This window comes from Muscardinus avellanarius (assembly GCF_963383645.1).
Source record: "Muscardinus avellanarius genome assembly, chromosome: 2".
Taxonomy (NCBI): domain Eukaryota; kingdom Metazoa; phylum Chordata; class Mammalia; order Rodentia; family Gliridae; genus Muscardinus; species Muscardinus avellanarius.
The window spans coordinates 108,502,621-108,563,572 of record NC_137787.1 but is presented as its reverse complement, the minus strand read 5'-3'; the positions used below and the strand labels follow the sequence as shown (position 1 = coordinate 108,563,572).

Genomic DNA, 60,952 nt, shown 5'->3' with positions numbered 1-60,952 from the left:
CTGTGGCTGAGCTCCACCCAGTCCAGGAAGCAAACTTTTTTTTTTCTTTCGATATTGAGAATTGAATCCAGGGCATTCTACCTCTGAGCTATACCCCAGCACTATTTTTTATTCTTTACTTTGAAATAGGGTCTCACTAAGTAGCTGAGGCTGGCCTTGAACCTGTGATCCTTCTATTTCAGCCTCCTAAGTACTGTGATTACAAGCCTGCACTACCATGCCCAGTGGAATCAAACTTTAACATGAGGAAATTAGTTAACAGGAACTGTCTCTAACTCTCAGACTAGTCAACAGTGTAAAAGAGTAAAAAGAAACTCTAGAATTTTCTGTGGGGTAGGGCATAGGCATCCTTTCTTAAAGCTCCCAGGTATGGTAAAGTGCACATGTCAAAGGATTGGTCCCTAGTCCATGGCACTATTGGACAGTGGTGGGGCCTACTGGGAGGAAGTCAGCTCAATGGGGATGTGCCCTAGAAGGGGAGGTTGGGACCCTGCTCCTTCCTTTTCCTTTCTTTCTGTTTCCTGGCTCCCTCTAGGTGAACAGCTTCCTCCACCATGTGTTCCCTGCCTCACCATAGGCCCAAGAACAACAGGCCAACTGACCATGGTCTAAAATTGAACCAAATAAGCCTTTCTTTTTTTAAAGTTTATTATCTTAGATATTTTGTTACAGTAATGAAAAGCTGACTTACACCCCTATGCACAGTGATTTTAATTTGCAGTTGTGGTTGAAAACCTCTGCCTTCAAGACTTTCTGCTTTCTTTAGTTTCCTGCCTTATCATCTTTCCCTCTTCTGAATTCTCAGCATATGTGCTTTTAAAAATACTTTTATTAAGAAAGTAAACTTTCTTATTTTATATGAGAAAAATTCAGTCAGTATGCAAGTAATAAAAGTATATCTATAAAGTGTGTTAAAGTTATAAACCTATCTTTTAGGAAAATTTCTTGATTCTAATCCTTAAAATAATTCACAATAAAAATCATTTGTGTTATTTTATAATGCTTCTTATTTCTTGATAAAATTGTAAACAAATCCTATATTATTATTTTCCACCGAGAAGCACCTATAAGATTTTTTTTATGCCTGGTTAAGTGCTCTTTGCTACATGAGTTAAAATTTGTTACTGATCTGCTTAACTGAACTTTAGTCATCATCTGATATAATTTATCATTCAATAAAATAACCTCTTTCATAAAAATGCTTTTATTGGTACACTGTAATTATATATCATAGGGAAGTTCAAAGTGACATGAACATATATGTACACATCACTTGATGTGTTTTCTCCTCCTCCCTCCCCATACATGTTGTTGTGATCGGTGGTGCTACCTCCCTATATGGGCATAACATTATTTGGACTGTTTTCTTCTTTAAGCCTCCTTTTCCCATGTCCATCTCCCTCCTCCCATCCATTTCCACCATTTTACTGGCCTCCCTCCTCACTTCCTTGAAGTCCCTTTTGTTTTCCTGTTTTGTCCTGTATGAGAGAAAACACAACTTTTTGAGATTGGCTGATCTCACTTAGCAAATTATTCTCTAGTTCCATCCATTCTCCTGTAAATAACATAACTTTGTTCTTCCTTATGGCTGAGATTTAATTGTGTATATATGCCACATTTTCTTTATCCATTCATCTGTTGATAGACACCTAGGTTGGTTTGATAACTTGGCTACTGTGAATTGTGCTGCAATAAACGTGGGTATGCATTGTATCACTGTAGCATTCAAAAGTCAGTTCCTTTGGAAAGGTACTGTGGCATAGCTGGGTCATATGGTGGTTCCATTCTTAGTCTCTTGAGGAACCTCCACACTGACCTCCACAGTGCCTATGCTAATTGACACCCCCAGCAGCAGTGCGTAAGGGTTCTTATTTCCCTGCATCCTCACCGGTATTTATTATGGCTTGTGTGGTTGACAATTGCCATTCTAACTGCAGTTAAATGGAATCTCAGTGCAGTGCTCTGAAGTGGAGGGTCAAGGTGGCTCTTCCTGTAGGTAGCAGAGAGTTTAAGGCACCTGTGTGTGCGCAGTGACCAGTGTGGCTCCCTCTGCTGACCCACACATCTCCAAGAAGGAGTTATCCTTGCATATCCACCTGCTGCTTTCTTGGTAACTTCACATGCATCCAACATGAAGGAGAAGCAAGAAACAAGCTCCCCTGACGATCCTCCATAGGTGAATTTAATCCCTCAAGTCAGTAGTGAATTAACTTAGGACCCTGATTGATGTTCCTGTGACCACAGTCTGTAGGAAAAGTCAACTCACACTGGATTAGAAAGACTGGGACCTTGTCAAGGTTTCACTCTCTTACTGGTAGACAGAGCTATGTGCAACCAAAAAAATTGGTTAGTAATAAGTGGATCTCTGTCAGGGCTCATAATAAAGTAAAAACGTTTGCTGAGCACATATGCAGTAGACGTTGTGCCGGCGCACTGAAATTCACCGCTTCATTCATTCCTCACATCAACCTTTGCAGGAAGGCACTGCCTCTATCTTCATTTTAGAGGAAACAGAAGCACCAGGCAGCCAAGCAGGTGAGCCAGGTACACGTGGTCAGTAGTGGCAGTGGGGAGCTTGTGTCCAGCACTCTGCCCGACACCCTCATCTTGGACCCACCCACCTATGTGCTCAGAAAGGCCTGTGTTTTCGTCACTGTTTCCTGGAGACTTTCTGCAAGGTCCAGCTGCTGGTGGTGAGCAGAGAACCAGGAAGTGCAGCTGCCTGGGGAAAACCCCAAGGAGGACGGAGCGGGCTGGACAGTCATGATCCAGGGCCCTGGGCAGGGCCATGTCGGCCACACTTCCCTCCCTTGCCCACCAGCAGGCTGGTCTCCACCCCAGGGAGAGCTAGCTTCCCAAAGTTGTGTCCCTGGGCAGTGGAGGCCTCTAATCCAAGAAGCTCCAATGGCTCCCTCTGTTGGCCTCTGTCTGATATGACAGCCAAGGATCAATGGTGAATTGATCTCCCCAAAGCCAGGCACCTTGAAGTGAATATGCAATGTTAAGTGCCTGACCTCTTGTCTCCCGTCTCCAGGTAGCACTGCTGATTCCCTGGGAGAGGGCGGGGAGCTGGTCCTTTCCCTCTACCATATCACCTCATCCCAACGGAGCCACAACCTCAGAACCCCATCCCTTCTGGCCATGGCTATGGCGTGTGGCCCAGGTCAGCCCAGTGACAGGACTAAGGGTGTCACGTTCCTTAACCAGGACAGTATGGGAGCTATAGGTACACTGTGGAAGTCCCTTCTTTCTCCAGGTCTCGTAGGTGGGCTGTGTGTGTGGCTGTGGCCCTCCTCCCTGCGTAAGGAAGCCCCTCTGCAGCTGGACGGATGGAGGCCGGTGCACGGAGCAACCCGGGGGAAGGCAGGGGCAGTGTGCAGGCTCCCAGGTCCAGTCCCAGTGGGGTGACTAGTTTGCCAGGGGAGTCAACACTTAAGCCCTGAAGGGCGAAGCCGGGGCTCCCTAGAGTTTCCCACCTTCGCCTTTACCACGTGGTATGGCTGTGCCACTGAGCACCCATAACTGGGAGCACACCTGTCTGCCTGTGTGCACCGTGCTCATTAGCATTCATTGATTTTGTGATCTTCAGCCACTTCCTGTGCGTGTTCTTCAGTCTGCACCATCCCTTCTCTCCTGAGTGGGGACGGAGGCTTCCACTTTACCCAGGGGTTGGGATCCTATACTTTAAAAAATTAATTAATTAATTAACTTATTTATTTATATCATATTATGGTGCTGGGGTGGAAGCCATGGCCTCACATACACTAAGCAAGTGCTCTACCACTGAGCCACACCTCCATCCTTGATTCTATGTTTCTAGATCTGCAGGACACCAGGCCAAACCTCAGTTTACCCCTTGATCTGTAGGGGGCCCTATGGAAGCAGCACACCTGGGGGTCCCAAACGCAGCAAGGCTGATTTTGAAGACTAAGGGTATGGCTTAGTGGTGGTGGAGTGCTTGCCTAGTGTGCACAAGGTCCTGAGTTCCATCCCAGCACTGAAAAAAAAAAAAATAGACCAACTTTAAGGCCTATACCATTTCTGTATTTTGGGGGGCGTTGAGGGAAAATCCTTGAGAAAACACAAAGTAAAAGTATCTTTTTGCCGGGTGTGGTGGTGCACGCTTGTAATCCCCGCACTTGGCAGGCAGAGACAGGAAGATCGCGCTGGTTCGGAGCCAGCCTCGCTGGCTTAAGAGACCCTGTTTCCAAATAAAATATATATATATATATATATATATATATATATATATATATATATATAATATAATATAGGTCTGAGAGTGTAGCCCAGAGGTAGAAGGGCTTCCAGGAACACCCCCAGTACCATCAAAAAAGAAAAAAAAGTATCTTTTTGCCGGGGGTGATGGCGCATGCTTGTAATCTCCCCGTTTAGGAGGCTGAGACAGGTTTGAAGCCAGCTTCAGCTGGCTTAAGAGACCCTGTTTCCAAATAACATATAAAATAGGTCTGGGAGTGTAGCCCAGAAGGTAGAAGGCCCCTGGGTTCCATCCCAAGTACCACCCAAAAAAAAAAAAAAAGTGTCTTTTAGACCATAGAGGTTGAACAAAGATAAGCTGCTGAATTGCTCTGCACAGACAGCTGCTGATAACATGTTCTTTTTTCCTAATATCCTCAAAGGATTGGGAAGAAGGATTGTTGTTACAAGCCCCATCCAGGCAGGACCAAAATGGAATCTTCCACTGGGGGCCCAGGCTCCGGAATGTAGCATTAATTTGAAACATTTTATGTATTCTTTTTAATAACCAGGAGCTCCGGGCAGGTGGTGCAGCACAGGCCCTGGCTCACCACCAGAGCCACCAAATTCTGTCAGATTTCACCTAATCCAGGCCAGCTTCCTGAACATGTGATCCAGGCACAGAAGGGCATGTGCTTACTTTAATACTCGGCTATCACTGCTTCAAAATTCTTTTTTTCTTTTTTTCGGAGGGGGAAATTACTGAGGATTGAACCCAGTGGTTTTCTACCTCTGGGCTATACCCCCAGCCCTACTCTTTAATTGTAAGTATTTGAGATGGGCCCCTATAGGTACCTGAGAGTCCTGCCAAATTGCTGAGGCTGGCCTCTAACCTGCAATCCTCCTGCTTCAGCCTGCCGAGTACTGGGATTACAGGCATGCATCACCACACTTGGCTTAAAATTCTTTATAGTTTTTGAACCAAGAGCCTTGAATTTCATTTTGCTCTGAGCCACACAGTATATATTGCAGGTTCTGGCTGGGAATGAGGTAAGATATAAGAATAAAAGAAATAAGTGGAAAGGAGAATGTAACTTTAATACTGAAGCCTGTGGCAACATTCCCCAGGATGCTAACTCCCCAGCCAGGCCTGTCAGCCTTCCCCTACTCCTTCCTCCAAGTCAGGCCTGTTAGTCCCAAATTTCTGGAATTTACAAGTATTTACTAATTACCCCAGCACTGTTGACTTGCCTCAAAGAGGTATCTATTGATCAAAACACAAACCACACAGAAGATCTAGGAAAGTGCTTGCAAAATACCTTGAACTGTTAATTATCCAACCTAGTAACAGTTAAGGAGGAGAGTTATCTATTGGTCAGAAGATAGAGGTCTCACAAAGAAGAAATCTCCTTAGGCAATGAGCCATCTCCCCTATAAATGGTTTACACGAAAGAATGATCTCCCTGGGACACTGTTAGTCATCCCTGAATATTTAAACAAAAGAGACACCTATGAACAGATAGTGAAGGTGCCATCAGGACCCCAAAGATGACCCAAACCCCCTAAACCAGCTTGTGACCCCTGGGACTAATGTCATCTCTACATACCTCCTCCTGCCCACTTCTCACAAAAGACTCCTATGAAAGAAGAGCCATGAACCCCCAAAAGGCCCCTCTCGCCTTTGCAATAACCCACATTCTCCCTGGAATGTGTATTTCTTGCTTTCCTAAATAAACTTCTGTCCTAATACTCCCTAGTTTGGGCATATTAGAGAAAACAGAAGTCCCTTCTCTTTCTGTGCTTGGCTGATCTCACTTAACATAATGTTCTCCAGGTCTTTCCATCTTCTTGCGAATGACGTGATTTTGTTCTTCTTTATAGCTGAGTAGAATTCCATTGTGTGTATTTCCCATAATTTTGAAATCCATTCATCTGTTGATGGAACCAGAGGTTGGTTCCATATTTTGGCTATTACAAATTGTTTTGTTGTGAACATGGCTATGCACATGCTACTGTAGTTCTCTGATCTCAGCCCCTTTAGAAAAATACACAGACGTGGTAGAGCCAGATCATATGGTGGATCCATTCCCAAGAATGGATGGATAGGAGAGGAAGAAGAATGAGGTTGATTATGGAGGAGCTATATCCAAATATGTATGAAAGTATGAATATAGCATGATCAACCTGGACACTCATTGTTGGGAGAGGGAAAGGGGAAGCAGGGGGAGAGAGGGCACCAAGCACAGTCTTAATGTATGCCATTTTCAATATGCTCCACATAAATATAAATAAATAAATAAATAAATAAATAAATAAATAAATAAACAAACCTCTGTCTGTGTCTCTGACCAATTCAGGCTGAAATTCTTTTCTGTCACAAGCTGTATTCTCCTCTCTCCCCAACTGGGAACTGTTCTGGACTGCCCTGTGACAGGAAGGTAGTGGGTACAGGTCTGAGGACAGATAGGACCAGAAGCCAGGAGTGTTGCGATGGAGAGGACAGAGGCCAGAGCTTTCTCATCCTACCCGTTTGCAGATAAGGAAACGGAGACCCCATGGGAAGAGACCCCAGGAAGTCCACACAGCTGCTTAGGGATGAAACCAAGGATTTGTGTTTTTATGTCAAACTTGTGGTGTGAATGCAGCGCCCAGGAATATCATGGAAGCAAAAGCACAATGTCCACCCCTGCAGGGGCAGCTCAGTGCTCAGGGACAGCTGAGTGTTGTTGTTGTGTGGACTAGAATCTAATTTGGGGGGGTACTGAGGATTAAATCCAGGGGTATTCCATCTCTGAGCTATGTGCTAGTATTGGAAAATTGCTCTGGTATTAATTTACAAAATGTAAAAGGCAGTCAGAGTCTGGGTGCTGTATAGACACTCAAGCAGGGAGGGCAGTGGCTATTACACTGTAGAGTTCTCTCTCTCTCTCTCTCTCTCTCTCTCTCTCTCTCTCTCTCTCTCTCTCTCTCTCTCTCTCTATCTATCTATCTCTCCCTGCCCTTTTTTCTAAAGACTAACCTATAGTAAGGATGAAAAAGAAATTAAGGCCTTTAGCCTTAAAAGCCCTAGAGGCAACTGAAGTCTTTAGCCCTAAAAACATGTAGAGGTAATCAGTGCCTCTGTTTACCCCCTCTCTTTTGTGACCCTGCTTGAGTATAGGAAAGGTAAACACTGTACCTTCAAAGTGCCACAGTTGATGAACAACCAATACAGCCTAATACAATAGAGGCGGACACAAGGTAGATCATTGACCCTTGCACTTAGTAAGTGTACTGTCTAGAAGCAAAGAGGCACCACATGGCTAAGAAATAAGTTACTAGCCCATGTAACTTATTAGCCTTGGTAACACTAATAAGAACATACAAAATTTTTAAAAATCTATTTAAAATACAAAAATCTATTTAAAGGCCAGGGATGGAGAGGGGGTTAGTGTTCCATTTGGGGGCTCTCCAGCATGCCTGCACACTGCTTTTTCTTCTCTTCTCTTTCTATTTCCTACTGATTTTGTAATAAACTTGTTAAAGCTGCATCAGGCTGCCTATTTTTTTTTAATTTACCCAAATCTTAAATGAATAGAGGAAGAAGAGCCTACAGTGCCATTACAACCATAAGAAGCTACCCCTCCAGTCCTTTTTGGTTTTTATTTTGTATTTTGAAACAGGATCTCACTAGGTTGCTAAGAGTCTCACTATTAATGAGGCTGGTCTTGAACTTGTCTTAGCCTCTTAAGTACTGGGATTTCAGGTGTGTTCCATCACACCTGGCAGGAATCTGATTCTTAGCTGCAGGATTACTAAACAAGGCTCTCAATTTTACTTTGTTCTCATCAGAAAAATGGGCCAACTCAAGGCTGTCATGAGGCTCTGTGGGGAATGGAAAACCAGTGGCATCCTCTATATCATGTAGTGAGTGCTGGTCCACCTCGCTGGCTCTCTTCCCTGGGATAAACCACTCACCTGTAGCCTGGATCACTGCTGGACCTGGAACATTGGTGGGACTTTTGGAATCTTAGTCTTGCTGAGTGGCCTCCCCCTTGTAGCCCTGTGAAGCACTGTGAGTCTATTTGCTTGCCTATCCTTCCGTGAAGTTAGGTGGGAGGAGATGGGAGATGGCTCTATAGCAGAATAGGTTTTATTGGGATAAAACCTGCAAAGGGGCTCTCCAGGAAAGTTTGGAGCCTGTGCCTTCTACAGATTAGAACACAGGTTATTTAAGGGGATTTTCTATGTTGTTGTCTTTGCTAGGGGCTGGGATGTTAAGAGGGAGTTAGTTGGGTTGTTAGAGCTGGGTTCAGCAGGACAGTGGTATTTTTCTGTAAGCACATCTTAGGCAAGACAATGGGGGCACTTCAGTAAGCAGTGGGAATGGTGTATTTGAATAAGACTTGGGAATGTCTGGTCAGCAAAGAGGCTGGCAAAAAAAAGGAGGCTCACAAAATGGGATCACTTCTGTTTGAGACTCTAACACTCCCATGGACTCAGGTCTAACCAAGGTAGGATAGAAGGAAAACAAAAAACTGTAGAAAGGAGTAGGAAGAAAAAGGAAACCATGTTTCCAGGCCTGTCACTTCCAAATTCCTGGTAAATATGTAAATCTTAAAGTTAACCCAAAACTCACTCACCTGTGACAATTAGCTTGTGCATTGTTACTTAACCTCCAAGAGAGACAGGATATTTTGAGAAACCTGTAATAGGGAACTTCCCAGCATTACTTGATCACATCATGGAAACCATGTCAAGGATCCGGAAAATGACCGGACTCCCATAAGCCAACTTGTGATCACTGGACAGACGTCATCCTCACATACCTCCCCATACCTACCTTCACCAAGTTTGCTTTAAAAGAGCAGTGAACCCCCTAAATACATCTCTCACTCTGGAGATAGTCCCCATTCTCCCTTGAATGTACATTCCTAACTTGCCTAAACAAATCTCTGTGCCTCTACGCTGACATGTGAAGATAATTCTTTCTCATCAAATATGTCAAGGCCCCTGCTGGTCCTGGGCAGAGATGTCCTTCTGTCTGGGAATTCCTCAGAACCTCTCTGGAGATGCCTCTTCTCCCATGACACCACAACTGTGCAACTGCACCGACCCAGGCATCCTGAACAGGCCCCGGGCTGCTGTACTGGGCTGGCCCTGGCCCTGGCCCTTTGTGACTGGAGGTTGGGGACCCCAGGGCAGGGTGTGCAGGGGCACTATAACTAGGAGAATGGAGAGAACCAGCATTTATCACTGAGCACTGAGAGCAGCCCTATTCTGCTATTAATGTTCACTTTTCCAGCTGTGAACTCAGTGCTTGGCATGTGGTATCCTGCAGGAGAATGCTCTAGGAATTAATGAATGAACAAAGACTATGGACAACACCCCAAGGCCTTCAGCCTTGTTCTGTAGCAGTCTGTATGTCACTTGCTGAATAGGAATTCCCCTAAGGCCACCTCGTAGAGGGAAGTGTAACTGCAATGCTCATAAACCAGAAACTTTGGCCCTGAGCTGTGATCGCTGTCTTGGTTCCAAGCAGGTGTTGGTGTCAGCCTTGGTGCCTAGGGCAGCTTTACCTGATCACTCTGCCCTCTTTGACTCTTCCAACTGTAGAGTTCTGTTTCCAGTTCACAAGTGGGGGTAGGGTTCTTCCCCCTGAGTGTTTGTTGGAGAAGGCCAGAAAGAGGCAATAGGATATAGAAACGGGCTCTCAAACTTGAGTTCACATTAAAATCACCAGGAGGGCTGTTACAGGCCAGGCCACAGGCCCCACCCGAGTCTCTGGTTCAGCAAGGATGCCATGGGGCTGGAATCACCTTCTATGAAGTTCCCAGGGGGTGCTGAGTCTGCTGTCCCAAGGCCACACTTTGACAGTCACTGGACTAAGAACATGGAGACTGGGGTTGTTACTATAAAGACCCTGTAATACCCAGGTAATCCAGGATCCTTTCTGTGTCTGTTTTCTGGTCTGTGAAATGATAATAATCAATTCCTAACTCAGAGTCAGTGTGATAATTCAATGTGATAATACATTATAGTACTTTCTGTTATGGTTTGAAATGGTGGGGTTCTTTTTCTTATTCAACTAAGGTTGGTTGAATAGAAAAACTGTTAAAAAAAAAAACTGCAGCTCAGTGCAGTTTTAACAAATCTTTATTACAAAATTAGTAGGAAATAGATCAGAGAGAAAAAAAAAAAAAAGCAGCATGCTGACCCGCATGCTGGAGAGCCTGAAAATGGAACTCCCGCTCCTTTTGGGGACCCCAACCCTTAAATAGATTTTGTATTGGTATCTGTCTCATCAGCGTTACCAAGGCAATGGGCTAGTTACTTATTCTTTAGCCAGGTGGTGCCTTTTTGTCTCCGGACAGTGCACTTCCTAAGTGTAAGGGTCAACAATCTACCTGGCCCTCGGGTCTATTGTATTGGGCAGTATTGGTTGCTCATCAACTAGGGTGCTTTGAAGCTGCACACAAAGTTTACCTTTCCTATGCCCAGGCTGGATCACAGAGGAGAGGAGGTAAACAGAGGCACTGGTTGCTTCTATTGTAATTTTAGGGCTAATGTCTTCCGTTGACTCTAAGGCTTTTACTATAGGTTAATGATTAGAATGAAGGGCAAAGACAGAAAGGAACTCTGCACTGTAAAAGCTGCAGCCCCCTCCCTGCCTGAGTGCCTGCACAGCACCTAGGCTCTGACTATATTTGACATTTTGGAAATTATCAAAGCAATTTTCCAATAAGAGCACATTATACATTTTGATGCCTCTTCCCAATACTGGTACACTTTCCACTGTAGCTGGCCTATTGTAAGTGCTTAATAAATATCATCAGTAAGCCAGGCATGGTGGTGCACGCTTGTAATCCTCGTATGTGGGAGGCTGAGACAGGAGGATTGTGTAGGTTTGAAGCCAGCCTCAGCTACTTAGTGAAGCTCTCAGAAACTTAGTGAGACCCTGTTTCTAAATAAATATAAAAAAAATGGGTCTGGGAGTGTAACCTGGAGGTAGAGAGCCTCTGGGTCCCATCCCCAGTACCAAAAATAAATAAATAAATATCATCAGTTGTTATGGTTTGAATGGTGGGGTCCTTTTTCTTATTCAACTAAGGTTGGTTGAATAGAAAAATTAAAACTAACAGGCAGCTCAGTGCAGTTTTACAAATCTTTATTACAAAATTAGTAGGATAGAGCAGTAGGACATAGAGAAGGAAAAAGCAGCATGCTGACCGCATGCTGGAGAGCCCGAAAATGGAACTCCGGCCCCTTTTGGGGACCCCAACCTTTAAATAGATTTTGTATTGGTATCTGTCTCATCAGCGTTACCAAGGCAATGGGCTAGTTACTTATTCCTTAGCCAGGTGGTGCCTTTTTGTCTCCGGACAGTGCACTTCCTAAGTGTAAGGGTCAACAATCTACCTGGCCCTCGGGTCTATTGTATTGGGCAGTATTGGTTGCTCATCAACTAGGGTGCTTTGAAGCTGCACACAAAGTTTACCTTTCCTATGCCCAGGCCGGATCACAGAGGAGAGGAGGTAAACAGAGGCACTGGTTGCCTCTATTGTAATTTTAGGGCTAATGTCTTCCGTTGACTCTAAGGCTTTTACTATAGGTTAATGATTAGAATGAAGGGCAAAGACAGAGAGGAACTCTGCATTGTAATCGCTGCTGCCCCCTCCCTGCCTGAGTGACTGCACAGCACCTAGACTCTGACTATATTTGACATTTTGGAAATTATCAAAGCAATTTAATACCGGCACATTAATACATTTTGGTGCCTCTTCCCAATACTGGCACAGTTTTCTAGGTTTGGAGCAGTAGAGATGTAGTATGTGTACACACTTCTATAACCTCCCCCAGGGCAAGCACCACTAATTAATCAGCATTTTCTTGCCACGACCTGGAGGTGGCTTCGGAATCCTTAACAGTTCTCCAGGCAGCCACTGCCAACTGATCAGTTGGACTCTGTACTCAAATTCCAGCCTATCTCTTTTCCCTCCATGTGGGGGCCAAAGGCCTTCTAGTGCTAATGAGGTAGAAGAGAAAAAATAAAATATTAGGTAGAAAGGAGAAAAATTGGGAAAGAAAATACAGTTTTAAAATCTGGAAAGTTTATAATCTCTAACTCCATCCTATAGGGTGTGTGTTCTCTCTTAGGCAGAAGCCTCAATGAGCCTTTGTTGGTAAATGACCTCTGTTGGTAGGTATTGAGACAAAGAGTGCACAGATCCACAGCAGGAACAGATTTATTTGGGGCTAAATCTGGGAAGAGAAACGTGACCGTGAGAGAGAGTCCACGAGAGCCAGGGGCCCCTGTCTTACAGACTAGGGGCTTTTTATGTAGCATTAGTGAGGAGATAGAAAGGAAATAGGCAGATAGGGAAAAGGCCTCGTAGTAAAAGCTAATTTCCTGAGTTTCCTGAGGGGTGACGAATATCTGAAATTCCAAAGGCTCAGAGATAAGAAGGACCAGAGCTTCACAAAAGCCATATGTTTACTAATCAACAAACCCAGGAACAAGTCTGACAGGAGACTCTTCAAAGGACTTGCAAATACCCTATGCAAATTCTGAGAGTTGCTTCCCAGAATTCCTGAGATCCCAAAAGTCACCCTAACCAAAAGAGGACTAGCAGGCATTGGCAAAGCCCCTAGTCAGATAGCAAATTGGGCTTTTCCCTCTCGGGACCCCCTCCTCTTTTGGGGAGCTGTTCTCTCTCTCGCAGGTCGTGTCTAGGGGTGACTTGCATCTCTTTTCTGGCAGATCACATGAACTCTGGGAGAAGGTAGTTTGCAACTGCTGGTGACCTAACGACAGCTACTGGACATCAGAGACCCGACAGCCCCTATGGGGTGTTCTGCCGCTTTTCCCTATTCCCTCTGGCTGATCGCGAGGACTCTGGAAGAAAGCAGCCTGCAACTGAAGGCAATTTGGCTTGGGCTACTCTCAAGTATTGTCCTGAAGGCAACTGCTGGACCTCAGAGTTCCAGCCCCTTTTGGGGGTGTTCAGCTACCTTTCCCCATTCCCTGCTGCTTCCAATAAACCTTTTACTCCCCTTCCTGAGGTTTTTATCTAAGTGCTGAGTGTTTTATCTTACCTAAAAGAAGTAATTTGTCTAAATTGGGAGATTTTATTATAGATGTTGTTTTAGTGTAAGGATTGTTTAAATGTAAGGATTGTTTTAATTGTTTAGAGTTAAAAAATTTTTGTTAAGACAAAAGGAAATCCAGTAAATAACATGAGATATTCATAGGTATAAGGGAGTATTATAATGAAAAAGGGAGGGAAATGCTTTTATGAGAAAAAGAATTTTGTATGGTGAACTTTTATTCTAAATGACTGAATTATCTCATGGTGAAAGAATCTCCGAACAGAAATCAGAGCAGAGAGTTGAGGAAGTTAAAAAAAAATACCTGTTAAAGGTAACCTATAATAGAAATTTTAAATAATTAGTTAAAATCGAAAGAAATTATTCTCTAAAATCATATTTAATGCATCAATTCTATGTTTGAAACAGTTAGGTTTATTCAAGATATTAATTTGCTCTTGGAAAATTTTGTTTTTACATAAGTTAGTCTAGAATTCTTTTTTCATTTTATTAAGATAATTTTCTATGTTTTTATATTTAAATCAGTACGGGTTTTTTTGCACTTAATATTTACGAAGAACTAGCTTAAAAGGTTGTGTTTTAGCAAGATAATCTCTTATTTTTACTGTGATTACCTAGCAAGCAGCATCTTAGCAAGATCAGGGCTTAAATGTCTGTATTTTACACCTGTTTAATGATTACTTTGTAGCTCAAGTGAAATGAACAACTATAATTTGGGGTTACTATATTTGACACCCAATATATATGTGACCATAGATGTGTATATATCTGAGAGCTAAATATGCTGTTTATCTAGGTTCATCTAAATGTTTCATAAGAGTTTTATAAAGGTATATGGGTTTTATATATGTGCAAGTTAACCAATAAATTATCTCTTTATGCAATGTGTATTGTATTTGTATAGGTTACTAAAACTTCTGACATCTATGTTTTGTATAATTTAGAAATTCTTCATTAAGACCTAGTTTACATCTGTTTGCTTTAAATAAACGTTTTATTATTGTATAAGAGAGATACAACCATTAGGTAATATTTCTTTGTGTGTGTGTGTGTGTGTGTGTGTGTGTGTGTGTGGTACTAGGGATTGAACCCAGGGGCATTCTACCTCTGAGCTACATCTCCAGCCCGATTTTTTATTCTTTATTTTGAAACAGGATCTCGCTAAATTGCACAGTGCTTCACTAAGTAGCTGAGGCCAGGTGTGAACCTGTGGTTCTCCTGTCTCAGCCTCCCAAGTACTGGGATTACAAGTGTGCACCACCACACCTGGCATCAGGTAATATTTCTGATTATTAATACTGCTTTCTAAACTTATAAAACTCTAGAGCTATTTGACTTTTATCAATGCTGTTAACCTATATAGACTTATAGTTATCTTATTGAGCCACAAATTCAAAATTTCACTCCAATAGTTAATATATGTTAAATTAAGGTTAAGATTATGATAGGTAAGGTTCAGTTTAAATATGTTAACTCTTATGCATTGTATTATTACTGGATTATTTATAAGATATATATATATATATATATATATATATATATATATATATATTTGTGCTTCCTAAGTATTTTCTAAAATGCAAAGCTTAAGAGAACTTTTACCAATTTATATCCTCTAATAAAAAATTATTAATAGCAGTCTTTTAAGGTTTATACTTGAGTATTCCTAAATTGTATTATGGTAAAATATGGTATGCATGTGTGCATGTGTGTGTGTATGATACATACATAATCAAATTTAAATAAAGAATGAAATATACTAAAAGTACATGCTCCTTTTTCAATGACTGAGTTAGTTCAGTGAAAAGTAAAAATGAGGTAAGTTTTTAGAGGAACCTGATGAATTTATAAATGGGCTTCAAAACCTGGCTATTATGTTTTATCTAAGGTGTAATCCTCTCCACTTGCTGCACTCCTTAAAAAAAAAAGACTTGTATATAGAAAGCAGCAAAGATATATGGTAATAAAATCTATGTCCAGACCAAAAGCAGGCTACAGGGAAGAGGCTATTCCTGGTCAAGACCCTAACTGGAATTATCAAGGCGAGAGTGAGGACCTTAACATATGGCCACATGTTTAATTGAAGTTATGAGGAGATATATGAATAAGTCAGTTAATTATGATAAGATCAGAGATATAACACAAGAAACAAGTGAAAATTTTGCTTTGTTTCTGGGATACTTAACTAGGATTCTCCGGAGAGATACTCATACTGACCCAGACTCCCACAAGGGACAGATATTACTGGAGACTCATTGCATTAGCCAATCAACCCCAGATATCAGGAGAACACTCAAAAAGCAGAAAATGGGGCCTCAGACTCCCATTAATCACCTTTTAATTTTGGCTTTGGGGGTTTTCAACAACAGATACAAGGTAGATAAAATTAAAAACCAGAAGAGACAAATACGGGAATAAGGATAAGCCCACTTAATTGCCCTGACTTCAGGTAATAAGTCCCTGCCTCCTCAGAGATACCTAAAGGCTCCTTCCAGAGAGAGGGAAGGTCACTTGAAGCCTGGGACCTGCCATTATTGCAAGGGCCTGGGCACTGAGTCGAGGACTGTCCCTAAGTGAAGACCATCTGCATCTGGGATGTGCCCCCTCTGCAAAGAGGAAAAACACTGAAGTGTGACTGCCCTCACCTCTGAAGGGAAGTGAGACATTTGCTCCCATCATGGCTACCCTCACAGACTGAGGATGCCAGAGGCTCAGCAAGGGCCCCTCTGATTAGCCCTCTAACCAGCTAGATATAGAAACAGAGGAACCTGGGTAACTTTTGACATGGTAGGTACAGATATCGATTTTCTTTTAGATTGGGGACTTAATCCTTCCTCTCCTTGTCTCTCCTAGGCCTTTTTCTAAAATAAACACATATTAAAGCTGGGGTTGTAGGTATTCCAAGGCCAAATGATTGAAAATGTCTTGACCTTGTAAAGAGATTACTTAGTTCACTCTTTTATAGAGACTATAGATCAGCTGTATGCTAATAGGAGTGATCTTAAGGATCGGCCTCTACCTCTAACTAATCCTAATGTAGAATGGTTTACTGCGGAGGGCAACTACATATATGAGAAAACTGAAAAAAAAAATCAGGCTATGCAGTAGTAAGCTTTCAGAAGGTAATACAGGAAAAGTCACTTCTTCTGAACACCTCAGAGCCATGGTTACACTTACTGCCCATTAACCTAAGTGGCAAAAGTACAACCAGGTGATTATGTCTTACTCAAAACCTGGAAAATGACTCACCCTTAGATCAGCTTCTCCCAAAGTGGAAGGGTCCTTTCCAGGTTCTTAGCACTCCTGCAGCTGTTAAACTACAGGGACACATTTCCTGAATTCATATATTTAGAATTAAACCTGTCCCTCATAAGACTTTACAGAATCAAGGCTCTGAAGTTAGGAATAAGTCCCCAGATGCTAAAAAGACCATGAACACTATTTTTGTGAGCCTTTGGAAGATTTTTTGTGTGTGTGTGTGTGGGTCTGGGGATGGGACCCAGAGTTATTTGACCTCTGAACTATACCCCTTGCCCTATTTTTTTTTTTTATTTTGAAACAGGGTCTCACTAAGTTGTGGAAAGCCTCACTAAGTAGCTGAGGCTGTCCATAAACCACGATCCTCCTCAGCCTCCCAAATGCTGGGATTACAAGCATGTGGCAACACACCCAGCTTTGGAAGATTTAAAAAGTATTATTCAAAAGCATCAACATGACTGAATCAGGATAAGTCTTATTTTGTGATTTTTCCTTATAATTATATTATTAAAAATGTCAACTTATTTGTCTCCTAATTTTTACATCATTTTTCCAGGGAAAAGCAAACTTTTTCCTGGACTGAGCACAACAGGATATTGATAAATGGCCTGTTGAATTTGTGGGCTACTACCCAGTTCCAGTTCATCTAGATTACCTTGCTGAATGTCCTCCTTTCAAAAAAAAAAAAATGATGGCTAACAAGTTGATGTTATAAAATCCTAATTTTCTTGGCTGGTATACTTTGCATCAGATGCTACTGTTGTCTAATTTACTATTATCAGGGGCTAAATTCTTGCATGTTTATGCCTTCCTTTCCATAATATCAAAGAAGTATGGTCCTACAGACAACAAAAACCCTGACCTCCCCATGTCTCCTTTAGATCAGTTAGGATGAGACTTTTAGTCCCTGAATAAGAAGGGCCTGCATCTGTTGTCAGCTCTATAGTGTAACATTGAAATTGAGTTGGGGGTCGGGAAGGAGGCAAACACCAGCCAAGTTATTAAAGGCCTTTTTAATTAAAACTGGCACCTTCGGGCGAGATCTGCAGACCGTGGGGGAAGGGACTGATGACCCAGCAGCAGAGTCACACGGTCATCAGAGTAATGGGTCAGCAGAGTCATGTGGCAGAGAGGAAGTGAGGGTATTTATGTAGCCGGGTCCTGGGGTGGGGCTAGCCAGTCCTCTCGCGACTTCTGGAGTCTCACAACATGTGGAGTCTCGCAACATCTCTGCTCTGGCTTCTGGGGTCCCACCTCCTGTCCCCACTACAGGGTCCCATGGGGGAAGGGACGGACCCAACCTATGATATAAAAGAAAAAACTTCACCCTTGGTCAACCCATAAGATTAAGGGACTGTTAAACAAAAATAAAAATGTGGGTTTGGCGGAGTGTGAAAAACACGAGAGAGGTCCGGTACACATAGCATTCACGTTAATTGCACGGCTCTCCCGGGGATTGGGGCGCAGTCAGGGCTAGGCAGTTCCATGGGGCCCGTGTGCCTGTCAGGCTAGAGGAGGTGGGCTCTTTTTTTTAAGGTATGCATCTCGCGAGATGGGGGGTTTACTCGCGGGAACGCACAATTCTCTCGCCCCCCCTCGCCCACGCAAAGGTCATGTAGAGGTCACATGAGTGCAGGACCCGACTTATCAGGGACCAAAGTATAAGGTAGAATAAACAAAATAAATATTAGGTATAAAGGAGATAAATTGGGAAGGAAAGAAAAATATAAGCTGGGTGCGGTGGTATACACTTGTAATTCCAGTACTTGGGAGGCTGAAATAAGAGAGTTGCAGGTTTGTGGCCAGCCTCAGCTACTTAGTGAGGCCCTCTAGAACTAAGTGAGATCCTGTTTCAAGATAAAGAATAAAAAAAATAGGGCTAGGGGTATAGTTTGGAGGTAGAATGTCCCTGGGTTCAATACCTAGTACCACAAGGAGAGAGAGAGAGCAATACCTAGTACCACAAGGAGAGAGAGAGAGAGAGAGAGAGAGAGAGAGAGAGAGAGAGAGAGAGAGAGAGAGAGAGAGAGAGATACAGTTTTAAAACCTGGAAAGTTTATAATCTCTAATTCTATCCTATAGTGTGTGTTCTGTTTTAGGTGGAAGCCTCAGTGAGCCCACACCTTTAATCACAATGGTCCCCCTCCCCACCTGAGATTCCTTAGATGCTTAGTAAACAAAGGGTCCTTAAGAAGAACACAGGTCCTCGGACATCAGCCACCAACCACCCCTTGTTGCAAGAGAATCTGAAGAAGAAATCCAGACCTCCACTGTGTGACCCCACCCACCCCCTCTATAAAAGAACTGAAAAAGCTGCAAAGACCCTCCTGCCCAGACGCTCTCCCCTTCTCAAGATGGCCTGCCTCAAATCCCTCACTTTTCTAGTCTTTCTCTGACCATTGTGCGCTGAAATTCTTTTCTGTCACATAATCCAAGAACCCTGCAGAACTGTCATATTTTCCCGTGAATATAACAGACATAAATGCTGATAGAGCCACATCATCTCTCTTCTCTGGGTTAATCTGAGAAGTAGCAGGTGGGCAGCAAGTCCACACAGGGAAGGAAGGAGAAACTGGTTGGTACCAGGGAGGGATTGCCAAACTTGTCCAGGAAGAAACGGTCTAGGAACTGTGATACACAGGGTGGCGAGCATCATGAGCCCAGGCTACATTACTGCCATTCTGTAGGAAGACTGGCTGTATGACATGAATGCATGCATGCACCCCTACAGAAGGATGACTGTCAAACAGTCACTATCATTTTCTCAGTATTCATCAATATTAATTTTTGTATAATTTTTAAATTGGCTGTTACTAAGGAAAATGGATGGGGAAAGCACTCAAAATTGAGACCATTCAGCTCACCAACTTGGAAAGCCTTTGTTTCCTATTAGAAAGACTGTAGATCCCCAGCCTTACAAGTATGGCTCAGGCCAACAGTTGTCCAGGTTTGCCTGGAATGGAGAAGTTTCCCAGACAAAGGACTTTTTAGTGCTGACACCAGGTGAGTGCAGAGTAAACCTGACAGCTGGGTGGCCCTGACCCTCCAGGAGCACTTGAGGGGCTCATCTGCAGCCACTGAGCATTAAACAAGCACAGGGACAGGAAGACAATAGGGGCTTACCAAGTGTTCACCATTAGTAACTAGGACAACCCCAGAGTTTGGCTCCATGAAGCTAGGGGCCACAGTACTCTGCGTGACACAGTTAGGGACAACTGCATCCCCTATGCAATTCAGGCTCCTCAGGTGTGAGGACGCAGATGTTCCCTGGCTTCCTGCAGAAACTCAGCAATGTAGGAACATCTCAGCTCCTACAAATAGAATTATTGACTAGTCACATGCCTGTGTCCTTATTTGACTGTAAATTCCAAATGATACGCTCAGTATTAAAGTAATGCTCTTTTTTTTTTTTTTTTTTTCAGTACTGGGGATGGAACCCAGGGGCATTCTACCTCCAAGCTACACCCCCAGCCCTATTTTTTATTCTTCATTTTGAAACAGGGTCTCACTAAATCGCAGAGGGCCTCTCAAAGTAGCTGAGGCTGTCTGTGAACCGCGATCCTACTATTCTCCCAAATTCTGGGATTACAAGTGTGAGCCACCATGCCTGGCAGTAATGCTCATTACAACTTGGAAAAAAGCCATACCTATGAGGCTGGGGATCTACAGTCTTTCTAATAGGAAACAAAGGCTTTCCAAGTTGGTGAGCTTGGAAAAGTTCTGTACAAAAGCAGAGATAAACCCTGGGTGCTTTTCACTCACTTGGACTGTTGCAGGAACCTGGTCCCACATCCTGGTCCCAGAAACAAAGGAAACTCTGCAGTCCAATTGTATAATCAGGCTCCTTTAGTCACCGGTCAGCAGTCACTGCAGAATGGGGCCTTAAAGACATTCCAGTTTTCTTATGCAGTTGGAAAAAAGGGAAAGGGAAAGCTGTGTTTATTATACCTAGCATAAGCAAGATACAGAAAGTAGAAAAGCTGTTAAATCGAGTTGTCTTGTCTCTCTCTTTTCTGGCAGGGGGGTCCCTTGGGTCCTGACTCCTAGAGGAAGAGAGTGCCTCAATTAACTTTGAAAGGGGCTTTCTGAAACTTGCTCTCAACTAGGGGGAAGAGAATGGGGGGGGTTCCTTAATTTTCCTATCTTAAGTCTAAATTCCTAACCAAGAATAATTCCAAAGCCGGCAGCTGGGCTTCCTACCTTAGACAAGTGTGAACTCAGGTCGGTCTGGTCATATCTTTATGCCATGATCTACTCCCCAGCCACACACTGAATTATTTTTAAGCAACTACATATTATTTCACTCATAAATATTTTATTATATTACACATAATATATGTGAGGATTCTTTAGAAAAACCCTAATATCATCATACTCCCCCAAAGTAAACAGTAATTTCTTAATATCATCAAATTCCCCAATATTTTAAATTTTATTTATTTTTATTTATTTATTTATTTTGGTGGCCCTGGGGGTGGAACCCAGGGGCTTTCTACCTCCGGGCTATGTTCCCAGATCCAGTTTATATTTTATTTTGAAACAGGGTCTCACTAAGTTGCTGAGAGGCTCACTAAGTAGCTGAAGCTGGCTTCGAACCTGTGCAATCCTCCTGACTCAGCCTCCCAAGTGCTGGGATTACAGGCGTGTGCCACCATGCCGGGCCAAATTTTTTAACTAAGTTTCTAAGGCTGGCCTCAAACCCATGATCCTTTTGTTTCAGCCTCCCAAATGCTGGTATTACAAGCGTGCGCCACCGTGCCCGGCTTTCACTTAAAAAAAAAAAAAAAAAAAGCATTGTTTTTCTGGTGTGGTGGTACACAGCTGCAATTCTAGCTACTAAGGAGGCCAAGAGAGGAGGATCAAACATTTGAGGCCAGCCTGGACAATTTAGTAAGATCATATCTCAAAATAAAAAATAGGAAGAACTGATGCCAAGGAGAGGTGGCACACACCTGTAATCCCAATCCTTGAGAGGCGGAAACAGGTGGATTGCAAGTTCAAGGCCAGCCTCAGCAACTTAGTGAGATTTATTTGTTTCTAAATAAGAACCAGAAAATAGGACTGGTGGCTGGGTTCAGTCCTCAGTACCAAAAAAGGAGGGAGCAGGGTTAGGGATGCAGCTCAGTGGTAGAGTGCCCCTTGTTCAATCCCCAGGACTGGAAAATAGAAAAGAAAGGAAAGTTGTCTTGTTCAAATCTGTATCCATTCAAATAGGGTTCTTGCATTGTACTGTATAGGTTTGTTTCTCAGGGCTCTCCTTTTCTCTTTATTGTCCCCAATATATGTTTTTAAACAAAACTGGATTGTTTGCCCTTAGAGTTGGTCCTGATGGAAAGCAAACTGTTGATTGCTTCCCCATGGAGTAGTTTAGTGTGCTCTTCCTCTGCACCCTGCATTTCCTGTATAGGCTGATGGGTCTGGCATTTTGATCAGGTTGAGGCTAGATTACTCAGCAAGAAGAGCTGGAGATGGTACAGTGTCTGCATCACATGCTCTGGGGTGATAGGACTCTTGAGAGCGGGCCACATCTTGTCTACTCATGTCTTCCCAGAGCCTAATACAGGCTGCAGAGTGCTAGGGTGTCAGTCAGCTTCCCACTGCTCACAAATACTTGAGATAAGCACCTTAAAATATGAAGGGTTCATTCTAGCTCACAGTGTCAGAGATTTTGGTCTATGGTCACCTGGCTCCATTGTTTCTGGGACGGTGGCAAGGCAGAATGTCATGGCAGGGAGCACTGGGGGAGCCACGCTGCTCCCTACACCATGGTGGCAGGGAAGCAGAGCAATGAGAGGAGGGCTGCACAGCAGCCTCCGAAAGGCATCCTCCAGGGAGCGAACTCCTCCATTCAGGTTCCATTTCCTACAGTTCTACCACCTCCCAACAGTGCCATCAGTTGGAGGCCAGGCCTTCAAAATGTGGGCTTTGGGGGACACTGAAGAGCCAAGTCATAACTGTGCACCCATGGGCTCCAAAAGCTCATGCCTATCGCCCAATGCAAAGTGAATTACGCCCATGTGCAAGAGTCCCCATAGTCTTAATAATACCAACAGTGTGCAGAATTCCAAGCCTGAGGTCTCCTCTGAGACTCAAGGCAAACTTTTAACTGTGAGCCCCTGTAAAAATAAATAAAACAAGTTTTATTTCCAAAATACAACAGTAGGATAGGCACAGGGTAAAGACTCCTATTCAGAAAGGGAGGAAAAAATGGGGACATAAGAAGGAGATATGGGACTGAAGTTAAGACCTAAGTCCAGTGCAGACATTAAATCCTGTAGCTCCCTGTCAGCCTCGGAGGAACATGGTGGCTGACGTGGGCTCCTTGGGGCTTGGTAAAGCTCCACTTGGCCTCTCTCTTGGGCTTCCACAGATATGGGATCTTTGACTTCCTGGAGTTTTCACTGTGTCTTCAGCTTCTCTCCCAGCTTCACACTTTTCTCAGTGGAGGGCTGTGTGCAGGAACTTTGATCCTGCCATTTATTGCCTGACTTTCCAGACTTTCCTTTGAAATTTGGGCAGAAATATCCATGACCCCAGAATTCTTGCATTCTGGATATCAAAACCAGCACCACAACCTTGCCAAGATCTGCTGCCTGTGGGTGCTGTCTCCAAACCCACTTGAACCAAGGATGCAGCTATATCTGAGTGCCTGGGTGGCTAAACATGGGAATGAATGAGTGAGTGAATGAATGAACAAATGAACGAACACAGGAGTGAAACCTGGGAGAACAATTCCCTAGGCAGCCCTGTGTGAGCAGGGTGTTCTTAGAGCAAAGTCTTTGAAATGAGTGTTTCACTTTTACACCCTTGAGCCTGCCACAGAGTGGGTCCTGCCAATTCCTGAGATGCTCTCAAGGAATCTTTTCTATTTTTCTGATGCAAAGTAATTGCTTTCTTTTTTTCCCCCCTCCCCAGCAGCCCAAGTGACTTATTTTTCTACTTTTGCTAGTGCATTGTAACTGTACATCATAGTGAGATTCAAATGATACAAACACACACACACACACACACATCACTTGATGTATTTCCCTCCACACCCCCCTATACAGGTGTACACTTAGTGAGATTGGTAGTGATACCTTCATATATGTGAGTAGGTAGAAAGGAAATAGGCAGATAGGGAAAAGGTCTCGGTAGAAAAAAGTTAATTTCCTGAGTTTCCTGAGGGGCGACAAATGCCTAAAATTCCAAAGGCTCAGAGATAAGAAGGCCAGAGATTCACAAAGCCATCCTGAGTTTCCTAATCAACAAACCCACGGAGCAAGTCTGGCATTCCTGAAAGGAGACCCTTCAAAGGACTTGCAAATGCCCTATGCAAATTCTCCTTGGAATCCCAAAAGTCACCCTAACCACAAACGGACTTGCAAGCGGTCAGGCATTGGCCAGTCGGATGGCAAAGGGGGACTTTCCCGCTCGAGACCCCCTCTCCTTTTGGGGAGCTGTTCTCTCTCTCGCAGGTCATGTTGGCCTGAGAGAAGGCAGAGTGCATCTGAGGGCACGTGGCTCGGGCGACTCGAGTAGTGACCTGAAGGCCTCTGCTGGACATCATGGCTGACCAGGCCCCTAGGGGTGACCTGTACCTCTTTTCTGGCAGATCGCGTGGACTCTGGGAGAAAGTAGTTTGCAACTGATGGGCACTTGGCTCGGGCGACACTCGGGTAGTGACCCTGAAGGCAGCTACTGGACTCCGGAGTTCCGACCGCCCCTACTCTGGAAGAAAGCAGCCTGCACCTGAAGGCAATTCGGCTTGGGCTACTCTCAAGTATTGTCCTGAAGGCAGCTGCTGGACCTAGAGTTCCAGCCCCTTTGGGGGTGTTCAGCCACCCTTGCCCCATTCCCTGCTGCTTCCAATAAACCTTTTACTCCCCTTCCTGAGGTCTGCAGGTGTCATTCTTCGCTCTCTGTAGACAAGAACTCGCCAGGGTTTCCTCTCAAGAAACCCCTGTTTCATATGGATATAACATTAGTTGAACTGTTTTCTTCCTTGATTCTCTTTTTTTCTCCTTCCCACCTCTCACTCCCAGACTTCTTTCACTGTCCCACTGGTCTCTCTCTTAATTTATCTGAAATCCCTCTTGTTTCCTATTTTCTCTCTAGCTTCCCCATATGAGAGAAAGCATATAACCCCTGACCTTCTGAAATTGGCTATGGAGGTCAGTATGGAGGTTCCTCAAAAGATTAAACGGAACCACCGTATGACCCAGCTGTACCACTCCTTGGAATCTTTCCCAAAGAATTAAAGTCAGACTAGTATAGTGATGCCTGCGCACGGTTGTTTACAGCAGCACAATTCACAAGAACCAAAGTATGGAACCAGCCTAGGTGTTTCTCAATAGACAAATGAATAAAGAAAACGTAGTATATATGAAGCTTTACTCAGCCATAAAGAAGAACAAAATAAGGTTATTTGCAGGAAAATGGATGGAACTAGAGAATATTATAAGTGAGATCAGCCAATTGGCTTCTTTTAATGGCACTAATCTATTTAGCAACCACACCTTCCTTGGTTGAAACTGTGAACAAGTTCCTTTTTTGGCTGAGTTGCAAGTTTTTCAAAATTCATGCTCTTCCTTTTGCTCTTGATTCTCACAGCTAATCTGGCTAAAAGCAGCCAGGAACACCACCGTGAATTTTCTCTCACAGAAAAACTAGTCCATCACATTTAAATTCAGCCTCACAAATTCCCAGGGCATGCACAAAATGTAGACAAGATCTTTTTCAGAATGCAACATGAACAGTCTCTGGTCTAATTTCTAACAGAGTCCTCATTTCCATCTGAAACCCTATGAGCACAGCCTTTAGTGTTTGCATTTCTAGTAACATTCCCCCCACAAATCACAACATCCCCCAACTAAGCTCACTTTTAGCATTCTAGGCTTTCTGTAGCTTCTCCAAATTTTTCCTGCAAACCAATTCCAAAGGCTTCAGAATCAGGTTTTCAGGTACAACTCTAGCAGCAACCCCACTTCTCGGTACCAATTGTCTAAGTTATCAGCCTTTTGTTGCTATGATGTAATACCTGTGATAAACACTTAAAAGGAGGTGAAATGGCAGTTCAATTGTCAAGTAAAAAGTGCTGAAGAAAATGACTAAAAGGTCTGACCTAAGGGCTATTTTAGATCCTCTTGCCCAAGGACTAAAAACAAGATGTCCTTGGTGGTCTAGTGGTCCCTCCCTGACCAGGTCAAGATGACATTCTATGGGCTAGCAGTTGTGGTAATATTCTGAAAAGTTGCCCAGAATCATAGTAACCAATCCCCTGTGAACAGCTAATGCTATAGGTCTTCTAAGCCAATCACAGTAAAGGTCATGAGAACTTTCCAATCAATAGAGGCTCTTCGTCTAAAAGGGTGTAAAAATAAAAACCAAAATGTGCTCAGGGTCCCTGTATTGAACCTCTGTCGGGCACCCAAGCTTAAGCTTGAATAAAGGCTCTTAGGTTTTTACATACGGATCGGCTCCTTGGTGGTCTCTCTGGGACAAAGGAATTGGGCACAACAGGGGAAATATTTTTCTTTTTTCTTTCTTTTTCTTTTCTTTTCTTTTCTTTTCTTTTCTTTCTTTCTTTTTTTTTTTTGTGGCTCATGGTTTCAGAAGTTTCAGTCCGTGGTCACTTGGCCTGTGGCAAGATAGAACATCATGGCTGGAAGCATATAGTTGCTAGGAAATGAAAGAGAATGTGTAGGGTCCCAGTATTACTTTCAGGGCATGCTACCAACAACCTAACTTCCTTCCATTAAGCCCCACCTTTTAAAGGTTCTACCACCTCCCAATTGTACCACAGACTGGCAACCAAACCTTTGGAGGACATCTAAGATCCAGCACGACCTCATGTAATGGCTTAGAATAACCTTGGTGCCTCGCTCCAGATGTTCCTCGGCTACCACTCTTTCTCATGATTAGCTGTTTAACTGGCCTGAACATCCAGGGAAGTGCAGGGTCCGGGCTGATGGTGCAGGTGGGAGACAGGAGGCACCCGTGGGAACTGACATGCCGCCTAATGCCACAGACACCAGAGCAGGCATCTGAGCATTTGCCCTCATTTCCTCTAGGGGGAAGCATGTCCTGTCCCTGGTTCTCCTTATGCAAAGCAGATATTCATAAATGGCATTAAATCCTAAGCATTTCTGGGGAAAGGCTGAAAGGAGGAGAGGATTCAGGAAGCAGAGGCCTGGGAGGAGTGCCTGTGAAGGCCTGTTTTAGTCTTGGGAGAAGTTCATGGTGAGAGGTTCTGACCGCATGTTGCTCCTACTGAATGGGAGCTGTCTGGGTTGTGAAAGCCCTATGGAGGACAGGCCTTCCAGAGCCATTCCCAGAAGGAAGGACTTGCATATGTGCTTGCCTGTGTAGAGATAGGAAAACCACCAGCATAGGATGGGGCATGCACACTTAAAAAATATGTTCAAATTAGAAAATTCATAATTTGAAAAAGGAAAAACTCTACAGCGTTGCAACACGACTTGCAAAAGTGAAGTTTGACCAAACGTGCTGAATGGTGAAGCCACAATGGGCTTTAAAAGGACCACGGCTGTTTAGGAGAACAAACAGGACTGGTTTCAGCTAGGCTGGGAAAAAGGGAAGGGCACCTTAGGGAGTCCAGGCAGCCGGGAGCCTTGTAGAGGCTGAGAGCCCAAAGTACAGCGTGGGCTCAGCCACCTCCTTGCCAGCCTCTTCCCACCTGGTCTCTTTCTTGTACAAAACTGGCACAGCGGGTACACAGTGCTGGGAGGTGGGGTAACAGAGTCTGTTTAGAGTCAAGATTTCCCTTCCAGATTCTGTCCCTTGGCCTGGCTGGGGCTGTGTGGGGTCCTCACTGCCTCCTTCCCTTGCTCCCTGCAACCCAAGGCCTAGAGGCGCTCTTCCAGGTCCTGGCTTCCTGGTCCTGCCTGTGTCCCTCCTCTTCAGACTCTTCCTCAGAGCAAGTGGCACCTGGGTTGTCTTTGGGCTGTGGGCATCCCTGGATCCTGGACCCAGACATTGGCGTGGTCTTCCCCACGGAGGTGCCACCTGCTTGACTCACTCCCCACCCCCATCCTCACCTCAAATCAACTGTTTTGCTGTTTGGGATTTATCTTCTTTCATCCACATTCAGCCCAGGAAGAAGGAAGAAAAGATATTGGCTGGATTCACCTCCTTCCTTCTCTTCCTCCCCAGAAAGCTCCCCTCCCTCAAACCTTTTTTGAGGGCTATCCTTGGCTCCACAGCAGACAAACACCCCTTTGGTGAGTGTTTCTATTTATTTTCTGTGGCTGATAACACTGTACCACAGACTGGGTAAGTTATAATGAAAATAGTTCATTTTGCCTTGTTCTGGGGACTGGTAGACTCCTAGGATGACACAGAATACCATGTGGCAAGAGACAGGAATCAAGTGACAGACCTAGCCAAACTGGTTTTTACAGCAGAAAACCCACTCCAAGGATAACGCAGGAATCCATCCATTGCCTCAGTCGGTTAATCCATTCATCAGGATAGAGCCCTGATCACTTCCGGAGGCCCCACCTGCTCCCACCTCCTAATGTCCCATAATAAGGATTAAATTTAAACTTGAATCTGAAAAGAGACAAACCATATAAAGCCACAGGGGAGTCTGTATCATCTTTACACTCAGGCTATTATTAAAGGTTTGTTCTCAGCCCTCTCTAAGCCCTCTTTTGATGAGTAATGTGAAACTTGGGAATTAGAAAGCATTTTCTATCTCTGTTAAATCATCTTTTCAAGATGATTATCTTTTTAGGATAAAAAAATCAATTTTAAAAGATTAGAAATAATACTCTCAAAAAAACAAACCATCTCTTTTGGCATGGTGTGGTGGCACACACCTGTAATTCCAGGGTCTCAGGAGGCCGAGGCAGGAGAATTACAAGTTCAAGGCTCTCCTGGGCAACTTAGCCATACCCTGTCTCAAAATATAAGATGCCGGGAATGGTTGCATAAACTTGTAATCTAAGTAATTGGGAGGCTGAGAAAGGAGGATTGCAGGTTTGAGGACAACCTCAACAAATTAACAAGATCCTCAGCACTTTAGTGAGACCATGTTTCGACATTAAAAATAAGAAGTTGGTGGCCCACACTTGAGACAGGAGGATCACTGATTGGATAGTGGACAGCCTCAGCTACTTAGTGAGGCTCTTTGCAACTCAGTGAAACACTGTTTCAAAATAAAGAATAAAAAATAAGAGCTGGAGGTGCTGCTCAGAGGTAGAATGCCCCTGGGTTCCATCCCCAGTACTGCCAAAAAAAAAAAAAAAAATTAAAAATAAGAAGGACTGGGGGTGTATCTTGGAGGTAGAATGCCCTTGAATTCAATCTCCAGTACCAAATATATACATATAGAGGGGAAAAAAGGATATCTCTTTTCCAGCTCTGTCATTTCACAGATATTTCAGCAGAAGTATTTTGCCTAGTTCTAAGTACTCAAGTTTTGGTCTTGAATGTATTTCTACACCAAGAGGAATCAGGACTCTGGTAGAAGGTGACTGACACCCTGTCCATGTCCTGGCAGTAGAGAAAGATCATGATTGGCCTAGGATGTCCTGCTGTTGGTCTGGATCACTGGAAGGTTTCAGACATAGCGCTAATAAAACAAAAGAACCACTTGGCTTGGCCAAACTAATAATTGGCATTAATTTATCATGATATGAGGATAAAAACTGATTGCTAATTATAGTTGTTAAGAAAAGTTTAGTCTAAAAGAACATGAGACTATGATAACCTGGAAAGAAAAGTTTATAGAAGAGTGTAAAAGACAGTATCTTAAATAAATGTTGCTAGTATGGACAGCGTTGATATGCATGGATCTCTTCTGTCTTAGCCCATGTCTGTTTATAGAGCTATTCACAGCACCTTCTCCATTTCTCAGTGGGAAAAGATAAACACAAAAGAGTGATGAGGTGAGATTGACCAGGAAAAGGAGGGCAGGGCATGTCAGCATTGGTTGCTACACAAGGTCACGATGTAGGAAGCCTGAGAAAGCTGGAAGGTGAATCAGCCTCCGGAGAGCTGCCCACCTCCACTTTGCTTTGATTGCTGGGAATGAGACCTCTGGCTGTCCTAATTAATCAAAATCAGTTCCTTTCTCTCTGTATTGTCTTCCTTTTCCCTCTTCCTCTGCCCCCTTTCTTTTCTTCTTTTCTCTCCTGTATTTTCCAGAGTCTTTTCTCTGTATCCCCTCAAGTTATCAAAATAAGAATTATCATATTCCTAAAAAGGTCAAAGAGTAAGGACAAGAGTGGTGATTATAAGGTGAATCTCATGGTGTAGGTGATTAATTAATTTATTGTTGCAGTGCTATGGATCAAAAGCAAGGCCCCATGTACTCTAGGCAAGTGCATTACCACTGAACTCCACCCACAGCCATGGGTGGATATTTTAAAACATATTTACAAAACAGGGGCTATAACTCAGTGGAAGTGTTTACCTAGAATGTATATATGGCTCTGGATTATGTCCTAGCACTGCAAAACTAAACAAAGATAGGTTTACTGTGGGCCTCCCAGTCCACAGAGAACACAGTTTTAAGATCTCCAACGGATACCCCAAATCAGTAGTACCAAACCCAGTATATCATGTTTTTTCCTACATATACACTCTATGATAACATTTAATTTATAAATTAGACACAATGAAAGATTAACAGCTTAACTAATAATGAAATAGAATAATTATAATAAGATACTGTATGTAGTAAAAGCAATGTGAATGTGCTCTCTCTCAAAATATCTCATTGTACTTTTACCTTTGCACTTAAAGAAAGTGCCTTATGGCTTCCCTTTGGCATATCCGAGTAGCCGCCACCACTGTTCATGGGATTTGAGGCCATCACTAAATATATACCACTACTCGAACACCTGCACTGTCATACCAAGTCGGCAGATCTGACAGCCAAGATGGTTACCAGGCCACTAATGGGCAAGTGTGGATGTGCTGGGCAAGGGACTCATTCACATACAGGGCAGGGCAGAGTGAGATGACACAAGATTTTACTGTATTACAGAGAACAGCATGTTATTTATTTATTACTTATTTATTTTGGTATTGGAGATTGAACCCAGGGGCCTTCTACCTCTGAGCTACACCCCCAGCCCTATTTGATTTTGAAACAGGGTTCTGCTACACTGCTGAGGGACTTGCTAAGTTGTCAAGTGTTTGAGGCTGGTGTCGAGTGTTTGAGCATCACTCAAACCTGTGATGCTCCTGTCTCAGCCTCCCAAGTACTGGGATTACAGTTGCCGCTGCGCCCAGCTAGCATGCAATTTAAAATTTATAAATATATATTTCTGGGATTTTTATTATATTTTCAGACTGTAGCAGATTGTAGTAAGTGAAACTACTAAAAGGGAAACCACAGATATGGGGATGCTACTGTAAACATAAATGTCGTGCTATAGTTAGTTTTGTTATATTTGTGGATATTTCATTTCTGTCCAAATCTCGTGTGTGTGTGTGTGTGTGTGTGTGTGTGTGTGTGTGTGTGTGTGTGTTTGCTAGGGATAGAACCCAGAGCCTCATGCATATGAAGCAGGGCTTTACCATTAAGCTGTATCCCCAGCCCTCAGTATCTTTTTCTTAAAGGGCCAGATAGTAAATAATGTAGCCCTGCAGGCTATACGGTCTCTGTTTCAGCTACTCAACTCTGCTGTCCCAGCGCCAAAGCAGCCATAGATAGTACATCAATGAGGGTGTTCCTGTGTGCTAGTTAAACTTTATTTATAAAAGCAGGCAGTGAGCTGTAGTTTTCAGATCATCAGTTGTGATAAAACTATAATTTTAATTAAATTGTTTAGAAAATATATTGAACTAAGCTGTAATCAGGGAGCAAATGTTTGAGAAAAACTGTTCTCTAGATGTGGCTTATTAGAATTTTATTGTTTATAAAGCCAACATTAATTACCACATAAGTGTCACTTAGTGTTCTTTTCTTCTTATAAAAGCCCTTCCATTATTAAGATAGTCTGCAGATATTAATGGCAGCTGAATCTAAATCCCCAAATCTTTTAAGTAGGAAAGTAAGTTCCATTAAGTGGCATAGCAGCAGCTGGCTGGCTGCTGAGCAAAGCCGTTTCCCCTTCTTCCTGGGCGAGTGCAGTGAGCTTCCATTTCTCAGCCTCCCTTACAATGAGGGTGCCATGTGACTGAACACAAGGCAATAAAATATTAGCCAAAGTGATGCAAGTCAGCTCCAAACCTGGCCCTCACGCCCATGTCCTTCCCAGTCTACTAGTGGGATGCAGGGGACCCTGAGGCTGTGGGAGAACTCAAAGCCAGGACCTGCAAGGTGCTGCCCTCTGACCACGAACCCTGTTTGGGCTTCCCTGGGTGGACAAGAAATCTATTGTACTGAGCCACTGAGACTTTGTGTTTTGTTTTTTCCCCCCTAGTACTAGGAATAGAACTCAGGGCTGTGCATGCTAGAGAAGCACTCTGCCACTGAGCTGTGCCCTGAACAGGGCTACTGAGATTTTTTACTTAGCTGTTATAGCAAATAGCAGCTGTGTGTGTGGAGGGAGGAGTATGAGGGTTGAATCTGGAGGCACTCTACCTCTGAGCTACACTCCAGCCCTATTTTATGTTTTATTTTGAAAAAGAGTCTTGCTAAGTTCCTTAGGGTCTTGCTTAGTTGCTGAGGCTGTCCTTGAACCTGTTATCCCCCTGTCTCAGCTTCCTAAGTACTGGGATTACAGGCATGTGCCATCACACCAGGCTTAGCAAATGACATATTAATTGAGATGACTGATAGCAGTAAGGATGCTGGGCATCACAGTAAGCAGCAGCTGTGAGCCAGCCCCACAACAGTGACAGTGCATCGGGGACACACTACTTAGTGCTGCAACACTAAGGCGTGATCAGCAGGTAGGTGTATTCAATGCAAAGCCAAGCCTGGCAGTTACTAGGGATTGAACCCAGAAGCATTTTACCTCTGAGCTACACCCTCACCCTTTTTATTTTGAAACAGGGTCTTGCTAAGTTGTCTAGGGCCTTGTTAAGTTGCTGAGGCTGGCCTCAAACCTGTGATGCTCCTGTCTCATCCTCCCAAATACTGGGATTATAGGTGTGTGCTCCTGCACCCAGCTGTATTAAATGAATTTTGACATGATATTTTCAACTTAGAATGAGCTTATTAGGATGCAGCCCAATTGTAGGTTGAGGAGCACTTGTACTTTGAAGGGGGCAGAACTAAGCAAGGCAAGTAGGAGATGGGATTTTGACATTTATCTGTCCACCCATTCAACAAGTATTTACTGAAGATTTATTTGCTGAGGTCTGATGATAAAGACATAGATAATACACATCTGTCTTCTAGGTCCCAGTCCCTCCCGGGAGGGAGCAGGCAGCTGTGCTAACAAATAATTGTGCCATAGCATTTAGAGTAAACATGGCCTTGGGACTTGATCTGCGTGATGGCTGCTCATCTGCAGTTCTTTCGTTGACCTCCTGAGGGAGCTCCAATGCTTCCGATGACAGTTCATCCTTTCAAAGCAAACGGGATACAATTTAAAAGCTAGGTACAATTTAAGTCCCCCTGTCCAGAGAGCACTGGGGGAGGAGGAGCAAACACATAAACAAATCACTTAGCCGATATGCATGCAGTTAGTCCAGTGTGTGTTGGATATCACAGGAATTCAGAGGTGAGGTCAGCTATGTGTCCATTACAGGGGGAACATCTTTGTCTTCATCTTCCAGAATTTGTGCATCAAATCCTAGTTGCCTCCACACAGTAAAAATTTGCCTGATTTATTGAGTGGACAACTGGGTGTGAGGCAAGGCACTTTATATATCAGAGCACATCTGAATTTACATGACCCTCGTGACAATCTCCTTCCGAGACAAGTACATAGAGTCTCAGAGAGGTTAAGTAGCAAGTGGCAGAGGCCAGACCACCGGCACTGAATCCAGCCCCAGGCTTGTAGTGCTGGGCCTCAGAGCTCCCAGGGGGCCACACACTTTGCTCATTTTTGGAGTGATCATCTTCTAGAAGCGAGATTCTATTCTCCATGTGGACTAATCGGTTGTTTATACTTTGAATTGAGGCCTTTACTTCAATGATTGCATCCTTTATCTCTTTTTGACTCTCTCTGAATTCTTTTTGAAAGTCCTCTATTATTTCTACAGTTATTTTCCTGATTTGATCTTCTAGAGATCTCTGAATTTCTGTGCTATCAGGTTCTGATGTTGTGGGGTTGTGGTCATTCATTGCTCTATTTTTGTTCCTGTTTCCCATGATTTCAGAATTTTGTGCCTTCCCTGGGTCACTACAACTTCACTTAGGGTGCTCTGTATCTCGAGTCTGTTGTAATCTCAGCCGCCACTACTCCTTTACTGGGTTGTATCTCAAAGTCTCATACCCAGGAAGTTAATTGAGGCTGCCCAAGACTGTGGGGGTGCCAGACTGGGCGTTTTCCCACAGGGAGCTGTGACTAAGGTGTGGTATCTCTGCCACTGCTACTCCTTCACTGGGTTGGATTGCAGAATATCCAATACAATGAGATTATCAAAGCTACGCAAGTCCCTGGGAGTGCAGTACAGGGATTTCTCCTTTAGGGGCCGCAATTACACTCACGGTTATTGTGCGCGCAGATCTGGAGCTGTGGCAGGGCGCGGTGAACTCACTGTATCTGCTGGCAATATGGTGCCGCTGCCATGCCCTCGGCTGTGAGGCTGGGGTATTTCTTTTCTGATTTTGAGCTCCTTTCTGAGTCCCTGGAAGGCATGATGAGTTTGACCACTAGGAGTTTTAGGCGTTCTTTGCGCTGAAAGAACTGCTGAATTACACACAAATGAGCCGCAGCTGCTCACTTCAGCTCCTTTTTTACCTTTCCTCTCTGGAGCCTGGTTCTGTGAGGGAAGATGGTGCCGGTTTGCTCCGCCGCCACATTGCGGGCTTGATTTCTGGTCTCTGGTTGTTCTTCTAATCTTTTTTTTCTCTGTCCCTTGTGTTTACATTTTTTATTTCTCTGCTGATGGTGTTTTCTGGCTATGAAAGGCACTGATTTTGTGGCAACAGAGATCGAATTTTAGCAGGACTCTAAAATGCTGCTTTTCTCAGTCGCCATCTTCCCGGAAGTCCTTGATTTAAATCTCAGTTTCATCAGCTGGGCGTGGTGGCGCATGCTTGTAATCCCTGCGCTTGGGAGGCTGAGACAGGAGGATCGCACAGGTTCAAAGCCAGCCGTGCTGGCTTAAGAGACCCTGTTTCCAAATAAAAATATATTAAAAAAATAGGTCTGGGAGTGTAGCCTGGAGGTAGAAGGGCTTCCAGGAATCCCAGTACCACCAAAAAAGTTAAATAAATAAATCTCAATTTCTTTCTTTCTTTCTTTTTTTTTTTTTTTTTGGTGGTACTGGGGTTCCTGGAAGCCCTTCTTCCTCCGGACTACACTCCCAGACCTATTTTATATTTTTGAAACAGGGTCTCTTATGCCAGCATGGCTGGCTTCGAACCTGCGTGATCTTCCTGTCTCTGCCTCCCAAGCGCGGGGATTACAAGCGTGCGCCACCACGCCCGGCAATAAATCTCAATTTCATCACTGAATTCATTCGATTTCACCTGGATGACCTTGAACAATCTTCCAACCACTCTTGGTCATCAGTTTTTCTCTGTGGAGCAGGAAAGGTCTTGGGGCCAGCCAGGGTCTTGTGCTAATTTCTGTATTTTTATCTTTTTAATAAACTTCTTTAAATTTTCAGCAAGAGTCTGGGCTATTATATACTTATCCTTAGCTCAGGACAATAACCCACGGTTTTTCTGTTTTTCTGTTTTTGGATTTTTTTGTATTTTGAGGGAAATTGTGTCTGGAACCCTAACAGGGGTCCTTGGGGACAGTTTTCCCAAAACCATAACATCTTCTTCACAAACCATAACAGATTTATCTACCTCTCTTGAATACTGGTCACTGCTACTACTGCTGTCTAGGTCTGTCTCTTCTCTCTAATATTTTAGGTAGGAAGCCATGGCTATAAATATCTCTATATGTTGTCCCAATCAGATATTAAACCAAAATCTGATGTCCGGGGTTTCTTGGAGGAATACATGTCCTATTTGACCACTGCCAGCTATCGTTGCTGTGGCCATGGCCACCACCATCTTGCCTCTATTTTTTCTACCCATTATTTTTTCATGTCTCAGGCCTCTAGTGTTGCATCTGAAGAGTCACTGCCACACCCAAGGGCATCAAGGTTTTCTCTTATGTTGTCTTTGAGGAGTTTTATAGGTTTACATTTGGATTTATAATCCATTTTAGTTAATTGATTTTCTTAAAATATTTAATTGAGAAATAAAAATGGAATATATTCAAGGTGTGCAACATAATGACTTGATGTTTGCATATACTGCATACTGATTACCACAGTTAAATAAATACATCACAACCCAGAGTCACCATTTGTATGTGTGTGTAAGAGAGAGAAGGACACTGAAAAATCTCTCTTCTCAATTTGTAAGACACATTATTATTACATACATTATGCATTATATTATATAAATTATGCATATATTATATATACATTATTATAATTATTATTATTTACTCCTTAGTCTCTCCACCTTTGATAATTTCTGTGAAAGATCTAAGGTCTATGGTTAGATTCAGTTGCTTTCACATGGATATTCTAGATCCCGGTTGCTGCAGCACCATTTGTTACAAAGACTATCGTTTCTCCATTATTTTGCTGTTCCTCCTTTGTTGAAGAGCTGTTGACCATATTTATGTAGGTATGTTTCTGGGCTTTCTATCCTGCCACATTGATCTATTGTCTATTCCTTGGCCAGTACCACACATCCTGGTTGTCGTAGCCTTCCACTGTGTGTTGCCATTGGGTATGTTAGTGCTCTGCCTTTGAGCCTCTGCATAGAATAGTGTGTTGGCTATTCTTAGTCTTTTGTCTTTCCATATAAACTTTAGGATCAATTGTTACTAAATAGCTTGCTGGAATTTTTATTGGGAGTGCATTGAATCTAAAGCTCAACTTGGATAAGCACTGACATTTTGACAATATTGAGTCTCCCTCTGAATTAATGTGTAATTTCCCTCTATTTAGTTCTTTGATTTGATTTATTAAAATCTTGTAGTTTCCCTCACATATATCTTGTATATATTTCATTAGATTTATATTCAAGGAATTAATTTTGGGCGGTGTTAATATAAATGGTATTGGGTTTTTTTTTTTTTTAAGGTGTGCACTTTATTGAACTGGTCTCAAGTCAGTGTAACAGGTAAGCCCTGGCTGCCTCCACACCTCAGCCCACTCCCAGGGAGACCAAAAGCCTTCATACATCTCAAGTTGGGGGACAAAAAGTTGGGGGGCCTTGATTGCTGACCATTCAAAATAAAACAAAATAAAAAAGTATTAAGGCAAAGATTAAAAAAATTTGCATTACATAATTTACACAAAAGCAATGCTGTCACCTCCCCTGTGTGGAGTCAGGTGAGGACTGGGCCATCCTCCTTGAAGAGGAGTGGGGCGGCTTTTGGGAGGGCGAGGGACTTCCTGTAACAATGCATCTCACTATTATTTGGAATGACTATTAAAAAAAGAACAATGTACAATCAAAGTCCTGGGCCACATTCTTGAACTTTGGGGATGCTCGCTCCAACCGACTGCTGTCACCTTCACCATTTCAGTTTTTAAATCCTGAGTCAAAAGCCCCAAAACAAAAAACAAAAACAAAACAAAAAAGGAAACAAATAAAGCCATGCCAATCTGATCTCGTTTTTCTGAGTGTTAGGTTTTGTCAAGAAAGGGTGTAACGCAGCTAAGTAACAGTCCTCCTGGAAGCATGTGAGGTGGACGATGGAGGGGCCGGATTCGTCGTACTCTTGCTTGCTGATCCACATCTGCTGGAAGGTGGACAGCGAGGCCAGGATGGAGCCGCCGATCCACACGGAGTACTTGTGCTCAGGGGGAGTAATGATCTTGATCTCCATCGTGCTAGGGGCCAGGGCTGGGATCTCCTTCTGCATCCGGTCGGTGATACCTGGGTACATGGTGGTACCACCAGACAGCACTGTGTTGGCATAGAGGTCCTTGCGGATGTCAACGTCACACTTCATGATGGAATTGAAGGTAGTCTCATGGATGCCACAGGATCCCATGCTCAGGAAAGAAGGCTGGAAGAGCGCCTCGGGGCAGTGGAATCGCTCATTGCTAATGGTGATCACTTGGCTGTCAGGCAGCTCGTAGCTCTTCTCCAGAGAGGAGCTGGAGGCTGTGGTGGCCATTTCCTGCTCGAAGTCCAGGGCAACATAGCACAACTTCTTCTTAATGTCACGTACAATTTCCCTCTCAGCTGTGGTGGTGAAGCTGTAGCCGTGCTCAGTCAGAATCTTCATGAGGTAGTCTGTCAGGTCCCGGCCAGCCAGGTCCAGACGCAGGATGGCATGGGGAAGGGCATACCCCTCGTAGATGGGCACGGTGTGGATGATCCCGTCACCGGAGTCCATCACAATGCCAGTGGTATGGCCAGAGTCGTACAGGGACAGCACAGCCCGGATGGCCACATACATGGCTGGAGTGTTAAAGGTCTCGAACATGATCTGGGTCATCTTTTCACAGTTGGCCTTGGGGTTCAGGGGAGCCTCAGTCAGCAGCACCGGGTGCTCCTCAGGGGCCACACGCAGCTTGTTGTAGAAGGTGTGATGCCAGATCTTCTCCATGTTGTCCCAGTTGGTGACAATGCCATGCTCGATGGGGTACTTGAGCATCAGGATGCCTCTCTTGCTCTGGACCTCGTCACCCACATAGGAGTCCTTCTGGCCTATGCCCACCATCACGCCCTGGTACCATGGGTGCCCCACGATGGAAGGGAAGACAGCCAGTGAGGGGGGCATTGTCACCGGCGAAGCCGGCCTTACACATGCCTGAGCCGTTGTTAATGACGAGCGCAGCGATATCGTCATCCATGGTGAGCTGGGTGGTGGGTGTGGACCGGTGGCAGCAGAGCGGCAAGGGGACTGTGCTCGCGGGGTGGACACGATCTCGGCCGGTATTGGGGTTTTTTATTTTTATATTTTTGTGTGTGGTGCTGGAGATTGAAACCAGGGACATTCTACCACCGAGCTACACCCCCAGCCCTATTTTTTTTGTGTGTGTGTGGTATTGGGGTTCCTGGAAGCTCTTCTACCTCTGGGCTATACTCCCAGACCTATTTTATACTTTTTTTTTTATTTTTGGAGACAGGGTCTCTTAAGCCAGTGCGGCTGGCTTCAAACCTGTGCCATCTTCCTGTCTCCGCCTCCCAAGCCCAGGGATTACAAGCGTGTGCCACCACGCCCGGCCACCCCCAGCCCTATTTTTTATTCTTATTTTGAAACAGGGTCTCACTGAGTTTCAAAGAGCCCCACTAGGTAGCCGTTTTCCTCAAACCGCGATCCTCCTGTCTCAGCCTCACAAATGCTGGGTTTACAAGCATGAACCACCATGCCCGGTGGCTGTTGGGTTTTTTATTTCAAATTTTATGTGTTCAATTTCTACTTGCTATATAGGAAACAGATTGACTTTTGTATATAAATTTTTATTCTATAGCTTCACTATTATTAGTAGTTCCAGGAGAGTTTTTTGTGTTTTTAGTTGTTGTTGTTGATTCGTTTTCTACATAGATCATTGTGCCATCTATGAATAAATATAGTTCTATTTTTTCCTTCTCAGTGTGATTAGATTTTATCTGCATTATCTATGACTTCCAGAGCAATGCTGAAAAAGAGTGGTGAGGGAAGCTGTCTTTGCCTTATTTTCCTTGTTTCCTGAGTGAAACTTTGAGTTTCTCATCATTAAGTATGAAGTTAGCTGTAGATTGTTTTTGTAGATATACTTCATCGAGTTGAAGATATTCCCCTCTATTCCTAGCTGACTTTTTTAAAAAAAAATAATGAATAGGTGTTGGATTTGTCAAAGTGCTTTATCTGCATTGATTTATATGATCATGTGGTTTTCTTTTTTAGTTTGTTGACATAATGGATTTATTGATTTTCACATGTTGAACCAGCCTTATACACTTAGAATAAATCCCACTTGGTCATGGTGTGTAATTCTTATTACATACTATAGAATTTAATTTACTAATATTTTGTAGAGGATTTTTGCATTTAGGTTTCTGAGAAATATTGGTCTATAGTTTTCTTTTCTTGTGATGTTTTGCTTTTAATACTTGGTTAGGGTTGGCTTCATTAGTCAGAAAGCCTTTGAATTCTCTTATGCAAAGGGAAAAGTCCACCCCTCTTTTCCCTGAATAAAGACACGATATAGCAGGCCCTATAGTTTGCCAGTTTCCTCCTGTATGATAAAGATGTGCTGAAAGAAGCCTTAAACAAAAAATACAAATGTATAATTCCATTTTTCATTTTTATGAAATTGTAGAACAGTTAAAACTAATCCATGGAAGGAAAAAAAAGCAGAATTGGCCTCTGAAAGCATGCAGACAGATATTGATTGTGAAGGGGCATGAGGAGCTTTCTGGATTGATAATAAATTCTATATTTTGTTAGGGATATATGTTTTATAAGCATTTTCATTTGATATACCTCATCAAATGGTCCACTTAAGATATGTGCATTTGAAGCTGTGCATTGTGGCCCATTCCTGTAATCCCAGTACTTGGGAGGATTACAGGTTCAAGGATAGCTTCAGCAAGAAGTAAGACTCTTCAACCTAGAGAGACACTGTTTCAAAATAATACTAAAATAGGGCTGGCAGTGTAGCTTGGAGGTAGAATGCCCCTAGATTCAGTCCCTGGTACAACACACACACACACACACACACAAATATACATTTGGTTGTGTTAGCGTTTTGCCTCTGGGACAAAATACCCGAGATAAAGATAGGGGGGATGGCTTATTTTGGCTCAAGGTTTCAGGGATGTCGCCTTGGGCCTGCAAAGAGCAGCAGAGGATCTGAGCAGACAGTTATGGAAGGGAGTGTGCGGTGGAGTGAAGCTGCTCACTTCCTGGCAGCCAGATTGCAGAGAGAGGAAGAGGCTGGGCCCCAGTGTCCTCCCTGAGGCCACACCCTCATGACCTCACTTCTCAGAGGCCAAAACTCTTAAAGGCTCATCAACTGCCTAACAGTTCCACAGACTGACAAAAAAGCTCTCAACATATGCTTTAGAGAGTTTCTCTCTTTCCCCCTCCCATCCCCTCAGTCAGGTCTCTTTATTTGCTCCTCTACTGAATCTCCTTCATCTAGAGCTCTTCCTGTTACCCATTTCTCCCTAGCTTTTGCATATTAGGAAGAGCTATTTCTTATTTTTTGTGATTGACTAATCTCACTTAGCATAATGTCCTCCAGTTCCATCCATTTCCCTGTAAACATTTCAAAGTCAATTACTAAGCCAAACATCGGAAGGAGAGATGGGGAGGGAATGGGGTGGGAATTGGGTAAGAGCTAATTGGGTGATGTGTGCATATATGTCTCCACCATCTTTTATTCCACTAAGATGTATGACTACAATGCACCAATAAAAATTTTTTTAAAAAGCTTTTTTTTTTTTAAAGACTGTGCAGGGCACCTCAGATTCAAACCATAACTTTGATACATAAATTTTGCCCCAAAGAAATGATAAACTATAAGAAAATACTGAACTCTAGTTAATACTGTCAATGCTAAGCCAGGCGTGGTGGCACATGCTTGTAATCCCAGCGCTTAGGAGGCTGAGACAGGAGTATCATACAGGTTCAAAACCAGCCTCAGCTACTTAGTGAGACTCTCAGAAACTTAGTGAGACCCTGTTTCCAAATAAAATATAAAGTAGGTCTGGGATTATAGCCCTGGGTTCCACCCTCAGTACCACCCCCCCAAAAAAAAAATAATGTCAATGCTAATGTACATTTTATTAGGGGAAAGTGTACTAAGGCCTCAGCTTACTTTGAAATGCATCAAAAATAATTCAGATTGCTGGAGAGATAGAGAAATGGTAAATTAGATTGATAATGAAGCAACCAAAGTAAAATATTATGATAAAATCTATGTAGCAGATACAAATGTTTGATGTAGAATTCATTCAATGTTTTCCATGTTTGAAAGGTTGCATAATAAAATGATGAGAAATTAAAAGTATTTTAAAGTTCATCATGGCTTAAGTAATGTTCTGTGTTTGGCCCAGGTCAGAGTGCCTCGATGCTCACTCCTCTGGCTTCTGCAGCTCCTTGGCCTCTCCATGTGGCTGTCGGCGCTATGGATCTCTCCCCTGGAAAGCAGCTTCCTCCCTTCAGAGTCCTGAATATCTTTTGCAGATGACTCCCAGTTTCTGCCCACATAAGATCTCGGTTCCTTTTTAAGTATTTGAGACTCCATCATGTGCATTGTTGAGAAGGTTTGCTTCCTCAAATACTGGCCACAGCAAGGCCAGAAAAGGCTGGCTTTTACCTCTCCTGAGTGCTGCCTCTGGCCACTCACTCCATGGATGACACCTCCGTTGGCTCTAGGGGGCCTGGTTAACCATCTGACACACACCATCGTGGTAAATAGAAAGTATCTGGCTGCTGCCCCTGGCATGATTAGACTTTGGAGAGCAAGGATGGTACAGAAGAAGACAGAGGTCTGTGAGAAGAGCTGCAAAGCCCAACAGCAAGGAGGACAAATGGTCATAAAAGATGCAAGGTGTCTCATTGTGTGCATGTGAGTGTGTGTGTGTGTGTGTGTGTGTGTGTGTGCGCGCATGCACATGGAGAGACAGAGAGAGAGAGGGAGAGAGAGAAGGTAAGCATCAAGACGACTTCATCTTCAAAGGAGCGTGAAATGAAAAAATACCATTTGTTATCTGCCAAGTTATATAAGCAAAACAATTTTTTTTGTGTGTGGTCCTGGGGATTGAGCCCAGGGTGGTTCTACCTCTGAGCTATACCCTCAGCGCTCTTTTATTTGTATTTTGAAACCTAGGGTCTCACTAGGTTGATGAGTTTCACTGTTTCCTGAGGCTGTCCTCAAACCTGCAATCTTCCTATCTTAGCCTCCCAAGTACACAGGCATGTGCCACCATCCCTGGCTTAATTTTTTTTTTTTTTTTGGTGGTACTGGGGTTCCTGGAAGCCCTTCTACCTCTGGGCTACACTCCCAGACTTATTATTATATTTTTATTTGGAAACAGGGTCTCTTAAGCCAGAGACGCTGGCTTTGAACCTGCGCCATCCTCCTGTGTCTGCCTCCCAAGCGTGGGGATTACAAGCATGTGCCACCACGCCTGGCTTTGGCTTTTTTTTTTTTTTAAAGATAATACTCAAGGCTAGCAAAGCAATGGGAGGGCACTTTTAAACATCACAATTATCCCCACACCACACACAATAAAGGAAGGTATTATTTTTATTGAAATGCTGTATTTTTTTGTATTGATGCATTGTAATTATACATCATAATGAGGTTCATGGCAGTAGAAACATACATGCCACAGTGCTTGGTGTCTCCCTCCAGTCTGCACCAGAGTGACCATGATTTAAAGACGAACGTCAAAGTCCACTTTAACATTGATTGGAAGTCCTCTGCGTGTGTGTATGTGTGTGTGTGTGTGTATGTTTCTGGGGGTTGAACCCAGGGACATTCCTCTTCTGAGCCTCACCCCCAGGCCATTTTATTTTTTGGTTTTGAAACAATCTTCCATCTCAGTACTCTTGAGGCCCAACCCTGCTTGGTTTCCCAGATCAGGATCTCACTAGGTTGCTGAGAGTTTTGTTATATTGCAGATGCTGTTCTTCAACTGGCAATCCTCCTGTCTCAGTATCCCGTGTACTGGGATTACAGGCATGTACCACCATGCCCTGCTGGAAGTCCAGATATTCTTATTTATTTATTTATTTATTTACTGAGGATTGAACCCAGGGGGTATTCTTCCTCTGGGCTACCCCCCCAGCCTGTTTTTTTTATTTATTTATTTATTTATTTATTTATTTATTTATTATTTCCAAATAGGGTCTCACTAAATTCCTAAGGTTGGCCTTGAACCTGCGATCCTCCTGTGTCAGCCTCCCACGTACTGGGATTATAGGCTGTGCCACGAATCCTGGCTGAAAGTCCAGGTTTTTTTTTTTTTTTTTTTTTTTTTTTTTTTGTGGTACTGGGGTTCCTGGAAGCCCTTCTAACTCCGGGCTAGACTCCCAGACCTATTTTATATTTTTATTTGGAAACAGGATCTCTTAAGCCAGTGCGGCTGGCTTTGAACCAGTGCAATCCTCCTGTCTCCGCCTCCCAAGCGTGGGGATTACAAGTGTGCGCCACCATGCCCGGCCTGGAAGTCAAGTTTTAAAGATTATTTTCACATACTTCTATCCCAAAAAGCACTATTAAATCAGTTATTAGACCTTGTCAGTAGATCCATCAATCACTTCTCCTCTGATCTGGACCTGAAAGAAAAGCAGGTCTGAAAATACCTTTGTTCAACAAACAGATATTTTTGTGCTTTATATTTTTAGGATCTGATTACTTCATTTATGTTTCATACATTCTATAAAACCCTCTATGTCAAACGAATGTAGTTTTGTTTAAATTTACAAGACAGAATCCCCTGATGGGGAAATTATTTGAGAATTTTCATCAGAGACAAAGAAGGAAAAGAAAACAATCCCTATAGGTAATGATTAATTTGTCCAGTCTCAGCCGGGTGTGGTGGTGCACGCTTGTAATCCCAGCATTTGGGAGGCTGAGACAGGAGGATCAGAGTTTGTGACCAGCCTAAGCTACTTAGTGAGGCCCTCTGAAACTTTTAAGACCCTGTTTCAAAATAAAGAATAAAAAATAGGGCTGGGGTATTGCTCGGAGGTAGAATATCCCTGGGTTCTACTCCCAGTACCGCAGTACTATTTTCATACATATATATATTTTTCATACATATATACATTTGCACACATACATATACATATACATATACATATGCATATACATATACATATAGAAAACTAAAAGCTCTCTCATGCCATGCCTTTGTCCGGTAGATTCTGCACGTCTAAGTATGCCTACTGAGCTGTGGCACATTCATTCTATCACAGAACCACATCCCCAACCCCAGATATTTTTTGTGTTATACTTTAGGACAGAAAAATAAGTTATACAACTTTATATATAAGGTGATTTGCATTATATGCTAAGAGATTATGTGAGGTTATTTGTTTTCTTTTTCAAAATTGTCAGTATTTCCTAAGTTTTCTACAATACATGCATATTACTTTTCATATTAGGAAAACTGCTTTGTCAAATGCAGTAGTTTTGAAATGGGATGTGAAGGAGATTTCTGTCTGGGGACTGACAGCATAAACATTTAAATGGCTACAAAATGGTCAAAAAGAGAGCAGAAATCCTTTTCTAAGCTTTAGAGATTTCTCTGATGGGTAAGCTGCCAGAAATACCTCATATGGGGACTGTGCCAGAGGGAATAGTTTGAATCTAGCAATATATCGCAAGATTTGAGAAACACTAGATTGGCCTGATATTCCAGTGAATATACAACTTTTTTGAGGTACTGGAGATGGAACTTAGGGGCACTGTACCTGTGAGCTACACCCTCAGCCCTATTTTTTAGTCTTTTTATGTTTAATACAAGGTCTCACTAAGTTGCGAAGGGCTGAAGTAGCTGAGGCTGTCCGCAAACCGTGATTCTCCACTCTCAGCCTCCAGAGTGCTGGGATTACAAGTGTGTGCCACCATGCCTGGCTTGAATATACAAGTTTTTGACAACCCAGGTTTTCATCAATTTCACTGAATTTACTCCAACACTTGCTTATCTTCTCCCAGAGAATGCTGCTTTCTGTTACAAAAGCCCCAGATCTGCTGAACCTTGGGTGTTGAGGTTGTCTGCTTTCAAAACCGAGTCTGTGTTTTCTGATTTGCAAATCTACTCTGCACCCAAATAAACTAACCTTGGCTTATTTTCACCTCACTTAGTTATTATTCCTGGGTTTACAAGGAATTGCAAAAGGGATTGCAAAAGGCTTCTTTACAAATTCTTAAAAATAAATTTGCAAAAACCATTTTGTTTATAACATGAAGACCACACAGATCCCAGTCTAGAACATACTGCTGGAAATGTTAAGTGGGTGAGTAGAAGGGAACCAAACCCCACTGCAGAGCATAGCACTGTGTATCAGGCTGGAGCAAATGCATTACAAAACCTTCTAAGAGCATAATTACAAGGCAAGGCTGGAACCAACTACAGTGGGGGAGTTGCTGCTTCTGTTTTCTTGCAACATAGATGGCATTGGTGGCAAATTTCCATGTCCACAGGGAAAGCAAAGGGTCACTGGAAGAGAAGGAACAGAGGGAGGAACTACCAGTGACAGAACCCCACCATTGGGGTTATCTTATGACTCTGCCTGGTGACTGGAAGCTTACAAACACTGTCACTCATCCGACCCTTTCAAAAGTTCCATAGGATTAGAACCAGGCAGTGGCAGAAACCCGTTTCACACTAGATAGGCAAAAGGAGATATACTGGCTTAGTTATCTGGCAAGGGCAGCTTGTTCAAAGCCTCAGGTAAGCCACGAGCAGTGATGCATGCTTGTAATCCCAGTAGTTGGGAGGCTGTCAGGAGGACAGTAGGCTCATGGCCAGCTTCAGAAACTTTAGTGAGGCCTTCCACAACTTAGTGAGACCCTGTTTCAAAATAAAAGAAGTCAATAAAATAGAACTGGTCTAGCTCAGAGGTAGAATGCCTCCAGGTTTAATCCCCAGTAACACACACACACACACACACACACACACACACACACACGTGTAATAAAGTCATGAATCTCTGGCAGCTTTTATTTTCTGAAAATGATTGTAACAGACTCTCCCATCCCAGAAGCCTTTCCTACAGTGTGGCTTTGACACTGCTCCCATCAAGTGTTGGAGGTCTGTCCTCCCTCTGCTTGAGTTGGATGGGCCTATGACCATGGTGGGTGTGATGCTATGTGGCTCTCAAGATGAGGTTGTAAAATATGATGCATTCTGTCTGGATCTCTTGGGACATTAACTCTGGGAACTCTGCCACCATGCTGTGAGGAAGCTCATGCCACACAGAGATCCAGCATCAACCACTGAACAGGTGAATGAGGAAGCCTTGGCCATCACCTAGCTACAGCCACATGAGTCATGCTAGACAAGAGCCCCCCAGCTGAGCCGAGTCAGCCCAGGACCATGTGCACAATGAAACTGTTATTACCCTAAGACACTAGTTTTGGGGTAAGATACACAGGAGCAGATAAATAGGACAATGTCCATCTCTTAGCTCATCCTCTATTTGTTGAACTCATTCTGCCTTGGTAGGAAGTGTAGACAGTGGCTACTCCAAGGCTTTTATCAGTCCCACCTGTAACTCCATGAGTAATATTTTTATTCTACTGTCAAAATAAATCTCAGCCTGTTGTATTATCCATACTCTCTGGAAGTCACCATGGCCAGAGGAATGGGATTCTGTGTCAAAGGCTGCCATATGTCTATTCCAACGCACACTGTCCCCTTATCCTGTGCTAGACTTTGAATATGGTTCTTCCCTGCAAAAACTCATGTTGAAATTTAGTTCCCATTATATTAAGAGATGGGCACTTCCCAAGGTGGTGAGGGCTCTGCATTCATGCAATGAAGGAACTGATGGGTTGGGGGGCTACTGAGTTATCTCTAGAGCGGGTCTGCTATAAAAGCCTGCTTGGCTAGGTTTCTCATGTGCTTCCTGACTCACCCCATGCGAGGCCCTGTGTCATCTTATGACTCTGCCAGCAAGAAGGCCCTTGCCAGATGCAGGCCCTCAACCCTGAACCAGAATCATGAGCCAAAATAGAATTCTTTTCTTCATAACTCACCCAGTGTGTGGCATGGTGTTATTAGCAACAGAAACGAACAAAGACCCCTGATAATGAAATTCTGTTTGGGTTGGCAATGTGTCCAGTTTCTTCTAGCTTGGTACAGCTATGTGGTTCAATTCTGGTCACGGATATGCAAGCAGAATTAATGTGTGGTCCTTTATGGAAAGATCTTAATTAGTTTCCTATTTCTGCTGCAATAAAAATTTGCTACCACAAGTTTTATGGCTTAAAATAACAGATTTATCATCTTACTCTTCTGGGGTTTGGAAGTGTGACATGGATGTCACTATGCTAAAGATGTCACAGGACTCTTTTCCTCCTGAGGGTCCTATGGGGAATCTGTTTCCTTAAGTTTTCTAGTTTTTAGAGGCTGCCACAGGGTTTGGCTTGTGGTCTCTTCTGTCTTCAAAGTCAGCGAGGGCTGGTTGTCATTATATTACACCACTCTGTCACTGACTACTGCTTTCCTTTTCTACCTTAAGGACTCTGTGATTACACTGAACCCCTCTAGACAATCCACATCTTCTTCCTATCTTAAAGTCAACCACCTTACTACTATCTCCAGTGTTTCTTGGCCTTTGTCGTGCAATCTAACATAGCCATAGGTTCTGGAATGAGGACTTGCACATCTTAGATCCCTAAGAAAGGAACACTTTTTGCCTTTTCTTTCTTTCTGCTACTTGTGTGGCATGTCTACTTTTAGATCAAGAAACTGTGATTGGTGGCCTGGCACAGCCACCTTTTGGCATTTGCCCTAAAGAAAGAAGAACTGTTGTCAGTAAAATGGGAGAAAGGATGCCAGATAGATAAAAACATCAGATGTCTATGAAAGTGTTTGCTGCAATCTTGTTGCCTGACTATAATCAGTTTCCAACAACATCAATTCACTTGTTTCTAGCTTGCAGGTTTCCAGCTGCTGGTGGAGCTGCCAAGTTTGTCTAGGATGTGCTGGACTTGACCCAGGCTATGGGTAAGATTCAGGTGTGTTCTGCCCTCTCCTCCACCTGGAGATACCTGCAACTCAGGCACATTCTTCTCAAAGCAAATGGCAGGAAAGTAAGAGTTGGTAAGTCAGGGAAAGCAAACCCGCTGAAACTTATGTTCCATGGCATTTCACTGACCAAAACAAGTCATAAGACCAAGCCTAGCATCAGCAGGGAGGTGGGGAGCACTCCACCTTGACTTGTGAATGCTCTCAAAGTATTATTGTGGAAGGCAGTGATGTCTGGCTCTCAAAAGGGAGGATGTGAAGAGTGGGGACCACTGGGGGCTGAGCAAAATCCCCTCCCTCATCTCTGAAGCATTCTGTGGGAATCCTTCCTGTCCACTTGAACTGAGTGCACTACAGTGATTTTCTTCATCCTAATGCTATATAAGATTCTGAAAACATGCCGGGCATGGTGGTGCAAGTTTGTAATCCCAGCATTTGGGAAGCTCAGACAGGAGGATTGCACAGGTTTGAAGCCAGCCTCAGCTACTTAGTGAGGCTCTCAGCAACTTGGTGAGACCCTGTTTCCAAATAAAATATAAAAATAGGTCTGGGAGTATAGCCCAGAGGTAGAAAAGCCCCTGGGTTCCACCCCAGTACCCCCCCCCCACACACAGATTCTGACAACATATAGAAAAGTTCAGAAAGTAATATTACAAGTACTGACATATATACTCACAACTCAAACTTGAGACTTTTCTTAGTTAAAAAAATAAAACCCTATATTGGTATCCTGTTTTTTTATTCCTGGAGCATCACATTTTTGGGACTCTCAGATATCTATAATTGCAATCGTTTTTGGTCAAGAATTCCAGGTCCCATATGCTAGGATTTTGCCACACTGAAAATTTATGAACACAGTCCCCATTAATCATAGTTACTGTATAGGAATTGTGTTTGTCTATGCGCAACAGTGCTAACAAGCATCTACTCTCTTAAAGAAATCTTTAGGTAAGCAGACAAAGAGAAACTCAACACTAAGGATGTTGAGCATTTTTTCAGATTTTTTGGCCATTTGTATTTCCTTGAGAAGTTGCCCACTTTTTGATTGGGTTATTTTTTTTGTGTGTTAAATGCTTTTTTTTTTATTGCACTGAGGTGCATCCCTAACCTTACTTCATTCTTTATTTCACTCTATTTCATTCTTTATTTTGAAACAGGATCTCACTAAGTAGCCGAGGCTGACTGTGGACCTGACAGGATCCTCCTGTCTCAGCCTCCCAAGCACTGGGATTACATGCATGTGCCATCTCGCCCCTTAAGGGCTTCCTTTAAAGGTGCTTTGAAAAAGAGATCACATCCATGTAAGTTTTACTGTAGTATATTGTTATGATTATTGTATTATTAGCTATTCTTACTTTTACTATGGATAATTTATAAATCAAAGTCTATCATAGGTGTGTACGTATAAGACAAAACAGAATCTGTAGGGTTCAGCAATAACTTGTTTTAGGCATCCACAGGGGAGTCTTGGAATGCATCCACAACAGTTTATGGGGGGCTACGGTATCTCCAAATACAATCACATTTGCAAGCACAGAGTTTAGGGCTTGGACATATTTTGGGGGCACAAATCCACATCAGGGTACTTGGGGTCCCCACAGATAACCCTGAGACTACTCCACATTCTCCCCCCCTACATGCAGAATCCTGTGCTGCCTTTGATACTCCCCAATTTCCCAAGAAAAAACTTATGGAGCTATCTTTACAGCTACATAAAAAGGAAAGGATTTCCATTCTAGACTTCCTCATTCCTTACTTAGCAAGAACACTTATTGAAAATCATAAAAAATGCTCCACACTATAGCCTTCTAAGTTGTACTAAGGGTGTTGGAAGTGGGGCAGAGGGCCACAGTGTGCACTTGTGCTATGTTGTGCTATGTATGGCTTTTTCAGGATCAGGGTGCATTTCAGGATCTGGCATAGGGCTTTTCCTCATTTTCAAGAAAAGTAAAAGTATGATTGCAGAAATAAGCAAGTGAAGAAACATTCTAATCTTTGCCACCATGTGCTACCAAGGGGATAGAAATGTTTTGCCCTAACCCAGACCACAGAGGCATGACCCTGCTGGTGATTTCTCTTGGCTCACCTTCAACTCCAAATACCATTAATTTTAGGCATCTTTATCTATCTGGCTATTTAGACTCCCCTCAAGACTTCCCAGCTGGTTTTTGCCAAGCCAGTCACTCCTGTGTCTTCTCTTTCCCCTCCGCTGGCTTTCATGGGACACAAAACCTTCTGCACAGCTCCATTTTATTGATGAAAAAACCTGAAGCTTACAGCAGTGATATAACTTGGCCTATGTCTATTTCACTTGGACCGCGGTTGAGCCAAGGCCTGACTTGCACCCCAGTGGCTCTTAAGTGTTCCCTTGAGATAACTGGTTCCACGTTTCTGAGTCGTGGAGCTTTTGATGGGAGGCAGACACCCTGGACAATCCTCGCTTCCTGGCATGGCTGACTCCCAAGTTCCTGAAGCCCTGTTGCAGTGAGGCTGGGTCCTGTGAGGGGCCAGCCAGGGCTCGTTCTGAGGGTGGGGAGGGAAGGCCCCTGGGTGCTGGGGAGTTGCTGGCAGGCATTGTGCTAAGAGGCCTTGTCAGCCCTGGGAGGTACAAACTGTACCTATTTTCCATCTGAAGGAACTGAGGGTCAAAGAAGACTGACCTGGCACTTGAGAGGGAAGGAGGATTCGAAAGCCCCATCTGAGATTGTCACACCACGAAGGTGCCACGGGCTCCTCACCATGGAGAAGATGCATGGCCTGCCTCTGCTGCCTCGTTTGCTCCCCAGTGACCCTGTGAACCACCCCTGGGCTGTACATGGGTCACTGTGAGAGCCACAGTAGCAGAGCAGTCCCTGAGGCTGCTGTGGACTCGTTCCCAGAACACCTTGCCAAAAGTACTTTCTGAGAAACCAGTACAACTGCTTGCTGGTGTGGAGGCGGGGGCACCGCAGACCTGGCGAGGCCCCAGATCACCTGAGGTACTTAAAAATTACTCACCTGGGAGATGGGACCAGCTTTTGCAAGCCACTCCTCAGGAATAGGTCCCACAGCCAAGTACAGGGTTTCACAAGAGCAGCTTGGGCTACTCTGTCATTGAGAAAATGCAGAGCTGGGTCGGGAAGGGATAAGCCAGACATTATCACCCAGAGAGCTCTGGGTTTGAGTATGTTTACATCATTTGAATCTTAATGGTCTCATCTGAGTAATGGGCACAGCAACCACCATCACAAAGGGTTGTTGTTTCCCCTTTATCTGGTTACTTTCTGTGGTTTCAGTTGCCTGTGGTCAGGCAGTCCATGAATGTTGAATGGAAAATGCCAGAAATAAGTCACAAGTTTTGAATAACTTATATTAAAGTATATTATTATAAATGCTCTATTTTCATTATTATTGTTAATCTTACTGCATAATTTATGAACTTTATCATGAATATGTATATGAAAGAAAAACAGAGATAACTGGTTCCACGTAGGGTTTGGTATTATCCATGGTTTCAGGTGCAACATCTTGTAGTGTATTATCAAGAAAAAGGGGTGACTACTGTAATGAGGTGCAAGAACTGAAGCAAAGAACTTGAAGCCTGGACCTAGCAGGTCCTTAGTAAATGATGGCCTTGGACCCAAGCTTTGCTTTCCCATAGAATGGTTCTTTCTCATCCCCCAAAAGATTAACAATATAAATTGTCAAAATATAGTTTCAGTCACTGCACAAAGGCTGACTAGCTCATCTAGCCCATTCTGATTCTGGCCACAGATGAGGCAGGGACATAGTGTGTGTGTTCTAATCAGCTGGCCCCACTGCCTCTCACAAGCCAAAAACTGGTGAGAAGCCAGGGCAGGAACCTCTTCTCCACATCTTCCAGTGTTACCAGTGGAGCGATATTTGCTCCTAGATATTACTGACCTAGATTTTGCAAGGGAAGTTGTCCAGCACTAGAAGGGCTTTGAAGGCTGGCGAGGGACAAGACTCCTGAGCATACATCGGGCAATCAGTCCTTTCATACCAGAGACTCTCACACAACACCACCGCTCTCTGGGCAGCTATGGTTAGACAGGTCTGGAACCCGAGATGGCTGGACAGGAACAGCTTGGAATTCATTTCAGACTGTTTTATTCTTTATTTTGAAATAGGGTCTGAGTTGCAAAGGGCCTCACTAAATAGCCGAAGCTGTTCACAAACCTCGATCCTCCTGTCTCAGCCTCTCAAATGCTGGGATTACAAGCACTGCCATATACAGCTCCTTTTTTATATTTGAAACAGTGTCTCACTACATTGCTGAGGCTAACTTCAAACCTGTGATCCTCCTGTCTCAGTCTGTCTCAGTACTGGGATTAAATGTCCCAGCTTTTTTATTTTTTGAGATGGGGTCTTGATATCTCATGTTGAACAGGCTGGTCTTGAATTTCAAGGCTCAAGTGATCTTCCCTCCTCAGCTTCTCAAATAACTAGGACTCCCGTTGTGTGACATGGCACCTGGCTCTTCTGATCTGCTCTTGAAGAGCCAGTAACTGAACAGAGGAAATGATCCAAATATGGGCCCATATTTGCGTGGCTGTGGCTCCCTACTGCTTCCCTTAGGCCTTACAGAGGTGCTTATTAGTTTGATGGCCTTGGCAGTCTCAGTGTAATGGAGCCAGGTTGGGAGTAGAGAGCCGTGGGCTCCACTTCAAACATCCTTAGTTATATGCAAACTTAGGAAACAAACTCCCTGGCAAAGGACACTGCCATTTAGGAAGTGTCCTCCCATGAAATGCATGAGTGGCTTTGTGATCTTGGCCCTCTTGCTTTGCTGGAGCAACCTCCCATCTGCACCTGAGCTGTGGCTTGAGTTGAGGCACCACTATTCCAGTGGCTGGTGATTTACTTACTACATCTCTTCCACAGCTCCTGGTTGCCTAGGCTGACTCCACTTGCAAGTCCTAGTGTACAGAAGGCAAGCCTTACCCAGTTACACCCATTCCTAGCTGCCCAGTGCTCCTGCCTTTCTGGAGGCTCAGGCTCACTGCTTTTCTGGTGGTGAGACTGAACTATGTCTAAGGCCACACATGGGCTTTGGAGGGAAGCAGTCTGAGAGCTGCCTGGCTCAGACAGCTTCTCCTAAATTTCTTTCAGCCTCAGCATCCTCACCTGCAAAATGAGAAAAGTACTACTTGCAAGGCACTGCAGAAGTGGCAGCCTGAAAACATCTGCCAAGTACAGACTTGTCTACTCTTCTTCTTTTTCAACAAAGTCCTCCAAACTCCAGCCTCTCCAGGTTCTGCTTCTGCTTCTCCTGGCTGATGAATTTCTCAGCTCACTGTCAATTGCATTCCCACCCCAGCTGGTGGCCAAGCTTCCACAGGAGCCAACCCTGGGAATGCCTATGCCAAGATGCACAACCCCTTGCTGATGGACTCCCATTCTTGCTCGTTTACTGTGTCCATGGACTGGTCGAATCTTGGACAAAACTGCAACACTTTGTCAAGCCGCACCTCCCTTGGAGCCTGAGGCCAGCCATCTTCAGTGACAGATGGCTGGAGCACCTGCAGGCTGAAGTCTCAGCCAGCCTGCCTGATCTTCCTTTGTGTGGCTGGAACTGGAAGAGGAAGGGAAAAACCACCTCCATCATCCTGTTTCCCCCCCACCAATGCTGAGACCATGTGGGGCCTTGGAACAGGAGGTACATCATACTCCAGCAAGTCACAAGGAAGGCAGTTAGACATACAGAAGACATCTTTAGAAAAAGAAAGTGAAAGCAGGGTGTGGTGGCACATGCCTGTAATCCCATTACTCTAGAGGCCGAGAGAAGAGGATCATGTCTTCCAGGACAGCCTTAGCAACTCAGCAAGGCCCTCAGCAACTTGGTGAGATCCTGTTTTTTTAAAAAGTGATGATATAGCGTGGAGGTAAAATGTCCTTGGGTTCAATCCCCAGCACCATAAACAACAAAAAAAAAAAAAAGGAAAAAGTGAGGATGAGATGGGAACAGAATAAATAACTTAAGAATCCAGATTACCAATAACTTCAAATAACAAATGTACTTTTAATTGATCTCAGATAAAAATTATGTAGGGAGGGTCAGTAATCAGTTCCGCCCCTACTAGTAAGAGCCACATCTGGAAAGCCTTGAGGAACTAGGTTAGCCCGAATATTTCACTTTTTACCTCCTCCGCAGTATTAGAAAAAACAAGGCAGCATATCATCCTGTGTTAAATGTGTGGCTGGCAACCAAATTCAGTCTCTTACATCCCGTATTTACTCTTTAGCTCTTCTACTTTGTCCACGTACGCTTTCATGGCACTTTCCTTGGATGTCCCTGGAAGAAATAGACAGGACTGTGTTAGGGAGGACGCATGGAAAAGCAGCAGACTCTAGGCCTTGAGTCTGGCTCAACTTCCCAAGGCTCAGCTTCTCACCTGTAAAGTGGGGGTTTACCTGCAGCTCAGAGACTTGCTGAAGATTAGACTCAAAGTGCCCCAGCAGGTTGGCTCAGAGTTCCCTCACTCTGTGAAGCACTGAGCTCATCCTGCATGAAGGGGCGGGTCCTAAGTCTGCCCCCATGACAGTGGGAAAGAGGTCCGTGTGAGCCACTGCCTTTCAGACAGGCCAGCAACGTCACCATGATGACCTTACTGGACGCCCTGATTTCATGCTTAGCTTTGGTCTATCAAGTATTTCTATGCCAGGCTCTTATCTCTAGAGCTGCTAAGCTAGCAGTGAAAAGGCAAAGCTGCCCACTCTCTTCTCCCCAGAGAGAAGCTACAAAAAGAGGTTTGAGCCTCTGAGCAAAAGCAGATGGTTCTTGGAAGAGAAGGGGGATGAGACAAATCTTATCTTTGCTGCAGCACAAAAGACACTTAATATATCCTCAGAGACAGCCACACCCAGTTTTCTGGGTACTCTGGTGAAGAGAGTCCCTCTGGGAGTTGGAGCTTGTTCTGCTGCTCTAGACTGCTGCCTGCATCTGGAGAATGGCGTGGAAGTGCCGGATGAAAACGGACAGTCCAATAGGCATTCCTGCCTTGCAAATCCTAGGAGTACATTTATTGTATCGTGACCCTCTCTGAATCCATGGGCTTCTCATTTGCAGGAAAACAGAAGGCTTATTCAGCAACTAGCTAGTGAGGATACAAAAGCTGCTGGGAGCTTTGGTGCCAACTTTTGGGTTTTGCTGCTACAGGGGCACGTGATTCAATAGGCACTTGGATACTTATTGGCTGCTGGTATAATAGCTCCATTCACTGGTCCTACCAGAGGCTGGAAGGGAACCAGGGAGGGCTGCTCCCCAGCAAAGGGGTCACTGCCTGGCCTTGTCAGGAAGAGGGCGGTGTGAACAAGAAACCATCTCTTTTTCTGAACATATCTGAAGCCCATGCCAACTATGTTACCTCGCAGCCTGTTTCTCAGTAGTCTGGACCCCCACCCTTCTTTCTTCTCCAGATGGCACCCCTGTCCAGAGATAGTGCTTTTAGAAAAGCCATGGGCAGCATTAGAGAAAGTAGGTGGCCCAGTTTCCTCTGGCTCAGGTCAGGCTGGTTTCCAGCATGTGCCTCCCACCCCCTTACAGGCCAGATGAAGAGTCTTTCATTACTGGGCTTCACAAAGGAGGGGGCTGATTAGAGTATACCTTTCAGCTGATTCCAGGCATCCCATTTGGCCTTGCCTTTGAAGTCCAACATCCCAGGCCGTTCTTAAACAAGGGAAGGAAGCACTTTGTTAGATTTGCTTTAGGTTCTTATAGAAAACTTGATCAACTTTCTTCCCATGCAAGTCACCTGTTATTAACCCCCTCCCATTCCATCTAAGCTCTGTCATAGAGCTAAATGGGTATTGTTCAGTGTGCGGGGTTCTGTCCTAAGAGACCAGATGTATATATAGAAATTCAAACTTAAAATCTAGAAAGGAAAATCTTGTTCTCACTACATGACAGTTTGAGTTGCAAGCTAACTCCAAAATTTCTTTCAAAAAAATTGTGCTTTAACAACAACAACAACAACAACAACAACAACAACAACAACAAAACCTTAAACATCTATTCACAAGACTCAGAATTCAAAAGCCACACAGTTCTATCAGGCTTCCCTCCCATCTCTGCTCTCAGCCACTCAGTTCCTCTCCCTAATGTGTTATTGTCCTTGCCTGGGAATAGTCCATTTGTATCCTGGCCCTCTTTTTCTACCAACTTGTTAGTCTATTTCTTGTTGGTTTGTAGGAGGTTTTTTTTCTGAGGACAGGGAGTTTTTACTGATTTTCTGCATCCAGACCTGTAATCATCTGCAGATGGGGATCCTTCCTTCCCTCCCTCCCTCCCTTCTGACCTGTTTCACCGCCCACGGGAATAATTGCAGGGACCACAGCCCAAAACACTGTGTTAGAGGAGCATCAGGTGTCCCCAAGTGCTTTCAGAAAAGCAGTGCCTGGAATACCTGAACAAGATGACCAGCAGTGACACCATGAGAATCCTAGAGCACACTCCCTGACAGCCCTTTCTACCATGATGGGAATGTATGATTGCAACACTCAATTCAGGAGCCATTTGCCATGTGTGGCAACTGAGCCTCCCTGAAATACAGCTCATGAAGATTTTGACATTATTTAATTTTTTTTGTTAAAGTGCAAATAGCCACACATGGCTAGTGGGTGCTGTTTGAAGAGTACAGCCCTAGAGAAAGTGGTCTCCCATCCGGCGGCAACAGATGCCAAGTTAGTCTAGCTAAACTCACATGACAGCAAGTCCTTCTAGCTTGGCTAGAGGCCAGGCTCTGTGAAAATACCATTTTTGTAGGATAGCATTTCAGGCCCCTGGCCACCTGTACTTTATTATCTCCTCTTTCCCACAAAGAAACAGTGTATATACCTACTGTACAACTAATCATTGCCATGAGACCTTCCTTAACTAAGCCCTTGATGTGAACCACACTGTTTGATTTGGCATTGCCTAGGATCCTAAGCTCTGGGCACTCTCTCCTGCTGTAGCTGGCCAGCTGCCCGCTCACCAGCTCCACCCACCACCCTAGTGCCACTGGAATTGGGGTCCATGCGTGTCTTCCTCCTGAAAGCAGGGCGGGGGCGGATGGGACAGCCTTCTTTTATGCTGCCATAATCACCGACTTTTGAATCCTTAGTACTGTTGCTTTAGTATATAGGACTTAGAGGCAGACTAGAAACTGCCTAAGGCAGGAAAAGACAATATTATAGATATGTCAGTCCAAAGCATAGCCAAAGACTTTTGGATAGGAAACAAATAGTCTTCAGGAAAGTACAGACAGTGGCCAACAAAAACAATTCTGATCCACCCCCACAACACAGGATCTGCTACAGGATCAAGCTTGGTGGCGTCGCCAAGTGCTTCTACTTTGAACCTATCGGGCGTGCAAACATCGCCACTCAACAAAGCTATAGATGAGATGAGAGCTTCTGATGGGAGCTGCTGGTGATAATCAGTAAAGCTTTTCTAAAACCAGGATTGGAATTCTGCTACCTGAGGGATTGCGAATCCATGTAAGATTATCGTCTTTGGGGAAACTCTCTCTGCTTAAACCTCAGGAACCCTGAGAACTGTGACTATGGGCCCAAAGAGTAGGGCCTCAGGTGATTTGAGAGCGAAGTTCCCAGATTTCCAATCAAGGATGGGAGCCACTGGCCAGGGCTCTGATGAGCAGTTCAGCACACCTGTATTGATGTCACCCACGGTGGCTTGTTTGTAGTGGCTGTAGATGAACAGCATCTCATCATCTGCTGGCTGGGTTTTGAGGTGCTTAACTTCCTCAGCAGCCCGGTCAAAGTCAGCCTGAGTAAGAGAGAGGAGAGAATGAGGATAGCCTCTGTGTGTAGGAAGACTGGAGCCCTACCTAGCCTGAAGAGAGTCCGGAATAGGAACAGAGGGTGGAAAGGCAGTGCTCCCTCACCCTGCAGGTCAGAGGAAGCAGCCCGTTCAAGGATCAAGAGTGTCTCCCTTCTGCTCAACGGGTAGCTCTCGAATGAGTCAGTGAAACAAGAAGGGGAAGTGCATCAGTTCACTCATCCAATCCACAACTACTATCCGATGCTCCCACTACAGCTGGCAACAAGAACCGGAACACGGTGGTGAAGGGAAGCAGGCCAAGGCTTGGTCTGCAGTGGGCGAACATTCCGCGGAAACGCAGCAAGGCCACGGCCTGTCCTCCACCCAGCCAGATCCGGGAATGGCTGGGGTCCCAGTGAAGCTTTGGCATAAGCAAAGGGCTGGCCTGGCCTGCTCTAAACAGCTGATGAGGAGACCGCCTGCCGCCTGCCGCCTGCCCCTCCCCCTGGGGCCTGAAAGTTTAGCGCTGACCTCTGTCCCAGTGCCCAGACTGGGAAGAGGAATACGGGAGGGGCCAGAGGTCTCCTCACATAGGCCGATGCTGGACAAGGGTCCACACTGGAAGGCAGAAAAAGGGTCACCTCTCCCCGGGTCCCGACTCCTCTCCGGGCACATTGGGCACTCAGCTCCTACTTCCCCTGACCTCCAAGGTTCCAGACAGGGCCTCTTGGCGTTCTCACTCCACTGTGACGCCCCCGATCCGGCCGGGTCCTTCCGGGTGTAGAGCTTAGTTTTTTCGCTCTTTCAATTCGTACAACTGCCCCCCCCCACTCACCCCATCTTCCTAGGGAGGACCCTAGCCTTCCACCCCTACGCCTGCTTCTCCGAGAAGTCCACCCACGAGCAACTTTCCAGCAGTTGCGGTGTGGTAGCAGTTTAAGAATTCCCCATAGGGAAAGTTCCGCTCTCAAGGCTCGGAGTGAAAAATCAGGGATGGGCAGGGGTCCGGGAGCCAGTGCTGGGCTTCTGAGCGAAGGACCCCGCCGGGCGCTGCCTACCGGGCGATCCCCACCGCGGGCCTCCCGCCGCTCCACCTCCGCAGCTGCTGGGCACGCGCGATACCTGAGACATGCTGGAGGGATTACGAGGATTCCGCAGAGTCCACGGAGGAGGCGAGGAGCAGGAAGCGATACCTGTGAGCGGACTTGCCCGAGCCTTTAAATGCGGAGCCCTCAGAGTCTCTTCCCCTCTCGGGCGAGCGCCGACAGCCAATCCCAAGTCGGCTCTGTGTTGGGGGCGTGTCTACTGTCGGCGCCGGTGCCAGCCCCGCCCCAACCCGCCCGGGCCTGACTGCGCACGCGCGGGAAGCGGCCGCAGGGGACGCCGGGAGCAGGTGGGGCTGGCGGCGGTGGGGGACGCTGGGTGGCTGGGGCAGCGGGCCAGGTGCGGGGCTCGGTCCGCAGGCCCAGCTCGGGGTCGCACGGGGCCAGGGGGAGGGGTTGAGGCCGGCGGGTAGAGCCATTCGCGTTTTTCCCGCCCAGTCTCGTGCCCAGAGTGAAGGGGCGGGAGGTTGCCTCCCTGGAACAGGGTGGCGGAGTGGGACCCCTGCTCCCCGGGGACCCAGGGAGGCCCTCAGGAGATGGTCCGTGGGGACCTGCGCGACGCCAGCCTAGTCCCCAGCAAGGCCGAGCTTTTCAGTTTTCAGCCCTGTATTCGAACATATTTCTTTTTGTGGTGCTGAGCTTCTTGTGGAGCGCTAAAGGCCGGGAAAGTCAGGTCTTCATTTAATTAACTTGGACGGGAGCAGGTTCCCAGCAAGTCTTTGCTATGGAAATGAGTTTTTCTTTATTTTCAAGTGCTTATCGAACTCTTGTCAGCTAACTTGCATCAGGGGGATACGATAGTAGAACAGATAAGAATCCCAGCAATCACCGGGACTTATGGAGGGATAACAGTTAGTGCAAAAGTAAGTTTTTTGTTTTTTTTTAAGGGTATAGAAACTTAGAAGTTTAAATGGGGGGGGGGGAGGTGACACTTGAGCAAGCCCCATGAGGATGGGAGGGAATAGTCCAGCAGAGAACAAGATGTGAGCAAAGGGATAAGAGAGAGAACCAGGGGAATGGACTGGAGAGGTCTGGAGGTCGCAGGCTGGCCAGAGTGATGTAGAGGTTGGCGTTTTGGAACTTGGGACTTTCTGGTTGAGATGGGAAGTAATTGGAGGGCTTTGAGCTCAGGTGGTGAGTAGGGGGCAGGTCTGTGCAGGGTGGCTAGTGAGGTTGACTTCTATGTTAAAAGAATAGCACAGATGGATAGAGTTTGAGGCTTGCTGCTTTAGAGGCTAAGGGAAGAATTTTTCTGGCAGTGGTTACAAAGGAGTTGGTGAAGGTAGAGAAGTGTTGAAAAATTTCTCTGAAGAATATTAAAAAAGACCATTTCTTTGCAGTTCATTATCATTGTCATGGGTGTTGGACTAGAGATCCCCACACTTTTTAACCCGCCCCATCCCATTTACAGCTGTAGGGATTTAGAAAGTGAATCCAGAGCTGGGCAGGGTGGCACACGCTTATAATCGCAGTACTTGGGAGGCTGAGACAGGAGGATTTCAGGTTCCCGACCAGCCTCAGCTGCCTCTTGAGGCCCCCCTGCAATTTAGTGAGACCCTGTTTCAAAATAAAAAAAAAATAGGGCTGAGGATATAGCTCAGAGGTAGAATGCCACTGGGTTCAATCCCTAACACCACACACACACACACACACACACACACACACACACACACACACACACAAGTCTAGGCAGAAACTTTCAGCTGTTACTTCAGAACTTAACAGAAGCCAGACTTTATAAGTATTTGAGAAGAAGTGGAAATTTAATTGTAGGGAACAAATTTAGAGTTGTCAGTC

The 60,952-nt window shown here is 44.4% G+C and overlaps 1 protein-coding gene and 1 pseudogene across 2 annotated transcripts; both read right to left on the bottom strand.

The window, feature by feature from the left end:
• Positions 1-32,841: 32,841 nt before the first annotated feature.
• On the bottom strand, positions 32,842-38,463 carry LOC308258764 (actin, cytoplasmic 1-like; annotated as a pseudogene). Its single transcript has 2 exons — positions 37,239-38,463; positions 32,842-33,012 (listed from the first exon to the last, which is right to left on the bottom strand). The product of its transcript is annotated as an actin, cytoplasmic 1-like (transcript).
• Positions 38,464-54,510: 16,047 nt separating this feature from the next.
• DBI (diazepam binding inhibitor, acyl-CoA binding protein) lies at positions 54,511-59,286 on the bottom strand (the record flags this gene model as incomplete). Its single annotated transcript, XM_080688825.1, has 4 exons — positions 59,175-59,286; positions 57,941-58,058; positions 55,896-55,958; positions 54,511-54,584 (listed from the first exon to the last, which is right to left on the bottom strand). Exons 1-4 carry the CDS (start codon positions 59,181-59,183, stop codon positions 54,511-54,513), a joined length of 264 nt encoding a protein of 87 aa, XP_080544951.1. The 5' UTR covers positions 59,184-59,286.
• Positions 59,287-60,952: the final 1,666 nt, after the last annotated feature.